The sequence below is a fragment of the Bacillus rossius genome (genome assembly GCF_032445375.1).
Source record: "Bacillus rossius redtenbacheri isolate Brsri chromosome 4 unlocalized genomic scaffold, Brsri_v3 Brsri_v3_scf4_2, whole genome shotgun sequence".
Lineage (NCBI taxonomy): Eukaryota > Metazoa > Arthropoda > Insecta > Phasmatodea > Bacillidae > Bacillus > Bacillus rossius.
In genome coordinates, this window is record NW_026962011.1 from 52,459,872 (window position 1) to 52,520,957 (window position 61,086).

Here is a 61,086-nt window from a genome sequence, read left to right on the forward strand (position 1 = left end):
ACACAATATTGCATAGTTGCTTTCATTCAAAACAAATGTCCGTTAAAAAAACACAAATACAATTCACATCTTCCAATTGACAATCCGAATCCATAGACTGGCAGAGAAAAGATGCGTGAAATTAAGGTTGCAGGCAACTGAATTAAATCGTAATAAAATTGAATGACACCTGCACGCAAGTATGCGTAGAGTAGGTTCGTAAATAACACATTGTTTTTATGTAAATTAGGTCTACAATATTTTGTAAATACAGAAAACACAATTTCAAGCACGATAGCCGGCCGTTTCATTGGTCAGGCAATCCCAATTGAGTTGCCTACATACGATGTTCATGATAAAATCACTATGCTCGAAAGATTCTTTAATATTAAGATTGGTAGTATCTGTAAACTTACTGCTCTTTGACTTGGCTTCAAAATAGCACAAGGTACTTTACCTAAAATTGTTGGGAAGGAGAAGTAAATGTTTTTGTAGTGAACTGCGCAGGTTATGGCTATATAAATTCATAAGTGTTACATTTTGGTCATAATTCATAAACATTAAATAGTGAGTGTGTCTTCTACTGGACGTTGGCAGCTAACGAGTGTGTAACCCATCATATGGTCAACCAAAGGTACAGTTGGTAAAATTAAGAAAAGAAATGTTTTGTTTTAAGAATAGCTTCTTTACTCCTATTATTTTATAATTTTTCAGAAAAGCAGCTTCTAGAAAATAAAGTGAATAATTACTTCAGTTAAAGCTAGGTTAGTAACATTAAATGCGTATTTAAAGTAATGCGTATTTATTAAAGTAACTGACCTAACCTAAGTTCATAACAAGTTATTATTACATCATATGAAACTGAATGATAGTTATCAAGGAGAATGGACGCAAATAAAAATTTAAGAATACAATTTTATTTTTTTACTTATTGACATTTTTTAATCATTCTGTAAATCTGCATTGCAATATCTCAATTTTTATAGTTACTGTGGGTTAGGTTAGAGCCTAGCTAAAATCAACATAGTATCAACGCATGGATAGTTAAAGTGATATGCACTCAACACAGTATTAACAGTGGCCTGATTACATCAGTTTAAACTGAAACCCATTCCTTTGTTTATTTTGTTTGTTTGGTCTTTTGAAAAATGAATGCTGCTGTGGTAGGTAGTTTATAATAATTATATTAATATATTTAATACGTTACCTGAGAGTCTGAAAGAGCTAAGCAAACAAAATAATAAAAAATTCCAGAAGAACCTTAAAATATTTCTTTTATCTCAGACATTCTATACAGTGGATGAATTTCTCACATACTAACTGTTTGACATTTTATTCTACTTCTTGTAATACAATAACTTTTATCTCACATTTGATATTTAGTATTGTATAATATAATAAGAAGATCCACTATTAAAAAATTAATAAATCTGTCAAATATAATAAAGTCTCAAGCTAAATGTATATGTGAAATGGTGTCTAAATATGTAATCGGAAGCGGTGGACGGGGGGAAGCAGATAGATGCAATCTTTATAGATTTTGAAAAGGCGTTTGATAAGGTCCCCCATAGGAGGTTAATGGAAAAGGTTGAGTTGCTGGTGAGGGATGGAAGGGTGGTAAACTGGGTGGGTGATTTCCTGAGGAATAGAAGACAAAGAGTGAGAGTGGGTGAGGAAAGCTCCGAGGAGGGGGAAGTGACGTCGGGGGTGCCACAGGGGAGTGTGCTGGGGCCTCTGTTGTTCACAATTATGATAAACGATCTGGGGGAGGGCATGAAAGCCAGATGGAGGCTATTTGCAGATGACTGTGTAGTGTATGAGGTTGTGGGGGAAGGGGGATGTTTAACAGAGGACTTGATAAGGTTGGAGCAATGGACGGAGAAAAATGGAATGTCCTTGAATGTTGGTAAGACAAAAGTTGTCAGATTTACAAAGAGGAGGAAAGTCACACGAAATGTATATTACTGGAAGGGGCAGGAGATAAGAGAGGCAGCAGGATATAAGTACCTGGGGGTGACACTGAAAAATGACCTAGGATGGGCGGAGCACATAGAGGGGGTGGTCAGGAGGGGAAGGCAGGCGCTGGGGTTGCTTGGTAGGACCCTGCAGGGAGCTGGGAGGAGGACAAAGGAGAAGGCATACTCCACATTGGTCAGGCCAATGTTGGAGTATGCGGCGGCGGTCTGGGACCCCTACCTGGTGACTGAGGTGAAGGAGCTGGAACGGGTGCAGCGCAGAGCGGCTAGGTGGGTGATGGGAATGTGGAGAAGGAGGGAGGGGCAGGATGGGAAACTGCATAGCCCAACGGAAATGATTAAGGAGTTGGGGTGGGAAACGTTACAGAGGAGAAGAAGAGTGGAAAGGTTGGTCAGGATGTTCAAGGTGCTGAAGGGGGAAGGGGGATGGGGGCAATTGGGAAGCAAAGTACATAGAGGGGAGTACAGAGGACGAAGAGACCACAGATGTAAGCTCCAGAGGGTGTGGAGGCGGACAGAGAGAGGGCGGAACACCTTCCTGGTGAGGACGGGGAGGGAGTGGAATGGGCTGGGGGAGGAAATGGTGGAGGTCAGGGATGGGAGGGAGCTGAGGAGAAAGCTGATGGAGGGGGGGGGGGAGAGGGGAGTGAGTGGGAGTTCTTGCCACCGGGTGAAAGCCCAATTGCAGGTTAAGTAATAATAATCAAGAATCAAATACTATACATACTTTTGTTATTCTTTTGTACATAGATTACTGTATTTATGTATTGCTGTGGGTTTATGTGTAAGCGCTGATCTTAGATATGTTATTTTTTAATGTATATAAAACTGACATGTTCCATATCCCAGAACTCCAGCAGTTTGTAAGGGGTCTACGGAATGAAATGAATAAATAAAAAATAAATAAATAAAATAAACATATAATTATATTATATAAAAATATAATTATTATAAGGGGGAAAAAATTAGTATGAACAGAATAAAATCCATAATGGCACAGGAATTGCCTAAATTAAATGCTAACATTTTTCCTCCTCCAGAAATTAGAGACGTTTAATAATAAGTAAAATCTAAATTGAGTCATTAAAAAACTTAACATTATACTTAATATTTACCTATAGGTATATATTCAAACACAGGTGAAAGTCTTGCAGGACTATTTGGGTGGAAAATTTAAATGTGGGCAGGCAAAGTCATGTTTTCAAAGAAATCGGTGATTAAGAGGATAGTTTACCACTAAAGAGGGGGATAGATAACTGACACCAACAGCTACAAATAACTAGAGATGGTGAGGAGTTAGGGGAGCAAGTGGAGAAGATAGGGAAGAAAAGCATGCAAGGTATTGAGCTGAGGAAACAGTGCAATGATGGGGAAGTCTCACACCATCGTGGTGTGCCTTATTCTGAAGTGTGCTAAGGCAGTGTTTGATCTGTGCACAGAGGTGTCGGAGAGTAAACTGGCAGGAGTGCAGAGGGGGGCAGATGGTGGGAGAAGTGGAAGTGGAGAAGAATAGAAAAGGAATGAAGCCTGTTAAGTAGGCCTACTAATGAAGGAAATGCGGTGGGAGCGCGTCTTATACATAGAAGGCGGACAGTGAGGTTGGTACGGATGTACCCAATATTGAGTGAGTGGGTTGGGAGGATGGGAAAATCAGGATTCAATAATTAGAATAATACTTTGATAGTACTGTAATTACTTCATGTTCATGATTATGTGCTTATCTTTAATATCTGTATGTTAGTTCTTTTTTGTTGATAAAATACTATATCACATTGGATAATTTATGTAACATACCTTTTTCAAAGTTATTGTTTACTTGGTGAAATTTCTGTGTCACGTATTCAAGTTTCCCTTTTGATACTGTGGTAATTGATGCTTGCTGTTTTAATTTTGGTACCTATGGCAAAAGATCCTGGACCTAACAAAAACTTGTGATGGTCAATGGATTATGATGGTAATATTGAATACGAAAGAAAAAAATTTTTTTTTGTATAGTGATATTCAAGTTTTTGTTTAGCCAGGATCTTTTGACTTTCTAAATTTAACAGCAAGCATCTTGTACCACAGGAAAAAATATATACGGGATTAAGGGATAAACTTGATTATGTGATACAAAACAATTACCGTTTCCTTCATTGACTCATTTTCAAAAGTGTGAACTAACAAAAAAAAAATACTGGTTATCTTTTTTGTGTATTTTTTGATTGTGTCTTGTCTGATGTGAGTGGACATGGTTTGCAGGAGATGGCGACCAGCAGGAGTTGGGTAGACGCGGAGCTCGGCAAGCCAATCAAGAAGAAGCACGTCTTGCAGAGGCTTGAGGACATGTTCGGCAATGTTTTTGATTGGAATTTCATTCACTCGGTGGCACAGAGTTGCAACTGGGACAGTTAGTGATATTGATTTATATGAGCTTTGCATGCAGCATTCATGGCTGGTCTCTTTGCAGCTTGTAATACTTTCCTTTCATTTCTGTCCTCTCGTGTCTTGTGGTGCAGGCTCCCGTAATTTTTATTTGATGTATTCAGCTAACTGTGGATTTGTGTTCCATTTCCAAGCTGTGGTTCTGCATTATAACAAAGCATATTTATTTTGCTGTGACATACATTAGCATTAAAAAGAGTTTCTCGAGCATGTTAAATTTTTTCTTGTGCAGTCATTGCTAGGTAAAATGTGAGTCAATGCTCCTCCAGACTTTTTTCCTTCAAAAAAATACTTTGAACTAATTTGAAGTCCAAAACCCTGAAACTTTCATATTTTTATTTAATAAACTGTCTCAAGAAATGTGATTATATGGAGGGCATCCAATAACAGGAATATTGAGGACTCTAAATAAATTGAAAAAAAAAAAAAAAAAAAAAATTAAAAGAGGAAGCATTCAAGAGGTTGATAGGTCTGAGATTGGGGAGTTGGTAGAACATTAAACTGGGTGCACGGGCTACCCTTGTACTCCTTAACAGCAAAATAATCCTGGGTCTTAACCGTTCACCTACCAGCTGCTTATTCTTAAACTAGGTACTTATGTATCGAAAATGTTAAAAGAATTTTTGTAAAACATTTTCTGGTAACTCCCCCTCTTTTTTTTTTAATCTTTCTCTATTAGGATGTTGTGATACTTCGAGTTTAAATGAGTAGTTAGGTTAGGTACATTGAAAAAACCTTATAACTGTGAGAATGATTATGCTAGGTGAGCTACATTTAGAAAACTGTAATGTAATATGGTCAGTCGGTTAGATTAGGTTAGCTACATTAAAATACTTTAAAATTGTGTAAACAGTTGGTTAGGTTAAGTTAACTATATTTTTAATTGGTAATTCGTAACATACAGTTAAAATGATTTTACCATTCACAACATAATTTAACGGACTGTTCTCAAGTTATCACAGTGTTTGTAATGTAGCAAACCCAATTGAAGATCCATACTATTACAAGGTATTTTTAAGGTAGCTGATTTTACCCAACCAATAATTCTCACTATTTTACAATAGGCTATTTATAATGGGTAAAAATGTCATATGATCTATCCAAGTTTATCCCTTCATCCAGATGGCATCATCGGGTAATACATAATGCTGGTTGTTAACTTAGTACATCAAAAAATCTTGGCCCTTACAAAAACTGATGATATAAGAACGAATATTGATGGTAAATTGAATACGATCTTGGTAGTTTTAACAGGAATAGCAAACATGAAATGTAACTCAGGAAACACTGTACTCAACTGCCAAAAAAATTCTTTTTAACAATAAAAATTCTCTTTTTTTTTTTTTTTTTCCAAATAATTTAGTGTAGGTGAACTGGCTCAGTCTCATTGGCAGTTCTGAGTAGTGGAAGCATGTGTATTAACAAAGCTACCTTATGAACTACCTAAATTAGTGGTTGACATCACAAAACCATTTGTAACAGATTTTTGCATGTATGCAAATAGGTGTATGAATACATGTACCTATATTTCTTCAAACGTAATTTTAGAATGAATATATTTTTATAAGAAATACAGTCTCACCCTTGGTTAAACATTTGTTGTCATTTTCAGTTCACCTGTCGACAGAAAGATTGATGGCACTGTCAGAAGATCCAAGCAGGGGCAGGTCAAGGAAAGTTTCAGCTCAAATGTCAAATCCATCAGGGAAAAAAAGTGAACCACATAAACCACCTCAGAAAAAATTTGTTAACGTTAACAAGAAGTTTAAAGACAAAAAAATAGCCAACGTTGGTGGACTGAAAGAACTCCATGCTGCCAAAGGAATGCCAAGACAAGCTCATCCTCCCTTACCATTCTCCCACCCGAACATGTCAGGTCTTGGTCCTTTTAAAGTTGCTTACCAAGGAATGCATAACGCTCAAGATCTTGATGATGCAGATGTTGTCGTGGAGGAAGTGACAGAGTTTGAAATAGTCGGGGGCAGTAACTTCAGACGTGATGGTGTTGCTCCTAGTTTGATTCAGTACCATGCCCCAGGGGATCTTCTCTGTGCAGAGCCCATAACCAATAAAAATGTAGGTATGCTCAAGTCTATGATGCCAGGAGAAGGGAAAAAGTCAAGACCCCATTCGCAGCAGAGGGAAACTCAAAGTCGTGTTCAGGAAAAGAAGTTTGTGCAATCTGAAACTCAGAATGTTAATGCAGTGAACCATGGAAATCCGATCATTAGAATAAAATCTCACGTACAGAATGGGACAAGAATATTGATTCTTTTGAGAGGAGTACCAGGCAGTGGAAAGAGTCATTTGGCCAGACACTTGGTGAAAATGTCTGTTGTTGGACACTTTACTGATTATGTGTTCTCTGCAGATGATTACTTTACAACCAGGAATGGTCAGTATGTTTATGATCCTTCTCGTCTCTCAGAAGCTCACGAATGGGTACGTAGGAGCATTGAAGATAAAATGAAAAGGTGTGAAAGTCCTCTTTTCGTAGATAATACAAACATTCAGTCCTGGGAAATGCAGCCATATGCTGTACTTGCGATTAAGTATGGGTATGTTCTAGAACTTCTTGAGCCTCATAATACATGGAGATATGAGGAAAAACAGCTTACAAAAAGAAATGTCCATGGTGTCCCCCAACAAAAGATTAGAGAAATGTTGCGACGCTTTGAACCTCATCACACTGGAAAAAGTTTGCTGAAACTTTTCAATCTTTGCTATCATCCAGCAGTGAAACCCCCCCAACCTGCAGCTCACAAGTCCCTTGCTGCCCGCATTGAGAAAAAAGTTAATCTACAAAAATTACCAAAGAAAAACAAGAAAAAACAAGATGTTAGTAAGTCTCAGGTGAAACAGTTAGATACTGGAAGTGAGACAGAGCTCCAGATAAGAAATGAACTTAAAGACATAATAACACTATACTTTGCCAAAAAACTTCAGGATCAAGGCCAGCAGATGGATCCAGATACTATCAAATCAAAGCTATCATGTGGACTTAGTGTTGAAGAAATTCTGAAAACACCTTCAGAAATCAACCAGTCAGCACCTGATCAGTGTGTATTGAACAGTGCAGTGAGTACAGAACACACAGCTACGACTTCTTCAGTGTGTTCCACAAGTAATTTACATGATGCATCCAACACATTTGGGCTTTTTGGCTGTAACAGTAATAGTTCATCAGAGAGTGGGTCAGCTCAAGACAGCAGTGATAGTGATTCTGAAGTAAATTGTGTAGACCAGGACGACAATGACGGGGGAGATACAGAAAACTGTCATGTGACACTCAATGATGATGATTGGGAAGATACAGAAAACAATCGGGAGGCACTCGTAGCATCAGTTGAGTCACTTAGCACTAAAGAGTCTGTGGAAATTCTGCCTGAAGATCTATGGAAGTATGTCATGTTGAGTAAAACTGATTCTGCAACAGAAATTGATAACTTTGGTAATAATTTTCTAAGTGCTCTATTGGCTGATTCTACTGGTAATAGGGTGCAATATGTCAACACCACTCACAGTGATAATTTAGAGAATAATGCTAATGCAAACCATTTTGCTGAAGTACCATTTTCTTCTAATGTAGTGCAAGAAGTCATTTCTCACAGCGAAGTGACTGAAACAAATAATACTGTTTCTGAAAATGCTACTGAGAGGAAGGCCACGCCCAGAGACGTAACAGAAAGCAGTGCTGCCCTCACTGCTCTCAGTGAAGTGTCAGATATCAGTATTGGTCACAGTGTCATTCCAGGTATCATTGCTGCACTAATTGATAGTGTAACAGATCTCACACACAATGATGATAATCATAGTGGTATTTCAGAGACTGGTGCCATTCACCTTGGCACATCAGATATCAGAGTTGCACTTGGTGACAAGATAGAGAGCAGTGTTGTTCAGAGTGACGTGCTAGAGTCCACTGCTAGAGTCCATGTGCCAGAGTTGAACGTGACTGATAGCGGCATACCAGAGATAAATTCCATCCACAGTAACAAGCCAATAATCAATGACACACACACTGCCAAACAAGATACAGTAGCTTACACTGATGTCGAGACCAGCGCTTCTCCAGTTGATATTCAAAATATCAGCACTTCTCCCAACAATGTTACAGAGATCAGTGCTCCTTCAAGTGGTATGTCAGATATAAATGCTACACACATTGATGTAACTAAGATCATTAATACCTCTCACAGTGGTATCCCAGCTATCAGATCTGAACACTTTGATACAGTAGAGACCAGTGCCACACCTGACATCAGCACTGTAGTAAAGGATAAACCTGTTATTAATGTTAGTAGCAATATGTTGGAAGGTAATATTAGAAATGAAATTATTTCTACTGTAGTAATTAGTGGTGGAAGTAACTTACACTTTCAAAGATACACAGAATTGATTCCTTGCGATTCAGTTTTGCCCCTTGAAATAACTTCTTCCGTTTGTGAACAATTCACTAGTGTTACATCTGACATGACCAGTGTTCTTACATACACACCAGAGCATTGTGAAGTATCACGAGAGGAGATAGGAAACTGTACTAACCAAATAAACGAAAATATTGGACTCCATAGTAATGTTGAGGAATTGGCAATAACTGCTGGCAGTCCATGCAGTGAAAGTGGTGGGTGTGATAGTAGACATGTTGTCTCTGGTGATGTGCTGAGTCATAACACAGATGAAGCAAAGAAACAGTGGCTCAGACAGCTAGAGCAAGATTTATTGAATGGGTTGATTTCGAATCAAGACCTAGAAACAACAGATAATGAGGGTGACCAGATAAGTAATGGAAGTGAACCTCACAAAGAGTTAGTAGATGTTTCTGTTGAGTGTGATGCTGCAATTGATAAACTAGGAATAGTAATAAAATTGGATGGTAATGAGAAAGAAAATAGTAACACATTATTGACGTGTATTGGTTTAAAGAGTGCTCTGGAGGTAAGTGGAGAGGGAACTGATGTTTCTAAATGTCTTCATAAGTCTGTTTGCAAAGCGGAGGAATTTAAAGAAGACCATAATGAAGATGTAGCTTCAGACCAGGTAGTCAAGACAGTAGTTACTATAGATAATGCTACAGGCAGTAATTGTATAGCGAGATTCAACAACACTGTGCCGGCGAATGTAGATTGCATGGATCTAGTTGATACCATTGTTCCTGTTAACACCTCTGGAGCAGAAATTCATCTTCTGGAACAACATTCCTGTCTGGACAGTGGCAGTTGTGTTAAGGAAGACGGTGCTCATGAAGTGGAAGAACCTAGTTTGCTGGATGCAGCAAAGCTGGAGCAGGAGGATATCTGGCAAGTTTGGGAACGAGGTACTTCGTGGGAAGGGAATGGTGCAGAGCCAGTGACGATAGAGGGCAGTGTAGATGCAGGGAAGCCTAAACCTGAGCGCCACATGAAGAGAGAGCGTGTGCTATCGGGTGCTGTGGTTAGAGAGAGAATTGTGGATGATGACCCTCCTCTATTGGATGAAATTAAGGAATGGCAAACGGTTGTGGATGCTGATGTGTCGTGGAAGTCTGAAAACAGCATGGACTTATTGAATCTCGATACATTGTTAACTTCAGAAGAACCTCTCCCACAAAGGGAGATATTTGCAGATGATAAAAATTTAGATAAAATTGCTCCTGAATTGTGTGATAAGGTGGATTTGTTATCAGGGAAAGATAATCTTGAAGATAATGACTGTCACCATTTACAAGAAGAGAGAATATTTACAGAATCTTCAACAAATACACATCATACAGATTTTTGGATTTCCAGACTGGTTGAAAGTAGTGACAAGGGTGAAGAAATGCTTGAGCTCTGTGGTGTGAAAGTGCTTGCAAGTAGTGGCCAGTATGTTTCGGTCATTTTGGTCACAGATTTGGAGCGTACAAGGAATGTCCCCAGTGTATTAATGTTGGACAAGAGCTCTATGACCGGTGAGGATGGCGACTGTGGCATTCCCGTGGCTTCCGCCGATGGTGTAGCAAAGAAACGAAGCTTTGAACAGTTGGCCAGGGTTTTCTGCCACATTCCTCGTGATGAGCTGAAGGAATTGTTTGATAAATGCCAAGAAGATGTAAACTGGACTGCGGAGATGCTACTAGATTCTGGTTACGAACCACAGGACACACTGCAGGATTTGGATGATTCTTTTGTTAATAACGTAGACGATGGTAGTGAAAACCAGGCGAGCTCTGCACCAGAAGCTGCATCTGAAGAATTGTTTTTTAACAAAATTAGCACGGAGTCACCCATCTCTTCTACCCAAACAAATATTGAAACTAGGGCATGTACAAGCAAAAAGGGTGGTAAAAATGCTTTCAAAACACAGTCATCTGCTGAATCTTTGGAACTAAAGAAACATTTTGAAATGAATGTACATTTTGACAGCTCTCATTACTCTGAGCACGTGCAACGCATCAAGAGGATCCGGCACGGGGAGTTTGTGGGGACGGAAGAAGTACGCTACTCTCCCCAGGAACCGAGTGCTCCATTCGCAGAGGAGAATGACGACCAGGAGGGCGTCGACGGTGTGGTCCAGCGGCCTGCGGAGGATGACCCGGAGGCTGCGACGCAGAGCAGCGACGACGAGCAGACAGAGTGGCTGCCCCTGACCCTGGACCGCCAGTTCGTGGCCAAGCTGCACATGCTGTTTGGCAACCCAGCCATACTCTCCCCACCAGGTGAGTGCTAACACAGTCGAGCCCACTTTCTCCCCTTCCACACCCCCTCCCCCTTACACTTCCCCTTCCCCCTTACACTTCCCCTTTCCCTCCCCCTTCCACACCCCCTTCTTGTGCGTGGCAGTGTACGCCCAAAACATTGTGCAAGTATTTCAGGTCAGATTTGTTGGGAATGATCCAAGGAGAGCTGTAGCTGTAGAGTTATTTCAATATCTTCTTGTATGTCACTTAATATAATTTTTTGTTTTTGTTTTGATACTTTGTTTATAATATTGGTATTGATTCATACCATTTTGGTATTAATTATGGTTTCAATGGTTTTTCGGTACTTTGTTACCCCAGATCTTTTATTAAATTATATTTGTATTTCAGTATCATTATTTGTCAAAATTAGGTGGTCGCACTTCCGGTTATCTACCTGGTTCCACAAGTGCACCATACAGAACTTCTTTTTAATATGTGTGTCCCCTTGACATTAATGAACACAAGTCAAGGTATAGATCATATGATGCCCGTGTTGTCAATTATTCATCATCCTCCTCCTCATTATCATCCTCATGCTCAACCTCATCATCATCATAGTCAAGAGTTGCCTAGGTTCTAACAGCTCAAATGCTCTTTAACACATCCTAAGGTCAAACTGTGCCTGCTTCCATGACTTATTGAAATATACTATTTCAAGGTGGGTGGGATGTTTGGTGATCCCTTTGGTATTCCTGGGTGTGAATATGTTGTACTGTAAATGTTTGAATCTGCCAACTTTGGCGGTGCCACTGCTGTTACGGTCGTTTGTTGTGTTTGGTTGAGCAGTGTTCAAGCATCCCAAGTTGGAAGTCGGGTGCACATTGTTCGTTCGTGCAGTAATTGCAACAGTTGTGCTGGGAAGCACTAATTTCCGCCTCTGAACAGTGTAAAAATCAGTGTTTGGCCGGCAACAGAAGGTAGATTGCTGTGTTGAGAAGCAAGTGGTGTGCTGTCTCCAGCCAGCCAGTGATAGAGCTTTAGAGGAAATAACGAGCTTGAACATGGGCCTCATGCCTGTGGTCGGATCACTTGCTGCCCCCACGTGGCTTGGGTCATGTCTTAGATTCCAAATACCCAATGATAACTGAAGTGGTGGCCTACCATGATCTTCTAGCTATACATATATATATATATGCACGATTTAAAACTGGATCCAAACATTTCAAACCAAACCAGTCTGATTCAGAATGTTTTGGCGGGTGGGGAACGTGGCAGCCATTGTAGTGAGCTATAGAACCTCTTTCCCCCCCCCCCCCCCTCACAATGCATCCCATTGTTGCTCTAATTCACTGTTTCTCCCCACATTCCTATGTACTGACACTGATGTGGTTGAGACTTCAAACTCTGTACTACATTCACATTTGCAATGACGTGCGGGCATGAAATGTATACGTCACACACACGTGACGTCATCCACCTCCCACCACCAATTCCCCTCTTTCATACATACGTGGACAAGTCCATTCAACAGAGGTAAATGGCCGCACTGAAAACCAAAGTCTTTGATTAATTTTAACTGAGACTTTTGAAGACGTAAATAAAAATAAATATGAAAACATTAACTAAAAAAAAATATGTTAACATTATAATAAACATTAAACATAACAACATGAGAGAGCAGAAGTGTCTCAGCTTGGAAGGAACGGCTGTTGCAGACTCAGAGGCGGTGGTGAGTGTCCCTCTGGGGCTGGCGCGGCAGCTGTACTGCTGCCTGACGGACGCCCGGGAGAGCCTCGCGGAGCAGCGGTCCAGAGAAGGTGACGCCCCGCGCCGGTGCGTGTGTGCGTGTGTGTGCGTGCGGGGCCGCAGTGCGCACCGGGGTGTGTGTTGCAGACGAGGCGCTGGCCAGGCGACTGCAGCAGCAGGAGAGCGAGGCGGGCGGCCAGGCCTGCGACCTGCAGCAGATCATGGACATGGAGCTGGCCTTGTCGCTCTACCGCGCCGACGTGGTCAGTCCTCGTCTCTCGTCCCTCGTCCCGGCCCGGTTGATTCGTTTCATTTTGACCGTCACTTACAGTAAACTAAATAAACCTCCTGCAGTTAAAGAAAATTAAACAAGTAATGTCATCTAAGTATTTTTTTATACAGAGATAAATTTCTATTTTCCCACATTCCAACATAAATGTGTCACTGGTGTTACATCTGCTCAAGTAAGGATAGCTTGGCATGTAACGTTGATTTTTTTACATATATCCCTCAAAATTTCCAAATATTGCTCATATTAGATAACAGGTCCCCTGAAATTGACTTTTACATGTCATGGTAGGGTAGTGCAAATTTTGTTATTCTTTAATCAATTGAAAACAAAAAGGAATAGTGAATATTCTTCTCTAAGGTTCATCTCTGGAAGAACATTATTTCCATAAGTATGGACAGTCCCTTGTTATTTTGGTTCAGCCACAATGAAACTGTAACTAATTTGATCTTATTTTTAAATTGTAGCTGTTTTATATTTCCTTTTATTTAACGTAGGGGCGTGTGAAGATTATGTTTTCAATTTGAATCAAAGTTGAATAAATATAAGAAGATCTAAGACTTCGCCAAAGATGAAGTCGATCACTTAAATATTTTCTCTCTTTCTCACTTGCTTTTCTTTTCCCCCATAATTTCTAACCGGCGACACTCACTGCAGATCAAGTGGTGCATAACATGGTTTGTTCGTAATCTTTGTGCGAAAAATCTGATGGATGCAATTAACTAAATTTTAAAAATTGTGTATCTTACACTTGAAATAATCTTATATTGTATGTCTTATATTATGAGTTACTATTACATTCAAGTTTTGAGCCTTACATAAGTTAGATATTTTATAATATAATAATCCTAATTTTAGAGCATTAAATTTTTTTAGGGTATCTTAAACTCATAGGTACCTATGTTGTACTCTTGTACAGCTGGATTTTAAAATATGTACTTAACATTTAAGAATTGAAATTTATTTTGAATATTTATTTTTTTTGTCTTAGAGGAAATAAATATATATCTGTTTGTGTGTGTGTGTGCGTGCCAGCAAAATTTTAAGTTGATGATGTTTTTGGGGGTCTAGGAACCATAAAACGAAAAACTATGTAAACATTTTCCGAAATTCGTCCCATGATGACTGCACTAGGTATGTAAAGCTGGTGTCTGCTGGAGGCTGCGAGGGAGGGAGTGTGCTGGAGGTTGCGAGGGAGGGAGTGTGCAGGACCAGAGCTGCGGGGAGACGAGGGACGACATGGCCACGCGGCTGTCGAGGGCGAAGCTGGCCGAGGCGTTCCCCGAGGTGGAGCAGGGCGCGCTGGCGGAGGTGCTGAGGGCCCACGACTACTCCTTCAGCGAGACCTGCGAGGTGCTGCAGGCGTCCGTGGCGGGCGGCCGGGAGGACCGCGTGCTCCACGTGTTCTCCCCGGAGGCCCTGGAGCGCCACGAGCGGCGGCTGCTGCGCCAGGTGCAGCTGGAGGGGGCCAAGGTGGGCCCCGCTCCACATTACACACGCTCTCAGTGTTCCCGTCAACTAAAGATATGTTTCATTTTATACGTTCTCGACAAACTGTGCGAAACTGTCGAAAAAACTGCATTAAATGTTTCATTTGAGTTTTTCATATTTTTATTTTTATATTTGACTTGATTATTATAACATAATTCTCATTAAATATGTATACAATGCATCTACAGTTCCTTGTAGGATTTAGGATTGAGAGGGGAGTGGGCTCTTGAAGGTCGCTGCTGGAAGGAGGGGAGAAGGATAGAAGCGGGCCTGAAGGTCGCTACCTGCGAAAGAGGTTGGGGAGGCCGCTTCCAAGGGGAGAAGCTTATATGAATGACCACTTTAAACTATGTCTGTACTGGCCACTGTCTCTCATATTACTCTCTGTGAGGAGTTTTCTTTTTGCCATACTCATAAACGTGCAACTTGGTACAACTCTCATTGGTGTACACATACAAGGGGGGATATGAACACGGTACTGCAGGGGGTAGTATTAACACGTTTAGTAATCACCCATCAAGTTGCAGAGTGAATGCACGCGTTCATTTTGGGTGCGCGGAAGGTGACAAGTGCAATCCTCCCTGCTCCGGCGTTCTTGATCGCACTTAACCTTGATGCGGTGTATCGGTGAACTAAACTTCCCCGAGTCCACAGACGTGCTGTGGTGTGGCATGGTGCGGGTATCTGCTGGTACTGGCTGAGGCCAGAATGGGGGATGTACCACGCTGCGTTGTGCCGCGTGCGTGCGGGAGATGCCCCCCCACGGTTGAACGGTGTGCTGGTGCCAGGCCCTGGAACTGGAGGAAGCGCCCAAGGCGCTGGATGACGACTGCGACAAGGACCAGGCGCTCAGGGACGCCAACCACTACCGCGCGGAGGCGGCTCGTCACGCCCAGCTGCGGCTCGAGTGCGACCTCAAGGCCCGTGAGGCGTACCGCAGCAAGATGTACTCCGTCGCCTCCTACTACTCCCAAGTCGTGAGTGGCTGACTCAATGATCTTGTCAAGTAAAGATAACTTTTTTTGGAGCCTGTGTATTTGTCAGCTTTTTTGTTATAGTAAAGCTTTTAAAATAGTAGTAGCCTCATTTTGCTGTGAATTATGATAAAATTAATACAAAAATTTAGGTTAAGCACAATAACATTACAGTGAAACCTCTATTTAACAAATCTCAAGGGACCAAAATTTGTTGTGTTTGTTGTAAAGGGGTTTGTTAAATGGAGGTTTCGCACAATATATTTCTAGTCATCATAAAGCTTCACATAAATGGCTAGAACTGTCTTTCTGACTGTTTAATACGATATGAGGAATTAAACATGAAAAAGTACATAGAATACACTTGTTTAATGGCCAACCATATGATGCTAGGAAATTATCAATTCCCATCCCCAGTGCTTCCTGACGTGCCTTTTCTTGTAAAATCAGCCCAGAGACGTTGATGTTAGATGCCGTAGCCTCCATTAGCCAGTAAAAAAGTATCTTGTCCAAATCATCATTTTTACATACTTTCACACGTTTTCGATATGTTCCTACCAGAGAAGCGTTGTTTTCAATCTGTTCCCGGTTGGATAATATGGTCGAAAGTGTAGATGCCGGGATGTCGAAACGTTTAGCTATATCACTTTTTTTTTCCACCTTCAACTGCATTTAAAATTTCTAATTTTATTTTAACGTCAATCTGTCGCCGATTTTTAGAATTAGAATTAATTTTACAGTAGTACCTCGTTGATTTCCGTAACTACGTGTGGAAATAAATAAACAACAATGAAAACTGAAAAAACGGAAATTGTACTCCACCATAGATAAAAATATTTGCGTGTGCACATCTTTAACCATAGAAACGCAAAATATACTAGTTGTTCGTCTTGCCAGAGCAATGGTACGAGAGGTTTCCGCCACTAGCGCTAAATGTACCCGCCATTTTGAACAGTGTGGCATGTATACACAACGTGTGTTATCCATGATGCATTGTTTATTTATTGTCTTCCGCGATGGTGCATATTATTTTACGGTTATACGCACGTATTTTTTATGCAGTGAATGCAAAAAAATTAGTGGATGTCTTGTAGGAGATGTTTATTTTTGCATGTTTTTCAAAAGCGGCAGTTCGTTGTAAAGGGAATTTCACTATTTCGTAACAAATAAAATTAAAACAGCATTGATCTTATGGCGGTTCGGCGGGACCAAAATTTTATTTCGTTGCATGGGGTTTTTCGTTAAATAGAATATTCGTTAATGGAGGTTTTACTGTATTATCATGATAAAAAAATTTTTTTAAATATTAATATCAGTAATTTTGTTTGAAACTCCTGCCAAGATGGTGTGGTCACTTGCGGAGTGGATCCTTTGTGCCAGTGGAAAAACAATGCGGCGGTATGACTGGGCTGAGAAGTGTGTCGGTGCCTCTTTTAGAAGTGTTGCCCCTTACGGCAATAGGCCGTGGTAAAAATAGTAGCTCTTAGCTCGTACGCAATAATTTGCTGCTGTGGAACTTTCAACCAAAACAGTAAGTTTTAAATGAAACAGGTACATTAAATTGTACCCCCTGACTCTACTTTTATTCTTTTTTTTTTATTTTTAACTGCAGGTGCTGCTAATTTATACTTTTAAAAAAACTCATCTGCCAATTTTTTAGTACATACATATTATGGTTTTTTAATATGTATGCTCCTGCCATGCATATAGTTAATATATACCTCGGAGCAATTGAGGAGGGGGTGGGGCTAAATTCCTGGGGCTCGTTTGAGTTCCAATGTATATTTTTATGCTTGTGTTTGCCCTGATTGACAAAAATTACAATTGGGATTCATTGGAAACCTCACAAGTTTGACCATTTTTTCCAGATTACGATCCCACGGTAACCTTACTCTTTAGATTTTTTTTTTTATTGTGGGGGTTGTTAAATTGTGCCTCACAAAAAAATTGATAACGTTCGCAGGCCTTCACGGCCGTTGTCTGAAGTGCAGGGTGTCTACTGACCCTGGAAAACCTGGAAAACCTGGAAATATCAGGGAATTTTGTAATCAGGGAAAAATCAGGGAATTTTTGTTTGGTAGGTTGTAGTTGGCAATACGTTTTTTGTTTATTGATCAGCTTGCATTGACGTGGCATCATGTGTATCCCCTCCCATTTTTATTTTGGAATGGCAAATAACGAACAGTTCCCACGTCCATTTTCTTTTATTTACCATCAGATTCGGAAGTGGCATCAAATCACATGATACAAACTGGTTCAAGCTGGTCTGTTATCCTGCTGACGTGACGTGCTGCAGCATGTGCTTCCCACGTTCAGATTATACCGACAGGTGCATTTCATTTTAAGTATCTATGGATGCCCTCAACGTAAACTGGACATTTTTGTTAGCTTTGAAAATACATATCACAGACACTTTTGGTGAAGATTTGCCATTGTTGCTAGAAATTGGTAGCTGTGGGCTTCATACGGTCAATGGTGCTTTCAAAACCTGGAATTTATGCTACACAATGGGACGTTGTTAGTTTTTTGAGGCACAGTTACTATTTGTTTAAGCACGTACCTGCAAGGAGGGCAGATTACATTAGAATAACTGGATCAGAGCTTTTTCCCAAGAAATTTTGTGCAATCAGATGGAATACTGCAGTTGCTGAGCGTGCCATGAAAACGTTACCCCACCTAAAGAAATTTTTTAGTGAAGTTTCTATTTCATCTCTCTCTTTCAGTGTAGTGAAAAGTGCTCTTGAAGATAATCTTTTAAAAGTAAAATTGACATTCTTTCACTTTTCGGCATCAGAGCTGGAATTGTTTCTCACAATGTTCCAAAGTGAAGCACCCATGGCACCTTTTCTCTATGATTCACTGGTAGCAGTGGCGAGGCGTGAGGTTTACATGAGGGGAAGCAATAACTCCGTTCACACCAAAACATGATGAGGTTGGGGGGGGGGGGGGGTCTGGGGGCCCTCCGTCGGGAAAATATGGATTTCAAGGTACAAAATGGTGCTATTTAAGTAGTTTTCTTAACTGAACATTGACTATTCCACAGGTAGAAAAATTGACATTTTTTTTAAATACATTATTTTTGAAAAATAATGATTGACTTACATTATTCTGATAGTAAAATACCTACTCTACATTACTTATATACTAAGTGGGAGTGGAGTATCATCGTACGCCCACAAATCCCCCACGCACTGCCAGCCAACAGCCCGCGGGAGAGATGCGCGCGCCCCGAGAGACGACCGCCGACTGAAACGCGACATCGCCACCTGCCCTGCCGAACTGTGGCGGACATAGCCGAAGCAGTCGGCGGAAAAATTCCACAGTCTGCTTCGGCCATGTTCGCTCCAGTTCGGCAAGAAAGCGTTACCTTCGTAGCTTCTACCGCGTATTTTTCCAGCCAATCCCCTCCCTGAACCTTTGTACCATGCCACCCCCCCTCCCGAAAGGAAACTACTGCGGCAGCCTTCCTGCTGAAAGCGGTCCTGCCAGCGCTTCTAAACCTAGCAACGCTTCTAAAACAGCATGTTTTTGTGTCAACGAGTTCTTTTTTTATAGCGCACAGCGCACAGTATTGGGTCCCAAGAAGATAGTGTAAAAAATACATACACCTAACTGCACGAGCCAAAGTAAAATACTATTCTGAATAAAATATTTATTTAAAAAATACAATGTCTGGAAACTGCCTGGGCAAGCACTGCTTGCCTTGCTTGCCCTGACGAGACGCCACTGACTGGTAGACATTTTATTAGCTTTGGCAGGAAAGTTTTTGAAACCGGAAGTACTGAAGAGCTTTAGGGAGAAACGCAATGTATCTCAATTGGATGTAGATAACCAGGAAAATCTATTGACTGCTAACAATATCAATTTGGGTTATGCAGTATGCCATGCTATCAGAAAGCGAAAGTACCAGAAAAGTCTGTCCTGTTACAGAAAAATGATAGGACTTATCTAAAGGTTATGGTAAAAAAACTTCAAGACAAAAGTCCCCTGAAGTACAATCTTACCAAGGGGATTTCCTGCTTATGTCCGTCTGTGGCTTTAAATTCAGGTGTGAGGAAACAGCGTGTGAAGTACAGTTTAGAATGTTGTCTTCAAAACAAGTGGCTATCAGGACAAGAAGCTGATAACATTGAGTGATCATATAATTTGGTATGTTCCTCGCAAGATTCTGCAGCACTGTTCTCGTCTTTTTCTCGAGAAGACGGGCGCCTTGATCACTTGTGGATGCTCATTCTTAAGGCACATACAGTAGCTTCCAAAACAGGCCTTCAAACGTTTGTGAGGATGGTGTTGGTACTTTCCCATGGAAATGCATCATTGGAAAGAGGATTTTCAGTGAATTCTAATCTGCTGACTGAAAACTTGCAGGAAGAAATACTGATCGCACAAAGTCATACGAAGCCCTGCAAACAAAACAAAAAGAAAAGGAAGCTACAGACAAGAAGAAGGCAGAAAAAAGAAGAGTTGAAGAGGAGATCAAGGCATTGCAGTTGAAGAAGGCTCGAATGTTGGATTTGGCTCGTTCTGAAGTAAGTGCAATATACGCAAAAGTTGAGTCACTGCGAAATTGATGGGAGCTTCCTTTTACTAATGTTTTTTGCAAAAGGAAGTGTGTGAAATATTTGTAGCAGCATATTTTATTTGCCATCAATTGAATCACTTTGGCCACATTTGGAAGAAGGTAATTTTTTTACTAATTTAAGTAAGTTGAAATACTTTGAAACCCGTCAATGTAATATAATGCAGTTTTTTTTTTCTTTCTTCAGTTTCTTGGAATGTCGTAATTGTGTTAAAGAAAACCTGGAAAAATTCCGTTTTAGACCTGGAAAACCTGGAAAAATCAGGGAATTTAATTTACTAGATCTGGTAGACACCCTGGAAGTGGCTCGGCTCCCTGGCGATGGTGACGGCAGGAGGGGGCGGGTGTGTCGCAGGCGGGGCTGCACCGGCGCCATGCGGACGACGCCAACGCGCGCGCCGCCTCGCTGCTGCTGGCGCGCCACTCGCGGTCGCCGGCCACCACGCTGGACCTGCACTTCCTGCAGGTGCCCGAGGCCCTGCAGGTGCTGCAGTTGTTCCTGGACGCCCACGTGGCCCGCCTGCGCGAGGAGGGGCGGCCGCGGCGAGCGCTGTACGTCGTCACGGGCCGGGGGGCCCACAGCGCGGGGGGCCGCGCCCGCCTGCGCCCGGCCGTGCTCCGCCGCCTCCGCGACCAGGGCCTGCGGTAACGACACACTCCTGCTTTCATATGTATTTGTATTCAATAATGATCATACTTTTGTAGTAAGCATATTACTAGGGACCCCAGAAAATGGTGTAACGCGAAATACACGAAATACCGCGAAATTGGGCACTATTTCACCGTTTTCACGAAATCTGCTATTTTTTTTCACAAAACACGAAACTTTGTGCGAAATCCACGTAATTTCCGTTACCAAGAATGTTTACATTGATTGGATGCTGTAAATAATCTTACTATCGATTGTATTGATATCACGTAACGAAATCGATTGCAGTTCCAACATGGCGGCAAACGTGTATATTTACGTTGCCGCTATGTAGCAGCGTTACGAACACAATTTTCTTGTAGTTGGTATTAGTTCTCAAAAATTCTAGCGCACACCAGCGAACACAATATTTACGCTTACATAATAGTTTCATTCTGGCCGAACACAATATTTTTTCGTGTGCGTGCCACTACGGCATAAATGTTTTTACAGTGCAGCTTGCAGTAGTGTTTTTTTTTTTATGATGTCTCGGTTACTCGGTATTCATTTCCAAGCATATAGTTAGTAGTGCTTATTTTTGTGTTAAGATGCCAAAAATAGTTACGGTTTTCGATCGAGAACGAGAGATGAAGCAGGAAGGATTTTATATATTTGATGTTAAGGATAAGATAATAATGTGTAAGTTTTGCAACGTTTGTGTGGACTGGATGCGTTGAGACACATGCCTAAAACATATTTCTAACGCAACTCATAAAAAAAATTATGTGCGGCATCAACGTCGACTACCGGTACTGCAAAACAGACGTCTATAGGAGCTGCTTTGCAAACTTCTAAAAACATAGTTGTAAACAAACAACAATTTATAATTGACTTTGTTGAAATGATGGTGGGGGCAAACATACCTTTGGAAAAAGCAGATGACCCAAACATGAGGACCTGGTTAAATATGTTCAAGGTACTGTGGTTCAGTATTTTTATTGCATTTTTTAATTTTTTTTATTATTTTGTGTGTGCGCAGTAGTTAAGCACCATTTGGCCAATGAAATAATTCTACAGTGCATCATGCCCGCATAAAACGTTAGTTAGGATGAGTAATGTGAATGTAGGCCTCCTATAGCTTTGTTACAAAAATCAGTTTTTGGGACTAGAGAATGTAACTTAGTAACCAGAAAAATTTTATAAATGGGAACTTACAATCAGGGTTTCATTGTATAAACATATACTTAATATACTTTTTGTAAAATTCCAGGTTCTGGAAATGTTCCTGTGGCAAATACACTGCGTGAAAATTATTTGCCAAAACTAGGCGAAATGAAACAAGAATACATAAAGAAATGTGTTGAAAATCAGAAGGTCATTCTCATGTGCGACGAAACCACTGACTGGTAAATGCATGTTTGTAGTGTTGATAAAAGTGCTGTTGTTCAGTTCAGAGCAGACAATATTTGCGGGAGAAGTTAAAGAGCTTCAGGCTGCTACAGGTTCAGAGTGCACACGAACTATTTTGTCGACTCTTAGTCAATGTGGCATACAGTATGATGATGATGTGGGAATTGTAAGTGACTCTGCTAGGTATATGACCTCTTGCATTTCCACACTGAAAGAAATACTTTCCCCTGGTGTGGTTCACATTCAGTGCTGGGCACATAAATTAAACCTGGTTGCAAGTTTATGGAGCTCTGAACTGGTAGAACTGAACCAGTGCATTGCCAACACCAAACATGGATTCTCGAATGCGAGAAAACGAAAACACCGGTACATTTCCTTCTTGAAAGAGAAATACCCACAAGAAGAAAAGAAACCCCTACTGTTCCCTAGTCCAGTTATGACGAGATGGAACTCTTGGTTTATTTCTGCCAAGTACGTTGCCGACTACTTGGACGACTTGGTGGAGTTGGTAAGGAGGAGGAAGGAAGTAGTGCTGTGACACACTTCAAAGACCTGTCCAAAGAGAGCATTGGTGTAATCAGATGTTCAGCTGTATTTTTGGTTGAACATTTCTCTGCCACAACCAAGGCCATAACTGAATTTGAAGGGTCAGGACATGCACTGGTGCACAAACTCCATGGTACACTCACCAATCTTCAAAATCAATATCTACTTGCAAGCAGAGGGTGACTAGGAGAAGAAACAAGCTCCCTTATTGCCAAGTTGCCCACTGCTGTTAAAAGGCAAAGTGTTCGTGAGATCTTGGTTGCCCTAGGATTGAAGTGCCACAGTAAACTTTCTTCTCTAATGAGCCAGGATCCTGCTAGAGAAATAATTTTTGGTTTAAGTAAATTATTCAACCCAAGACATATTGCAACCAACACAGTCGATGTTGATTTATGTGTCAGTGCCAAGAAGATTCCCATTCTTGCTGAAGTCTCAGACCAAGAGTTTCTGGAAGGCTACCTAGCCTTTCAAGGCCAAGTAGTTGACCTTCAGAAAGAAATGAAGGATGTTGATGTCACCACTGTATTGCTGGGATTGCAAGATCAGCACAACAAGTTTGTTCAAAAGTCTCTGTTCTTGCAATACCACCCTCCAATGCTGATAGCGAAAGGGCTTTTTCGGCCTACGGACACATTTTGTCAGACCGTAACCAAACACGTTGAAAATACTTTTAACTCAATTTTTTGGGAGGAAACATAACTAGGAGAATTTTATTTCAGTGTAGCAGTACTTGTAGTGCAATATGTAAAAAGGTTTTATAATGCACACATTAATTATTTTTAAATCAAGTGTTGAATTTGTACATAAATCATAATTTTTGTTTTATCTGTATTTTCTCTTGTTTATGGTACCTATATTGACTCTTAAAATAAGATCAATGTTAATATTTTGTTGTGATAAAGTGCTTGACTGTTCCAAGTTTTTCAGCTCAAAATATGTTACATATTTAATGGATTGTACAGTCTCTCCACTTCATTTTCTTCTTAAATTAATGAATTTTAATACTATTGTTTCTGTAATTAATAATTATAATTACTTTTCTTCTTATTCAGACCATACATTATTTTAATTTCCAAACATAGTAATCTTACAGCACAATTTTTAAAAAAAAACAACATTTGGTTAGAAACAGATGGAATAGAACAGGCTAGGGGAACACAGGGTTGCTGTAAAGGAGACAAGACCAAGAAGAATACTAGAAACACTAAGAACTTTTTAGTGTTTGCCAACTGAGTGCATTTTATGTTTAATATTAAAATTTAAAAAAATTTGAAGCAAGACAATCCTCGTTTGCCAATTTCAATTTTAATTTAATGTATCTCACCAAATTTTTACACCGATTTTTAGCACCGCTTTTGTCATTTTTTTACACCGAAATGAGCCAGTTTTATTTACCATTTTCTGGGGTCCCTACATATTACTTAGAACTGTGATTCCTACGTAATTTCTCTAGGGACTGTGAAAACACTTTGTATTAATGAGAGTTTTTACTACCGTATTTACTCGCATATAGGTTGCCATCGCATATAGGTCGCACCCATAATTTGAGGTCTTGAATTTGGTATTTAAGATTCCCCCCATATAGGTCGCAGTGGTAATTTAATGGCGCGAACGGCCGGCGCGCCGTGCACGAAAGAGTTAACGGGTACTGTAAATCTCCGCTGCTACGAGAGCTGATAATGGCGTGATAAATTGTTGTAACAACAAGTACTCCTAATAACCGAATATAGAAAATTGAAGTCAAGTTAAATTCCTAACTTCTTAAAATGTCTTAATTATTGTAGACTAAACTCGAAAACAGTGCTTTGTATTGAAAAAATGCACAGAATAAAAGTTGTAGTAAATTTAATTACGAATAAAAAAGGCCTGTTATGATTTTTTATATCTACAGCGGTTTTCGTTTTAAACGTGCGATTGGTCTGACGCGTGAGGAAGTTCCCGACACAGATAAGATAGTGGCTGGGGAAACCATTCCTTCTCCCCTTCCCTTTTTCTACTTGTTTGCCATCCAGGTGCAACATCGCCCTTCGTTTACCTTTTTTTTTGTGTTTACTGCGTGAACATTTTCAACAGTTTTTTTTTCCCTTCTTCGAAGATGCCATTGAAATCTTTCGTTGCCTTTGTTGCCTTTAATTTTTTTTTGTGTGTTTGATTTCTTGTTATGAAAATTCACTTGGTTAATTAAGATATAAGAACAATGCTATCCTGAAATGCTGTGACATGTTTTTGGAGTAGATAATCAAAGGGACAGACCGACAGGATGCGCTCCCGCCCTTGCCGTCAGCGATGTTTATTTTGACAGCTCAAGCAATTATCCACGAACCTTCACAGCGTAAAAAAAAAGAAAAAACACCTTTGAATGCAGATGGAAAAGTAACTATGCAGTAAAATAAATATATTTACGGCCCTGCTAAATTTTTCTATTCAATAAAATACGAGTTATTAGTGATTTTTCAGCAGAAACTGCTGTGTGACTAATAAACAAATTGTATCATAATAACTTATAAAGTATTTATTAACGGCGAAGGACAGTCGTATAAGCCCATAAAAATATTTATTTTACCGAGAATGGACTATACAACCTGGCTTTTTCCGCACGCGGTGTGGGAGGGGAGTTTCTCACGCAGAAGGTACGCTACCACAGTGGCTTTTCCTGCGGGCGGGTAAGATAACATGGTGGTATCTATTTTTAGCCGTCTTTTGTATGCCTGCCTGCTTACAGTACAGCTCTCGCCAAGATAAATGTGAACACACAGCGCCCAACAAAGTGTAACAGACTTGTTTTTCAGCTGATTTTACTCAAATTTTCGACTTTCTCTGCTCAAATTTTTCACAGTTTCTCAAAAAACGGTCTTATAAACGGAATGGACGCATCAGAGGGGGGTCGCATCGGCGGGATTCTACTGTATTGCCAAAAAAAAATCCTCAAAAATTTTAAAAAAATTTTCTTCACATATAGGTCGCACTTCATTTTTCCCCCATCAAATCTGGTAAAATTGCCGCGACCTATATGCGAGTAAATACGGTAGCAGGGTTTTTTATTAATAGGTTTCGCAGTAGTTGTTTCTGCAGACTGCTGGTGTGCTGCTGTGTGGGACAGCGACTCGAGGGGTGTTGCTTGGCTTGCAGGTTCGAGCAGAACGACAACCCGGGCCTGCTGACAGTCCACGTGATGCAGACCACTCCGCTCAGCAGCGAAACTTGAAACTGCCGGAGCTTGCATTTTAGTACTTTTATATTGCACGTGCAGTTGCACACGTGTTTTTTGTGGTATTTAGGGAATCCATCATCTTTGCCAGTACGTTTTGTATCAAGCAAATTATTGATTTTAAATTGTTGATGTTTAATATTATTTTAGAAAATTTTATGTGATAAGTTGAATTTTTAAAAAGTGTTGTTTAAGTATAATAGTTACAACTGTACAGTGTTTTAACTGAAATAGGGTGGAAAGTTAAAAAATTGGTACTCACATTTTTTCCATGACTGCTCTTGTGTTTATTTTTAATGGCAAAGTTTTCACGTAGGCAGCATGAGTTGTCGCACTTGCAATACCAGCTAAGAACGGTACTTGCACATAAATCACAGAACAGAAGGAATTCACTACAGGAGCAAGTTCAAGTGAAAATTTATATTTTAACATGCAAATAGTATTTTGGCTAGAGCCTTGAGTGCTTCACCCTACCATTTGTTCATATTCTGCAACACAGCACTGCCTTGTCATATGGGACAGCAATATGAGTAAAAATGAAACGCTTACAGTTTAAAAGTTTTAATTAATCTTGATAAATTAATGAATTTCCTCCGAGACACTGTAACATCAATATTTTCAGTTTATGGACACTGAAGTATTTTTTTTTTTGTGTAATAGGTTACAGTGTAATAGTTTTAGTGGTGGGATACAGTAGTGTTCTAGTGTTATTGTCGTGGATCAATAAAAATGAATAGTTTATCTGTCATATGAATGAGTGACAACAAGAGTTGTGTACTATGGACTGTAATTGCAGGCAATCATAATTTAGAGCAAGTTTCTGTGTCTGCAATCAACTGTTGAGTTGGTATCTTACGTATGATGGTGTGATAATGTGATAATATGATTGTTGTTTTATTGTTAGAAGTTCCTATGTTAAAAAGTGTTATAGCATATGTAATACCTATTCATTTTCGGTCTCTAGCTGACTTCCATCGATGGCATTCATTGAACCTGGTGTGTTGTGTATTTTACAGCAAACCAGTGATCTGCTAAATTGTCCTGGAAGTTAGAGTAGGTTGTAGGTTATTTTGTATCATTAGTCATTGTCATATTAGGTAATTAGTTATTACAGTATTTATAGCCAGTCTTTGTTAATAAGTTGCTTGGTGGATTTGCTCCAGTTTTAGGGAGTGCAAGATGATTTTTGCTGTCATGGATTTAGTAAACAAAGTGACACCCAACATGTGTGAAGATGTTAAGATGTCTACAACTTCTAATGACATGTTTCCTGCTCTGTGTATGTATCAGTATTTTTTATTCCCAGTTGCATAAAATTTTTTGAAACGTGTTTAAATAGGAGCTGGTTTGTGCAGTTCTTTCATGTGCTGTTGGTCCATCGTATGTCTAGCTGTCTCCAGATCAGATCCGATGTCATTTGATAATCTGTTAAAGAATATGTTATGGTAAAATTTTAGTTTAAAGGTTAACCTTAACAACCTCCTGAGGGTCATTAAACCTTTTTTTAAATTTTTATTTATTTACTTGAAATTCGTGAACACTAGAAATCATATTTTTCAAAAGTGAAGTGTTGGGGTGGTTTTGCACTTTTAATTTCTTAAGATGTTTAGTGTGAAAGTCATGGTAAGTTCACAAGCTTTATGTACTTAAATTAGAATGAGAAAAAAAGATTAATGTGTGTTTATTTTTGTCTGCACTTACAATGTGTGAAGCTGGTAGTTGAAATGGAGCAGCAGTATCTGATGACCACGTGAACATGTCTTTCTTGTTAGACATGACAAGTGTGTTTTGACTGTTTGTTGTAGAAAATTGTACATCCATGACAAAACTTGGTTTTTTTCCCCATGAATGTAAGTTACCAGTAACAGTGAGTTGCATGGTATGTGAAAGAGAGGAGTAAAATCTGTAACACTAGTTCAGTTAAACTGAGTGGTGGGTAGTTTCCAAGTTCCACTGTATCTATCTGCATCTCCTGATGAGGTTCCGTCCTGAATCTTGGGTTTTGTCTACTCTCACATTCTTTATTTGTGCAGCTGCCTGGATATAAATAGGAAATGGAACCGATAGATTCTGGTTTTCTACTGTTAATAGAACATGGCTCAAGGATAAAGGGTAATAATGCTTATTCACTCTCTCATCGTAGGCATTTGACATAAACCCAGTTTGCAGGGTACGTTTACATTACCTACCATGACCGTTTCATTGCATTAGTAAAGACAAGATTTTAAGGTTTTAGTTTTGGTCCAGTTTCATTTTTAAAACAGGATTTTTGTGTTATTGTTTTTATTTTTATAAAAATCTGTTTCATAATGCTTACTCCGTCAAATTAGGGGTAAAATTTATGTGCTGTATTTTTACTGTATAATAATTTTTATAAATTGCTTTAAAACGGATACATTCGAAACAATAAAAATAAATTAGCCAGCAGTTGTGATTTGAAAATGATTCAGTTAGACATACATGAAAAAAAGGAATTACTTATATGAATTTTTCTGAATCATACAATTTGGTACTTTTTTTGTACGGAATTAACATTTCTTCAATTTCAAACATTAAATATTCCTTTTTTTATAATTTGAATTAAGTTTTGGTTAAATGATACTTAATTCCATGATATAACTTGCATTACTGTATTATTTTGGTTTTATTGCAATTCACCACGTAATCTAGTCCTTGTGCATGAGCCACAGGCCTCGCAGTGTCACTGTGGTGTTACAGTGCGTCCACTACAGTCGTAAGGCAGGACAGTTCAGTTCTCGACAGAACTCCATTTTTTGAATAAAGTGCCAGTGTTGGCTACAAGGAGCAGTGGGTAACCTCTTCACCTTTGTTAGGGTGGTTTGGCTGGGTTAAAGGAAGCAAACCTTTTTCCCAAGTCTAGAATGAAAAGGCTTAAATACTGCCAATCAAAGTGCTAGGGGAATCATCTTTAAACCAGTTATGATTTCTCCTTATGGGTCAAACTCATCTGTTAAACTTGCCACGCATCCTTGCCAATATAGTGCACCCAAAATAATTGATGGTGGGAGTGATAACTGCTTAGTTCAAGCCAGGCAATTGTGAGAGGTTGAAAGCGTAATGTCCGAAGGCTGGCTTGCTCACACTGGCAGATTGCCGAATGTTGAAGTTTTAAGAGCAGCCATTCACACCACTCTATCCTTGCTCTTAACCACGCCCAGTGCCACTTCACCGTTCAGGATGTCACAAGACAACGCCATCGGTTAACCATTCAGTGTGCTCACCGTCACCATGAACTAGTGGGGCCACTGGTCGGGTCATTCACCTCCCAGGGGGGGTGGGGTGGGGGGGGGACCCAGATTTGTCGCGAGTTCGAAACGTGATGGACGTTGCAGTTTTCTTCGTGCACTCCTGTTTTTTTTCCACCTATTTATTCAATCATTGCTCAATTATCATCTCTAATGACCCCGATGTCAACGAGTTGTTAAACATATTTCTACATTCATTCCATTCATTCAGTTTTGAACTACAGCGTCTCACCTTAGTTTGTATTGTGTATTTTAATGGGCATTAACTCTCTCTTTCCAGTACATATCTGCCATGAGCGCTAGTTACCCTTGTTTCGGTATGCTATGTTGCCAGATATACCCAAAGAACACTCAAGTTTTGGACACAATTTTATAATGTAATGAAAAAAAATGTTTAAATGTACTCAAAAAAATTTGACATTGTAAAGGGAAATTTTGTATATACATTTTCTTGTTGTCATTCATCAAGAGCATCCTTTGATAATATTAAATTGTTACTTCTAAGGAAGTGTACCATATTTACCTGAATATAATGCTATGGTTTTTACCATAACTGTGTAAACTAAAAGTGGGGGTCGCATCATCATGGCAAACTTGTTTCTTGCCTTCGTGAACAGCTTGGTTGAAGAACTATAGGCTGTGCCTCTTAAGTGTCACTTATGCCACTTTAGACCACTGTTAATTACTTCCTCCTGAACTCCACTTGGTTGAAAAACTGCACACTCTGCCTTTAAACGTGCATCACTTATGCCACTTTAGTCCGGAGCTTCTTGGACGTCTGCACTGTGTGACAGATGAGAGGATGAGACCCCCATACATCACCAGATTCTCTGTTTTCTGATATGAACTAGTCTTAAAACACTATTTTCTTTCTAACTGCAGCTCGGTGTTTCAAAAGAGACCATGTAAGTCACTCTACTGGTGAAAGTGGCACCGAAAAGGGTCTAGTAAACATTGAATAGATGTAATAATAATTTTAGTTATTTTCAAGTGCTATTTACCTGAATTGTGATTTCCAATCCATTAAGTCTTATTCATAAATTCATAATCAAAAACAAAAAAGTTTGGGGTTGCATTATGTTCAGTCTCTCATTATTTTCTGGTAAATACATAAATTAAAAACTCCCATCTTGGTTTTGACCACTCTTGTCATCAAATCTTTTTCATATTAGTTAATGTTAAAACTTTTGACCATAGCCCATAATGCCATAATAAATGGAATGCCTTGTTATAAATGGGCACCAACAGCTGCAAGTAACTCAGTTTGTGGTTCCAAGTATGTGATGTGTAACTAGCGGATCCAAGTGTAAATACTAAATAGTACATAAAGTTTATTTTTTTATGAACACAGATTTTAGCTTGCAGTGATCACCATTGTTGTAGTTTTACATATAAATGTTTAAACATTTTTTAATAATTTTAATTTTTACCGTAGTTATATGTGAATAAATGCATGATTTTATAGGTGTGGGCATGTTACCATTCCTTTGAGTGTGCGATTGTACTGTGATTGTCCGGTACAGGTTTACAATACTTCATCCAAATCTTTGGATCTGTGGTCCATTGAATTAAAAAAATTTCAGAATTGCATCTATAATGGAAGGTTGGTTGATTTTTAAGTTATTAAGGTTTTGAAAGTAAATCATAAACATTACAGCTATCACTGTATTTCCTGTATTTTTTGGTTGGCACTGTTATCTCGAAGGGGTTCTTTTTCATTTGGGCAGGAATTAAGCTAAATCACCAATTAATACCAACAAATTCTTTACTTACAGTGTTAATGAAACATGAAAAGTTATTTTTTTTTTATTATTAGTTCATAAGTTGGAATAAGTAATTGTAAACCAATGTGATAGGAGAATTTGTGTTTGAGTGATATTTTGCCAGATGTTACTTGTATCACAAAATTTATTATAAGAAATCTGTGTGTGATCCCATGTGCCTTAATATGTACATTGTCATTTACAGCTTATGGTGTTATCTATATGTGCATGACCTGTGAGGGTTGTAGACACACAGGTGTAGGGATGGGCCCGTTACTCTGTTATTCTGTCATAATTTCAATTTCTCCCCCCCCCCCCCCCCCTTTTTTATTCTAAAGTTGTGAGAAAGTATTCTGTTCAGTATGTGAAGGAAGGCATAAAGGAGATACAGTTTTCATTCACAGATGCACTAAAAAAATAAAACACCGGTAATTTGAAGTTTTGCCGATGTGGAGGTAAACTATATCAAAGGACTGCCCTTACCATCAAATAATAATATTACAATACAAAATTACTCTTGTTTCCTCATTTGTAACTGTGAAATATTTCACCAAAGGTGCTGTAAGCCATCCCATAGGGTACAAGTTTGTGTTGTGATCAGTTAAAAAATTGTGGTATCTAGTAATGACATATTATTCAAACTGTAGAAACATGTATGTTGCTTTTTCGAATAGCATTTGTTCATGTAGGTAAAGCTATTTCACACTTTTTATGTCTAAATGCTTTTTTGTTCATTAAATAATAATAAAAAAATTGGTTTTGTACGATTCTTCTGAGTGGTATTGGCTGCTGGGCGGTTGTACATTAGATTTCAAGCATGAACTAATTTAATATGATTCAAACACATTTTCTGTTGCACTTTTGTTTGCGCTGAACAAAGAATCACTGTAAACTACAGAATTAATTGATTGAACTGATGGTTCATAATGATGATCTTGTTTGGACATAGCGCAAGCAAACGTGTCTAGAATCTGTATAAACTTTGTGTTGGTTATAGCTATAATCAGACACAAATATTACAGAATGATTTTAAAAATTAACACATGTAAGAAAAATGTTGCTTTTTCTCATAGTTACACCACATCTCACATTGAATACCCGTATTTTTTGTGATTAAATTTTTTTTTTAATTTAAGCTGTATTCTTTACTAAAGATTTTTATTTCATTACTATTATTTTCCATACTATAAAGAAACTTCGTCTTTACATAATGTAATCATATTTTTTTAATTTGTAATAGCTTCTAAATAATGTACCAGTATATATTTTTCAGTCATTAAAAATCAACAGATATGAGGCAACGACATAATGGGATTCTATTTAGTGGCAATCACATAAACCACTTGCATATAGAGATGGGCTTCAAACATTGCAAATTCCTATCTAAAACAAAAATGATTTTACTGAAAATGTGGCATCATCATTCCAGTCAATAGTAATGAGCCTAACTTTTCGTCAACAGTGTTGCCTCTTCATACAGTTAAGTGCGTTTTGGTCAAAGAACTGGTACCCAGTTCGGACGGCGAATCTGACAATCATTTTCGAACCAAGATTGGCGAAACTCTGTTTGAGGGTCACAATGTCACAACTGCCCATTAGAGAGTTTACTGTATCAAACCTTGTGATTGTAGTTCTTGTGCAACTATAGCAGGTATGTCATGACAGGAGACTCCTTGTCAGAGGGATGCTTGTATGGAATGTTCTATGGAAGTTTTAGTAGTCCGCTAACCATTTTAATAAAAAACGTTTTTGGCATGAATTTATAAAGAAAGTTTAGTACAGAATTTAAAGTGTTGCAAACCAAATATAACTTGATGGTACTTCTACTGATAAAAAGGGGCCGTTTGAATTATCAGTGTGTAATGCTTTAAAATGTGTTTGAATAATTTCAATTTGTAATACTGTATGTGGTGAAATTTCATTAAATATGTTTTTTTTTGTAGGTCTGGATATAAAAGTGAATTGCCTATACAAATCAGCTCAACATTTATAACTGAATATTGCAGAAGCTTGGAATAAAGTATTTAATAGATAATCTCACTGAAACCTCCACTATTGCTCGAATAGAGGCTCAAGCAACAGAGCTTGTGGGTGATTTCATAGCAGCCTTTACGAAACATTCCATCATGGTACACAGTCATAAGACCAAACTGGCCCATTCCTATGTTTGTAAATTTAGTTAGTTGTTTATGAAGAATTCAACAAAAGTTCAGTGTTTTATAAGTGTATTTTTGTATTTGTTATCGTAGAGGAAATTAGTCTATTGTGTAATAGAAAAAAAATTGAAGTGTGTATTTCTAAGCCATTTTTGTTTTGTCGCAGCAGCAGCAGCTCACGTGAAACAAGTTTTTGCAAGAACTGCTTTTTCACTTTATATTGAACACTTTATTCATTGATGTGTATGAATGGTTTTTATAATTTTTTAATGTGTGTATGGTTACTGTGTAAGGTGAACTCTTTTATGAATTAAAGCCTCTATTATCCAAAATACAAATACAGTGTAGTTTCCTTCACTGGTCTGCGCTAAGCAGCAAGTAGCACACCCCACATACCCTTAATGTAGTCCAAGCCCAAATATAAATTTCTTTGCATTTTTTTATTAATTAATGTTAAATTTTGCTTCTGATGTTAATTTAGAATCTAGTCTACCATTTTACTCTTTTAGTATTCCTAATTCTTTTTCTTTTTTCCTTTCCCCCTCATCTTTTTCTCTTAATTTTCATTCTCTCACATTTTATATTCATGTAATGTTAGTACGTGGCTGCATCTCATAGTTGTGAACTACATAAGTTACGGTTTTGGTTTGTTGTACTTATGTATAGTTAAAGAAGATATTTTGATTATTTTTATGAGCATAGATAAAGAAGTGTGTGGTCTTTGGCATAAAGATGTTAACTATTATTTTGAAAAAACTTTTTTTGCTAAATGAGTGTGTAATGCCTGTTTATTCCATCCTATTAACTTTTTATAAATATTGCCACATGCATACAGAAAAATTTTTATAGTGTGAGTTTACTATCTGTTAACTTTCGTATTTTCTCGCAGCTACCAATCTCGTTGAATGTAATCATGCTGACTAGTTTACTCCCCAATTGCTATTTATCACTGACCAAAGTTGAATGATTAGGCAGAGATGTAGAACAATTGAAGATTAAAAAAACAGTAGTCATGCAACTGCTGATGAGAGAGGGTAAAATTTACTAGCTCTCTTTGAACGACACACTAAGCTAAATTGAAATGTACCCATGAACAGGGAGTTGGTGAGGAAAAGCAGATTGATGTCTGTTACATTGTATTCAAGAAAGCATTTGACAAAAGTGCTGCATGGAAGTGTGGGGGAAGTTGGTGAAAGGGGTGGTAAGGTATAGGAACTTCGGTGAGGTGGATTGGAGACTACCTTACCAACAGAAAACAAAGGGTACGTGTAGAGAACAAGCTATCGGAGGAGGTAGGGTCACTTAGGGGGTGCTGCAGGGCAGTCTACTAGGTGCACTGCTCTTTACCATTATGGTTAAAGACATGAGCCTGTTTGGGGATGACTGGTACATGGGGAAGCTGAGTATGGAGCGTTGGAATAGGTTGCAATCGTGAGTTGGAAGGAATAATGTGACGATAAACATAGGCAAGACGATAATCAGGATATCTAAGAAGAAGAAAAAACAGGAAATAAAAGAGCCTCTACCAGTAGAGCGGAGAGGAAATAGAAGGTTTTATCTAGGTAGTTCTCCAGGGAAACCTGGGGTAGGGGAGCAAGTGGAGAAAGTGATGGAACAGCAGGTCGTCTTGGTTACGCTGGGCAGGGTACTGAAGGAGAAGGTGTACTACATCTTCTGTCAGATTAGTATTTAATACATACTACGTCATCAAATTCTTGGAATGGTATATTTAATATTTTGGTTCGGAAACTCATTAAATAGCACAATTTTGCATCTAAAATTCCAAATTTTTCCGGGGGAGGCCCCCCCGACCCCCCACTTTATGTCTGAGGTAAGTGTGATACATCTGTTCGGGCCCCCCCCCCCCCCCCCCCCCCAACCCACTAATGAAAACGTTCCGACATCCCTGGAACGTTATAAATAATTAATATGTATTACAAATTTTTCAATGTAATCAACGTGATTCAGTGTGTTTGATGTTTTCGAAGTAATAAAATTGATTATTACTTTACATTATTTTAATAATATTTACATTCAGAATAAATTATTATACTTATGTATTTTAAACACTCATATAATAATGCAATTTCTGATTACCATTTAAGATTTTTTTGTTTTATTTTTTTAGTAATATACACATCAAAATTAATTATTTGTATTTTGATGGGATTAACAATGTAAAAGTGCACAGAGATAATACATGCAAATGCTCTCTCTTTTTTTTGCGTAACTAGGAAATCGTTATGTATGTTCAAATGAAGGATGCAATTTTACGATACCATATATATTTATGATATAGGCCTACGTAGTAGTGGTATGCAAAAAAAAAGGAAGGGGGCCTACTACCCCAGCTGCCCAGGGGCCCACAAATTCTCTCAGCGGCCCTGGGTGTATGTCATAATCACTATGGTGCGCCCCATGCTAGAGTATGCTGTAGTAGTGTGGGATTCGTACATGGTTGTGCTCGAGAGGGAACTAGAGTGCAGCTAGGTGTGAATAGGTTAAGTGGAAGAGTATATTAAAGTACCTATGATGAAAATGACAAAATAGGAGTAATTATTCCAGTAAAGTTTTTTAGTGAGAGAAGAACAGAGATGGGTAAAATCTACAAATAATATGGTGGTTAAAAAAAATCGATTGTAACAAACGTGTGTAGGCATGTTTTCTACTGTATTTTAAATGTGTGTAACCTAACCTGCCATACATCAGTAAATTACCGGTAAATTACTGGTAAATGCAATGTAGGCTTACATAATGGTAAAATATGTAAAGAATTAAAAAATAATGCATGTTATTCTAAAATTAAAGTACATAGATATAAGGTTTGGTGATTTTATTTTCATATAAACAAAAAAAAGTTATTTTTATAATAAAAAAAACTAATTGTAGTATGCGAAAAGATTGTGCCTAAAACAATTTTTTTTCGTGTACCTCAAAGGTGATTTCACACAAGTTTTAATTTTATTTTTATTTTGTTCATTTTAGGGATCTATAAGTTACATAATTCTCTTTTTTGTTATGGAGGAGTCTTTCATATTCTAATGTTATCACGCTTTCTACTTCACTGATTTTAGCACATGTACCTACTAATAATAATACTAGGATTATTTCAAAAACCAATTTAAAACCACTGAGATAAAGATTTTTTAATTTAAAAATATAAATTATTGGAAGAGTTAATTGTACTGCAACTATGTATATTTCCAGCCCAGATTAAGCTAATAATTTATTTTAATTTATATTTCTTCGTTCCATGTATATATTTTATTATTTGAAAACTCTTTGGATTTAATATGTATATCTATGTAATTGAAGCTCTATGACTAAAACGAACGTTTGAGGACTAGCAATTACAAGTATCCCTCTAGAGCAATTAAAATTTAAACGGTAAATTGCTCATTTGACACCGTGTTTATTAATGTAAAATGTTATTACTACATTTTTTATTTTGAATTTAATATGAGATTTTTTGTTCCGCGCTATTGTTGCGCGCGGAATTGATGTGTTTTATTCAAAATAATGTAACAATCATTAGTTCTCGGCCAATCAGGAGCCGTATTTTAAATGTGGCACGCATTGTTAAACTACTTAAATTAAGAAGGTTTTGAGAAGAATGTAATGGCCTATCATGAATGGATACGTATATGACATCGTCGGAAATTTATTCTGAAGAATAGCTAATCAGAAATAGGCATCCGCACCAAAGGATGAAATAAACGGATTGTTTAAGCGGCAGTGAATATTAATAGGGCTTTATCCAAAAGGATAAAGATTCTAGGAGTGTATAAATACGTGAGTAAGAAATAACTGTGTCTGTTACTCCATTTCGTTAGATACGAAACACGTATCACACCCATCCTTAGTTTTCTTACGGCCTAACTTCATGAAAGATAAAGCCTTTTTAATTTAAAAATATAAATTATTGGAAGAGTTAATATATTTTTAATATTGCAATTTAAAATTAGCAAACGGCCGCCTTGGTTGCATTAAAACACATTAATGTGTTCCGTTGATTGAACATCATTGCTATATTATATAGTGGATAAACCATTTAGTTTGTTAAACTTACAACACTGATCTTCCTAACATGTAGTAGAACTTCGATCATATAAATGGTAGAATTATCCTTATGCATGCTTTAAATCACCCGGATAAGGTTTATGGCCGTGAGTTTTCAACCGTAGGCCACCCCCTCCCTCCCTCAAACAGTTCAATGTTTTGTTTGGAAAGTGTTTACATCGTGAGGTGTTTTGGTTGTGTGATTGTGTGTGTTTACTTTTACATTTGAATATATGAATAGTGGAATTAAATTGTGCCATGTGGCTCATAGTTGTAGGTGTTTTTGTTCACGTCGTATTTTTGATGTCAATATTTGATATATATTTTAAATCTCCAATTGTACATGGAATGGTACCTCAAGTAAATGATTTCATACCGCCAGCCAAGCGGATAGTTCTTTTTGTGGCGGATGGTTTACGAGCCGAATCTTTTTTTTACACAAGGGCCGATGGAATTAGCCACGCTCCATATCTTAGGTATGATTTGAATTAAATTTGAATTCCCTTTCTATGGTTACACACAACCGATTTATATTTGGTATTTATAAAGAAGAGTTTATTTTTTATATTTTTTTATTTTTATCTTGTTAACCTATTTTACAATTATTCCATTAGAGGGCTTTTTGAACCTTAAAGTAGTTTACCAGTAGTTTACAATTTTAATGATTTGTTAGGTTAGGTTACCCTATTGCTAAAGGATATTATAATATATTGGGAAAATGGTTGGTTAGGTTAGATTAGCTACATTTAAATTTACTTTATAACAGTGTGGATGGTTCATTAGGTTAGGTTAAACAACATTAAAAATACTGTCAAATTGTTTGTATGCTTGATTAGGTATTACTAATATAAAATGTAGTTAACTTAACCTAACTTAAAAAGCGCTATTGTTGTGTATCTGTATCCAATATTTACAAACATTGATTAAACTAAAGGATACAAACAACAGTGTATAAATTTGAAGCTGAATCAAATATCTATAGTCTGTAAATTGATCACAATGTATAATGGGTAAATATGTACAGTAGCGGTACTTATATGCAAAAAAAAAATGCTAAAAATCCGAAAATACTTTAGGAGATATCGAATTTTTTAATTTTGCAATACAACACCTGTACAACCATTTTTGTTATTTTGCCGTGTGGTCGTGAATGCTTAATAAATAAAATGGTCAATTAGGTCAGGTCAGTTACATTATTAATACTTTCAAACTAAGCGGACATAAAAAATAATGTGAATTAATTTTAATGGCTGTTTAGTTTTAAAATATTTATAATGTAAATGACCTGACCAAACAAACCGGGACAAAGGATGAACAGTAGGAACTAAAATGGTCGATTATGTGAGGTCAGTTACATTATGAATACTTTCAAACTAAGCGTACATTAAAAATAATATGATTTAATTTCAATGGTTCTTTAGTTTAAAGTATTTATAATGTAACTGACCTTACCTAACAAACCCGGACAAATGATGAACATTAACAACTCACGTAAAAATTTTTTGTTACTTATTACTTGTGCAAGAATATCCAAATAAAAAATAAGACTTTAAAATTAGAAACGTTAAAAACACACCTAAGTTGGAGGCGGGTACATTTCCTTTGCCATTAGAAGGAAATGATGTAGTCGTTCACCTACGTCGCGATACCTCCGACGGAACATAAATAAATAAATAATCACGTATTGGTTCATTTGAATACTGGCCAATCACGGAACTGTCACGTGACAAAATTGTCCAATAAGAAACATAATAGATACTCGTAAACCAGAAACAATTGTGATTGCTGCATGAATACACAGGTATTGTGATGAAAATTAAAAAATTCGATATCTCCTAAAGGATTTGGAATTTCTTTTCTCCGCCAGTTGATTTGAAAAGAGGAAGTGAAAGAGCATAGAATAAAAGTATTTTCAGATTTTTAGCAATTTTTTTTCGCATATACCCCGACTCTATATATATATATATATACCGTATAATGCAGTGCTTCAAAATTAAATGAAATAAAATTGTCATATTTTTTACAGAATGGTTAAGTAGTGTTGAACGAAATGATAACAGTGCAAACTGTACGGTGCAGGAAAACACTATCTAGTCAATTTTTGAATGATATGTATGTTTGTTGAATTGTGTTGAATAGTTATTTGTATCATAGTACCTATACCGGATTGTTATTTTCCAGATAGAGAAATCAGCCAAAGTAAGAGAGTGTTGCACTTGCCCCTCCTACACTCCTCTCCTCACTCGAAGGTGCTCCTTCACTCCTCTCCTCACTCGAAGGTGCTCCTTCACTCCTCTCCTCACACGAAGGTGCTCATTCACTTATCTCCTCACACGAAGGTGCTCATTCACTCCTCTCCTCACTCGAAGGTGCTCCTTCACTCCTCTCCTCACACGAAGGTGCTCCTAAACTCCTCTCCTCACACGAAGGTGCTCCTTCTCTCCTCTCCTCACTCGAAGGTGCTCCTTCACTCCTCTCCCTCACTCGAAGGTGCTCCTTCACTCCTCTCCTCATACGAAGGTGCTCCTTCACACCTCTCCCTCACTCGAAGGTGCTCCTTCACTCCTCTCCCTCACACGAAGGTGCTCCTTCACTCCTCTCCTCACACGAAGGTGCTCCACTCCTCTCCTCACACGAAGGTGCTCATTCACTCCTCTCCTCACACAAAGGTGCTCCTTCACTCCTCTCCCTCACTCGAAGGTGCTCCTTCACTCCTCTCCTCACACGAAGGTGCTCATTCACTCCTCTCCTCACACAAAGGTGCTCCTTCACTCCTCTCCTCACTCGAAGGTGCTCCTTCACTCCTCTCCTCACACGAAGGTGCTCCTTCACTCCTCTCCTCACTCGAAGGTGCTCCTTCACTCCTCTCCCTCACACGAAGGTGCTCCTTCACTCCTCTCCCTCACTCGAAGGTGCTCCTTCACTCCTCTCCCTCACACGAAGGTGCTCCTTCACTCCTCTCCCTCACTCGAAGGTGCTCCTTCACTCCTCTCCCTCACACGAAAGTGCTCCTTCACTCCTCTCCCTCACTCGAAGGTGCTCCTTCACTCCTCTCCCTCACACGAAGGTGCTCCTTCACTCCTCTCCTCACACGAAGGTGCTCCTTCACTCCTCTCCCTCACACGAAAGTGCTCCTTCACTCCTCTCCCTCACACGAAGGTGCTCCTTCACTCCTCTCCCTCACTCGAAGGTGCTCCTTCACTCCTCTCCCTCACTCGAAGGTGCTCCTTCACTCCTCTCCCTCACACGAAGGTGCTCCTTCACTCCTCTCCCTCACACGAAGGTGCTCCTTCACTCCTCTCCTCACACAAAGATGCGGCTATCATCCCGCGGGGGGCAACGAGGCTGGGATGTGAGCAGTGCTTCAGTTTTTGTGGTGGCGAGGGGTTTCGTTTTGTGTTGAAGCCCTCCTCTTCTTAGTCTCCCTACGGTTATAAATGCATGGATGGCCATAAGCAGGGTTCTGGAAAACCTGGGATTGCCAAATGTCAGTCACGAATCTGGATTTGCAATTTTTAGTACTAGTGTGTTCCGCTTAATGTCTTAATCCCAGCCTGTATTTTAATCACAAATTAATGTGTAGTCGAAAACCATATGTTTTCATGATTAATTAAACTTAAAACAATCAGTAAATCAACTGTTTATTGATTTAAACATTTTAAGCACAATAAAATGTTTATTATCATTCATTTTCTCTTGTTTATAAGTGTGATCAAACCTTAATAGTTTAATATTACACATGCACTAGCAGTGTTGGTTGCCGAACATTAATAGAAATGATAACAGTGCAAACTCTGTATTGTGCTGGAAAAGATTTTATGGTCGATTTGACATGCTGTGTGTGGTTGAAATGTGTTTTGGATACATATTTTAAGTTTAATAGATTTATATTATCTTGAAAGATTGAATGATGATACAGGGGAATAAAATATGCTTGGACAGAGGAATCAGGGAGAACTCAGGGAAAATGTCTAGAGGAAGAGATTGGTAAACCTGGCACACTCTGTGTATGTACCCCCGAGTGTTTGTGTTAGAAAAGGAATGACTGTAGTGAAGTTGGCTTTATCCCAGATTTATTCTGCTTCCCCTCCATTCCCCCACTCCAACTACCAAGCGCCAGTGGGCGGAGCTAAAATACAGGATGCCGCAGCAGTGGGCGGAGCAAGCCCGCTGAAGAGCACAACAGAGGGCGGAGCTTAAGTACAGGTGCCGCAGCAGTGGGTGTAGCTTAAACACAGGTTGTACAAAAATAATTTAGGAACTTCCGGAATTAAATTTTCATAAATATTTAACATCATATCTAATCACAAAAAATTTAGATTATGGTGAACACACCCCGTACAGCAATAGCCAAAAGCCCCTAAAACAATTAACATCACTAAAGCACGAAATTTGAGATATTACAATTTTTTCAAGGTACAAAGATAGTATGTAGGGATAAAGCTGATATGCCAATATGTTGAGTGAAGTGTCAGCATGACACTCAGATTTTAATTTTTGAGCAACACCCCATACAACACTATACAATACTCCTAAAAGAATTTAACATAACATAATCACAACATTTGGGTTATTACTATTTTTTTGAAATAAAAAGAAAGAATGAAGGGATGAAGCTGATATTCTAATATGTTGAATCAAGTGTCAGCTTCACACCCGGATTTTAATTTTCGAGCAACACCCCGTACAGCACTGCCCAAATGCCCCTAAACCATTTAACATTACATAATCACCCAATTTGGGTTATTACAATTTTTTTGAAATAAAAAGAAAGAATGAAGGGATGAAGCTGATATGCTAATATGTTCAATGAAGTGTCAGCTTCACACCCAGATTTTAATTTTCGAGCAACACCCCGTACAGCACTGCCCAAATGCCCCTAAAAAATTACATCACATAATCACGAAATTTGGGTTATTACAATTTTTTTTTAAATAAAAAGAAAGAATGACGGGATGAAGCAGATATGCTAATATGTTGAATAAAGTGACAGCTTCACACCCAGATGTTAATTTTCGAGCAACATCCCGTACAGCACTGCCCAAATTCCCCTAAAACATTTAATATCACATCCTATCACAAAATTGAGGTTATTACAATTATTTTAAGGTAGGTCAAAAATTAAAATCTGGGTGTGAAACTGACACTTCCCACAACATATTAGCATATCAGCTTTATCCCTACATACTATCTTTCTACCTTAAAATAATTGTAATAACCCAAATTTGGTGATAGGATGTGATATTAAATGTTTTAGGGGAAATTGGGCAGTGCTGTATGGGATGTTGCTCGAAAATTAAAATCTGGGTGTGAAGCTGACACTTTATTCAACATATTAGCATATCAGCTTCATCCCTTTATTCTTTCTTTTTATTTCAAAAAAATTTTAATAACCCAAATTTCGTGAATATGTGATGTTAAATGGTTTAGGGGCATTTGGGCAGTGCTGTACGGGGTGTTGCTCGAAAATTAAAATCTGGGTGTGAAGCTGACACTTCATTCAACATATTAGCATATCAGCTTCATCCCTTCATTCTTTCTTTACATTTCAAAAAAATAGTAATAACTCAAATTATTTGCTTATGTGATGTTAAATGGTTTAGGGGCATTTGGGCAGTGCTGTGCAAGGTGTTGCTCGAAATTTAAAATCTGGGTGTGAAGCTGACACTTTATTCAACATATTAGCATATCAGCTTCATCCCTTCATTCTTTCTTTACATTTCAAAAAAATAGTAATAACTCAAATTATTTGCTTATGTGATGTTAAATGGTTTAGGGGCATTTGGGTAGTGCTGTACAAGGTGTTGCTCGAAATTTAAAATCTGGGTGTGAAGCTGACACTTTATTCAACATATTAGCATATCAGCTTCATCCCTTCATTCTTTCTTTACATTTCAAAAAAATAGTAATAACTCAAATTTCGTGCTTATGTGATGTTAAATTTTTTGTGATTAGATATGGTGTTAAATATTTATGAAAATTTAATTCCGGAAATTCTGAAATTATTTTTGTACAACCTGTGTTTAAGCTACACCCACTGCTGCGGCACCTGTACTTAAGCTCCGCCCTCTGTTGTGCTCTTCAGCGGGCTTGCTCCGCCCACTGCTGCGGCATCCTGTATTTTAGCTCCGCCCACTGGCGCTTGGTAGTTGGAGTGGGGGAATGGAGGGGAAGCAGAATAAATCTGGGATAAAGCCAACTTCACCTGTGTAAGGAATGAGCTTCTCTGGAGCTGTGCAGGGTAAGAGTGCTACGAGTGGTACGAGTGGTACAGTGACTTGCTGCCTGTCGCAGGCGAGTGATGAACACTTCGGGGGCGTGGGGCGTGTCTCACACGAGGGTGCCCACGGAGTCGCGTCCCGGCCACGTGGCTCTCATAGCAGGCCTCTACGAGGACCCCTCAGCGGTGGCCAAGGTACGGCCAGGTCCCCTGTAGCCGCACTTCACCTGCTGCAAACAATACCTACAGCTATGCAAGAAGTAATATACAAACATTTCTAAACAGAATTATACAGGAAATATTTGTGGGCTCTATCGCATGTGTATAATAATATTTTTTTAGTATATTATTGTATAAAAGTACCTATATGTATATAAGAGGCAGCAAGAGAACATTTTAAGTGAGGGGCTGGATATCAGAATAAAGTATTTCTCCCTCCCCCTGAAAAAAAACATGCTGAATGGAGGTATTTTTTTTACTTTTGTAATCCCACATAAATTATTTTTTTAAATGTCAAATATCACTTTTTAGGCTGCCAGTAAAAGCCCTGGTTGTAATCATTCTGAAGAACTATTTTCAATCCGTAGTATGTTGAAACAAGTGTTACACACCTGTGTTTCCTACCTTAAAGAATACGTTCATAAAGTAATACTTACACAAGTATTGCTAATTATGAATTATCGCGTAATAAGTAATGCTTACTCCCCAAGAATTTGAATTGCAAAATACAAGTTTAATAAAGCATCGTTATTCATTGATCTAAGTAATTTTCCTTTAAGTAAGTAGGTATTGGATGTTGTTGACTCAAGCATTGATCTAAAGTTGTTACAATTTCAGTGTAGGCTCTAAAAAGAATTTTTCGATTTCAAATAATGGAATTTCAGCAGACCAAATCACTATCTCTCTGTCACACTTTTCAGGAGCCAACTACGCTTTGATCAGAGTTTTATGTACATAGCCCTCTGGTAGCCTATTTGAAATGTTTTCCAATTGATATAAATTCATACACCTGATCTGACCCACCTGTAAACAGTACATTGTAACATTTTTATTGGTTTTTGATGTTAAGTTATAGTAATTACTTTTTCTAGTAGGAAGTAGAAGTAAAAATTGATAGTTCATATGAATGTGAATTCTAGGTAGACCAAATTACACAAATACTGGACAACAGGTGGCAAATTTTATTTAGTTTAATCGTAATTGTTATGAAGGTTTATGAATTTTGTAGCTATATATAAAATGTAAAGTGCACGCACATTAGTTTAAGTGTAGTAGTACATGTCTGTTCCAGGGTTGGAAGGAAAATCCTGTGGAGTTTGACTCTGTGTTCAACCGCAGTCGGTTCACGTGGTCATGGGGTAGCCCGGACATTCTGCCCATGTTTGCAAAAGGTTTGTTGCAGTGCTAAAACAACAGATACCTAACAGCTGTCTCAGTTTTATCTACGCCTGCTTTCTCATTAAATCTTTGGACACAGTGATCCTTATCATCATAACTTACAATGGAAGATTATTGGTTGTCTAGAAAAAATTCAGTTTTATTTACATATGATTAAAATAATTATTTGGGTCATAACACCATTGCTAGTTTGTACTGTATGTCATAGAGAAAACCCGAATAACAGACAAAGAAAGATGAATACAGAAACATACAGAAAAAAAAGTAAAATCAGCTGCTGTCAAATGTTAAAAGAAAAGGCAGTTCAGATAATATTGTGTAAGAAATAAGTCAGAACAGTATCATAGCACAGACAAACTTGGTGGGCCGACAACCAAGAGATGGTTGCAACAGAAACAGTGAATAAAGATGAACAACAGCTTGAGACAACACAACAAGAGACAGAGGAACTAGTGTGTGTCTCTGTATTGTCTGTGTGTTTGTCCAATTTATCGGTTTAGTATCAATTTTGGGTTCCTCTGCCTGTTGGGCGTTGTCAAAAGTTGTTGTTTGTGTGTATTTACTGTTTCTGTTGCAACCATCTTGTCATTTTCAGCCCATTGTGTTCATATGTGCCGTCTTCACATTTAACATTTGACGTTGGATGATTTTTGCTTGTTTCCTGTGTGTTTCTGTACTCATATTGCTTTGTCTGTTCTTCTGGCTTTCTCTATGACATACAGTTCAAACAGCAATGGTGTATGTCCAGGATTATAATAATCAGTCTTCCCCATTGCAATAATCATTCAAAGAACATTTGACCTGCATGTGTTATGTTGCTCTAGAAAGTATTATCTCTGATGTTAGCTGTTGATTATTGAGACGGCTGTGGTGTGGAGGTGAGGGTGACTGCCGTGTGTGTCAGGAGCGACGGGCCGCCGAGTGCGAGCGGAGATGTACGACGCAGCGCTGGAGGACTTCTCGGGCAGGAAGGACACCAGGTCCCTGGACACATGGGTGTTCGACCGAGTGGAGGCCTTCCTCCGCGACGCCGGCTCGAGCGAGCTGCAGCAGGACGGGACCGTGTTCTTCCTGCACCTGCTGGGGCTGGACACGGCCGGTCACACGTACAAGCCCCACTCCCGGTAAGTTCTCCCACCAGCACGTTCCGAATTCACTTAGGTCTGGATAACATGTTCCATCCTGCTTAAATTAATTTAATGAATTGTTTAGATTTTATTATGCTTAATAGGCCTCCCACAAAAGAGGTACACGGTTGTTTAGAAATAAATATTTTATTGAAGAAAAAAAAACTTAAGTTATTTTAGGTAAAATATTGTATTGTATAAAATAGTGTAGTGTATTGTTTAGCAAATTTTGGCATTTGTCAGATGTGATAAAGTCATAGGGTCACTGTTTATGGTCCCATAGCCTTCATGCCAACTGCTGTAATTCATGATTAATTTTTTTACATTCCTTTTGTATGTAGTAATTTACTTATTTAAAAAAAATATATTGAATTTTTAAAAAATTCTCATATATATATATATATATATTTCTTTTTTTAGAGAATACTTGAAGAATATAAAGTGTGTTGATGAAGGCGTTGAGAGAATAAATAAATTGATGGACAAATATTTTGGCTATGACAACAAGACAGCATATATATTCACATCTGATCATGGGATGACTGATTGGGGTAAGTATGGAATTAAGGGCATGTTTTTCCAACTTAACTGTTTAAGCAACTCATACTTGTTAACAAGATATCCTCCTCACATTGTATGTATTACTACCAACTACATACCAGCAGGTTACAAATTAGTGCTGTGATACATGGTTACAATATTTGTAAGTTGTTAAAAGAACTTATGTGCAAAATGTAGTATAAATTAAATATTTCTTGATCATAGACATTTTATGGCCAGTTTCAGTTACACTAACTTGTTTTTTAGTTTCTGTTGCTAATCACCCTTGAAGCTGGCTGCACAAAGTCATGCCGAAACATTGTGAACATCATAATTTCTGCCAAGTTACAATAATAGCCAAGAAGTAGTTATATTTTTAGATTTTTTTTAGTTGTGTTGCAAATAGATGCAGGATTGTTCTATCACACGTGTTATTATTTTTCTTTAAGTCATTTTGTTTTTGCTTGCATGAAAATTAAATAAAATCTTTAAAAAATCTTTTAAAATTTTCAACCTGTTAAGTGTTTATGAAAAAATTTACCAAAAAATAAGTGTTGGTTCCCCGTCCACCATCAGATAGTGAAAATTGAATTACTGAATTAGTGAGTCGAATTCGCAGGCAATTTTTAATTCACTATTCCATTTACAATTTTTAATTATGTTTTTGAGGTAGGACTTGAACTAGTAATATTTTTTTTACAAACTCATGAAATTTCAAATAATTATTTATATATTTGAAATACATTACAGTAAAGAGCTCTACAGAGTGAATCTGAATTCGACAGCTTAACTTATGTTGCAGGTTAATCACAGAACGAGGTGAAAACATCTAAACTACATAAGGTCTAAAGTGCTTCCCAGAGTGGTTTACAATTATGAAGCTGGGACTGAACAACATTTTTATTGTAAATAATAAAGAAGTATTTCATTTTGAGCACTGATCTTCTGGGATTATTTTTAATTGAATGAAGTTCTACAACCACAGCGAATTTTGTCACTGTAGCAAAATGATTTCATTAAAATAATCAGGTGTAGAATACGCCACAAAAATATGTTGAAACTAAAGGTGTTGATCCCCAATTATTTCAATGAAACAATTTTGCTACAGCAACAAAATTCGTGGTAGCTGTAGAACTTCTACCGATTAAAAATTCAGATGCTCAGCTCTTAAATACTTTCCCTGTTATTGGCAGTAATTGTCAGAAACACATCTATACCAGCCTTGGTAAGCACTTGAGACCACGAGTTGTGCAGATGTTTTCAACTTATTTTGTCTTGATGAACATGCAGCAAAGTTGGTCTGTCCAATTCAGACTCAGCTTGTATATTGCAGAGTTGTGAAGGTACAGATTATGGCATGAAATTAAACCCTTACTTCAAAAGTGCAAAATGTGCATTTTAGAGCTGAACTGTTAACACCACATACAGAATTATCCTGTTTTGTGTTTCATATAAACACTAGTATGTTGTTTCTGTGGCTTTGTCCACATGCATTTATGGATAGTATCCATATTTTACATTGTGAAAGAATTGTATCATTTATAATATATTCAATTAACTCAGTAGCATTATAATTTTATAAAAATAATATTGCAACACAGAATAAACTAATTTTGCAAAGCAAGCATTTGGTTTGTGATTGTTTTCTGCGGTGGGAAGCTGAATGATGGTTTAGGAGACTGCTGGCTAGTGTTTTACTTTGTGTTATAATCATCATCATCGTCGTCGTCAATCGTCATCAAACTGTTTCCAGTTGGTGGCCTGGTATAGAAGTAATATTACATTTTGCATATATTTCAGTGGCACTACCCTTTACAGTCCCTTGTGTCTCACTTAAACTGGAATATATATATATATGTAGTTTCATATAAGTAGGTGCCTTAATCCTATATTTTTTCGTGTTTACTTGTGACATTCTGAATAGGCTTAGAAGCAGTCATTCTTAATTATTTTTTTAATAGCACACTGCCATTTTGTGTTGTGTCTTTCTTTTGCATGCACAGTTTGACTTTATAAATTAGTTGTTTTTAGGCTTTAATCATTTAATCTTATATATTAAATTAAATTATATTAAATTTATATTGTAGGCTTTCATGGTAGGAGTTAGTAAATGTTTCTTGGTCATATTTGTTAGACTCATTATTATTTAATAGATTTGGCTTCAATACACAAGCAAAGAAGCAGTCATTACAGTATTATTATATATATGATTTTTTTTATGTTATGGCTTGAATTGGGATATTTGACTGATGTACTTATGGTTTTAATTTTTATTAACCTGTTTAGTGGAATATTATTTTTTTCCGGATAGGATTAAAATTGGTTTATTCATTTACACCTGTGTTATCACAAATCTTCGAGTTATCCCACCTAGCAACACTCGGCAGGTTGAGTGGTCTGTTCACTCGCCTCCGAGGAAGGCAATCCAGGTTTGATTCCCAACGAGGTTGAACTAGGATTTTTCGCAAGTGAGCTAGTGGTTCTCTGGTCTTTCCCACCCATCCATCCTGTCAACGCTCTGTTCTCATCTCAACCCCCCTGATCGTCTCTAGTGACCTCATCCGGACTGAAGTGTCTCGCCCTGGCAGGATCTCACGGAGCCGGGGAAGCCAGCGAGACGGAGACGCCCCTGGTGGCGTGGGGCGCAGGGATCCGGGGGCCGCGAGCGCCGTCCCTGTCGGACGCCCCCAGCCCGGAGGACTGGCGCGTGGGGCACCTCTCGCGGAGGGACGTGAGGCAGGCGGACATTGCCCCCCTCATGGCCACGCTGATAGGGGTTCCCATCCCCGTCAACTCTGTGGTGAGTCACGCACCCGAGCTTGAACTCCCAGAAGTCGTCAAAGGGGAAGCAAAGACGTACCGAATGGAGAAAAGCATGCCTTTGTTGGTAGGCAAGTTTTTACTGAAGTGAGTTCATACCTTGCCCTCTTGGATCTGAATATTTTTTGTTTAATTTATTGTATGTACATAATATCTGTCCTAAATATTTGCACTGGAAGTTATAAATAATATCTGCCCCACCTACCTGGGCACACATCTGTGTTCAGAGCTTCAGAAAATATCAAATTTAATATAATAAATAAATCACAAATCATTTTAGAAGCTTTTTTTGGCTGAATTTTTGCTTGTCAAATTAATTTATCTTTTACTCAATGAATTTCACAAATCATTGATTTAGAGACAAGAAAGGAAGGAAATAGTAATAACTTTGTCTTGTTTTTCGAATAAAAGTGGCCAGCATCAGATACTGTACCTAAGTGACTAAAATATTATGTTGTTTCATTGTAATCATCGCATTGCATAGCTGACTACTGTTTTATTATCTATAGTTATTATATATAGTTGGGATAACCATGCTGTAGGGTTCTCTCCCGAAGAGCTACTTGGATCTCCCAGACCTTCACTTAGCGGAAGCCATGTTCACTAATGCCAGGCAGATGGCAGCACAGTTTGACAAGAAACGAGAAACTGTGGAAAGGAAGAGTGTATCGTGGTTGTACCGACCATTCCCTCACCTGACCGAGGATGGCAAAAGGCAGTTGGAGTCTGCGATACGAGGACACATCAATGCGGGGCGATACGAGGAAGCTGTGAGTAGTGATATCGAAGGGGCCTAGTTTTAGGTTAACATGTTGCCACTACCAGGGATGATCTTAACACGTGTAATACAGGAGAGAGCAGTTCCATTTCTCTCAAGAACATTATGTCTTAAGTGGGTTTGCATGTAGGGCTTACGTGTAATAAACGGAAAACAGTATGATACTGCCAGAGTTATATGTATTTTTTGGTCTGATTATCAAGTATTTTAATGAATAAATGAATGAATTAGGGCTCTGCATTTTGTCAACATCAGTATCAATTAAAATGATGAAAGGTGGAGGAATAACAATGGAGCATAGATAGAAAGCACGGTTGGGGGAAATTGTGAAGTACTATGAGGAAACCCACTGGCTTTCTGTAAAGTCAAAAAAAATTTTCCATTAAAAAAAAATCTGTGTTTGACCCAACCGGGAATGGAGCCTTGGGTGAGAAACTAGCAATCTGGCCACTCAACCACCATTGCTAAGTATAGCCTGGACGTACCAGGAGGCTGGCTGGGATTCCCAGGCATTATCCTACCTAGTAAGATAGCTGCAATGTGTGCAGGATGCACTTTTCTGAACAATACTGCGCTTGGCCATTTACTGTCTATTTAAGTTCAGTAAAACATTTTCCCTGTGTCTTTGAAATAAAAACTTTAAATATAATTTATTCTGCATAGAGAATTTTGCTGGTGAACTGGCAAATAAATTGGAGAAATGTGAGTTGAACTCTTGACCCATGTCTCTTCTCTTTAATACATAACTTGTAACTATTAAACTTGATAGTATTCTTAGTATTTTTTTCATTTAAATATAGAATAAGTCCTATGATAAATGAATATGAATTTTAAGTGCCTTAATTATTGCTGGTGTGTAGAATCATAACAAAAATTACCTTAAGTGATTAAATTACCTGCATAGACTACATTTAAAATACGTAATCACAATTCAACTAAAAATAATTAACAGTTATTGTCCTTTTCCTTTCATTAATCTCTATAATACTACCCTGCATGTACAATTTAAACCCTCAAACATCTAAACATGATTCTAGTGATAGTTCAGGGCACTACATATTCTATGCAAATTGCAATTTTCCATGTTTACATGTTGAACTGTAAAAAGGGTGTGACATCCAAACAGAAGAAGGACAAGGTTGTGATAACTATAGGGTTCAGAACCTTTCATGTAAATAAATTCTTCTCTGTGTTGTTTATCGAACAGTGCCATTGCAACTTCAAATAAAGCTATCCCAAGCTCTCAACAGTACAGGGTCTTTAAAAAGGATTAGGTACCTGGACTCTTTAAGTTGTATTGTAAGAGAAGTAGTAAATGGATGTACATGTGTGGTCTCTTAGTATGTTCAGAAAAGTTAAAGTTTTAGATTTAGCTTAGTACATTTCAATATGGACACCATTTTATCTGTGGTGATGTCTAGATGATATTAAATCTCCTGCCATGTGAGGCTTAAAATGTGGTGTTTTAAGGCTCATGGTCACACAAGGTCCCAGGAAAACTTTACTCTTTTCTGTGTGGGAATTTTAAGAACATTGTGTACACTGAGAACATGATGCACACCAGCACCTTAAAGAGAGAGAGTCATTGCAGCAATTGCAACTGTAATTGTGAACATGATTTAGAAGACATGGCAGGAGGTTTAATACCATCTAGACCAGAGCTAAAAATGGTGCCCATATGTAAGTGTAATAACCTAAATCTGAAAATTGAAAAATTTTCTGAACATTTTACATTAAACACTTCTCTTGCCAAAACAACAGTTTAGAATCCCAGCAATCATTCCCTATGACCCTGTGTGTGCCTAGGCTTGCGAATTGGAAAGATGAGCATAAAAGTCGCTTTGCACATCGAGGTGGGTGTTTGGTTATGATCTCGGCAAGGTGATCGGAGAGACAGACAGAAGTGAGGGATTGCGAGGAAGCACTCCAGCGTCGGCCCGGGAGGGTGGACGGGTTGGGAGTCTGGCAGCTTCACCGCCCCGCCGTGTTCCAGACGAGGGCCAGCGAGCTGCTGCTGTCGCTCAGCCTGCGGGGCCTGGACTACTACCAGACCTACTACCAGCGGCTCCTGCTCGCGAGTGTGTCCGCGCTGTTCCTGGGCTGCGTCGCCTGGCTGCTGTGGCTGCTCGCGGCGTGCCCTCAGCCGGCTCGCGCCGTGCTGGCGGGGGGCGCGCCCGTCAACGCTGCGTTCGCAGCGCTGCTCTGCCTCTCCGCGGCGCTCATACACGGTGAGGGGCGCCTACGCACACTGCACCAGCCGTGTCTCTTGTCATTACAGTTCCTGAAGGGCTGTTTCTGTAAATACCCCCTTCCCCATCCTCTGCATTTGTTGTTCTTTCGCAGTTATTCTCTCAGTTTAATATAATGGGTGTACAAATTCATGCAAGTGTTTGTAATTTTTTCCTGCGTGACTCTTTACAGCACTCATACCACGCTTATTGAATGTCTGTTGAAAATATTTGTGACAGAACAAAAAATATAAGAGAGAAATAGTGTTAAATTTAAAGAAATAGCCTTTAACTAACATTAATGAGAGTGAAAAAAACATGGTGTGTGAGATTCCACACAATAAATTTGTAGTCATTAAGAGTTTTTTTTTTTTAACCATTGCCAATTGACGGAGGCAATGCAGATAGCCTTTTGCTAGTGACAGGTCTCGAACTGCAATGACAACTTCGTACAATAAGCGCTCGGTGCTGGAGATATGCCTTTAGGCGCTCAAGACACATGCCAGGCCTTTAGAAGGGGGAGGTATAGAGCAAGGCGCTGATAGTCACTTTCACCAAGAATGTAACACACAACTTGATGAACCTGTTTTGCACTGTTGCAGTGATAAGTACGGTTTTCTAATTGTGTGTTTGTGACAAACACACATGTGTGGCATGCCCGCACCACATCAGTTGCCCCGCCGCGAGCCCCTACACTGGCACAGGACCTTGCCAGCGCCTGGAGGCCGGCAGCCCTTCAGACTGTGGGCCTGGGCGGTTTGTTTCTACCCTGCTCTGCCGTATGCCATATGGGGGGTGAAGTAGCGGGAAGCCCTTTTGGCCTGGCTGGTTGAAGAGGGAAACCTGCCAACACCCAGAGAGCAGGACTAGATGCACCCCAGCGTCTCCCTGGCCTGAAGTGACCCGCCACCAAGGAGACCACGCGGGTGGTCAACCCGGAGACCTGACGGCCTCTGACTCGATCCAAGAAGTATCCAGAGGCCTGCTGGAGGGGATTCACTTAAGTGCCGGCGCCGGTAATGCCGTTGCCACCGACTCTGCCGTAGCGACCCCTTCAGCCTCAGCTCGCCCACTGCTCCTCGACTCATTGTCTGAGCAGAAACCTTCTGTCCGGCCGCAAGCCGCACCCTCACGCTACCCAGCTGCCCTGAGGCGGGGCAGCCTTTGTGTCTCCCCTACCCCCATGAGAGGTCTAAGCACAACGACACACGTGTAATTATAAAACATATATACAGTGAAAGATATTTAATCTGGCATTCTATGGCTCAGCATATTGTGTAATCCACACCATTTGAGCGACTCATGTTTAGATATGTTTGGGTGGATTTCGGCTCATGACATTGGCCGCAAAGTTGCGATATTGCACTGCCTACGTTTTTAGTTGTTCGGAATTTATCATTACTGTCAGTAATCATTTCAGTGCTGTTTTTTTTTTCTGTTTAATAATGTAATTGGTTACTTTTCACAGTTTACATTTTCACTCTTGGTATTCCTTTTAAAATTTAATATATTAATATTCAGTAATCTTGTATGTTCGAGGTCCCCTTGCGTGCTGGATTGAAGCTTTTCACTATATTGTACAGTAGAACCCACTCAATTATATATTTCAATGGGCCAAACATTAAACGTCTCATGCACTATCATGCATGTCGTAAACACTTTCTATTTTTTTTTTCTATGTGCAGTGCAGGAGTTGCCGTACCAGTTCTACGTTTACTGCTTGTTGCCACAGCTGCTGTGGTGGAGCATAGCGCGGCGGCGTGCTGACTTTCACAGTGTCGCGGTCAGCATCGTCAGGTGTTACGGAGTGCGGCAGTTTCTGTGCTCCTTCTTCGTGTACGTGATTGGGATTGAGATTTTGGTGAGCATGTGATTGAAAATGGCTTTTCGGATTTATTGCTGCTCAGAACAAAGGCTCTGCATGGTCTAAAGATTGTGTGCCAACATTAGAACTGTGACTCATCCTTTTATTTTAGAAATATGTACTGTTTAGTTCATTTCATAGTTCATGATGTGTATAATATTTGCTTTTAGTAGGTAGCTGTTATGTCTACAGAGTTTCGTTATTTTTCGAAATTAACTCTCCTACAAAAATGTTAGGGATTTAAGTTCATCCCTTGTTGTAGCTTATAATTTGAGTGCATGTAATGTTCAGTTTGACTGCATGGTTGGTGACAGTGGGAAGTGTAACCGTGTGTGGGTTGATGCAGGTGCTGTCGTTCCACCAGCGCCGGGTGCTGGCGGCCGGGACGATGGGGCTGGCGGCGTGGCTGTGCGCGTCCTCCCGGGGGCCGTGGGGGCTGAAGGCGTGCTGGGTGGGGTCGTGTGCCGTGCTGGCTGCCTTCCCGCTGCTGCCCGTGGTCGGCCGGGGCAGCGACCCCATGCTTGTGTGAGTCCGCCAGCCAGTCTGGTTAAATATATTTCTAATAAAACGGTGAAATATTTCAAGGACAAGAAGATTAGCATTTTGGACTAGCCTGGAAATTCATCAGATCTCAATTCCAATGAAAATTTGTGGGCGATCTGCGAGGCCAGATCACAAAAGATGGACTGTACGGAGCAGTAGTTCATGTATGGTTTCTAGAGGAGGCAATCAAGAATGATTCTAAAAATTTAGTTGACTCCGTGCCGAACCGAGTTCAAGCCATTATTAAATCAAAAGTAGGACATATTCCTTATTTAATAATAGTAGTATTTAAGCCTTGTTTATAGTTATAAGAATTTTTTATTTTGAATAAACAATATGTACAAAAAAAATCATTGTGTTCACATTAATTCGCGCAATACCCTGAACAAGATGCAAAGCAGGCAGTTTTATCGGCGTACACACCTTCTGTGTCTCTGCCGCAACTCTCGTGACTCGGCTTCCTCGTGGTGAGGTAGCCACTGAGACCCGAACGAGCATCGTAACCCTTTGTTGCCTTGTTTCTGAGAAGGGGTGGGCCCGAGCAGAGGGGCATGCAGTGGGGAAGGCATTTCAAGGGTCCTCGGTGGTCATGGTAGCAAACACATGCTCGTATTGTGAGAGTCGTGGGTTTAATCCTAACACCCCGGCGTTACTCAAATTTATGATTATCAACATTGTGATGTGAAACCCTATCAAATCAAATGTTTTGAATATGTCGTGGGTATATCATTAATTTATTATGTAAAACGTTTTTTTGTGCTAGATACTTTTTGTTTACATAATTTTAACATAGCTTTTATTTCAACAGGACATGTTCGGGATTGTTGTGGGTTTTCGCCGCATTGGTTTACTTGTACTGGATACTGACAAAATCCAAATACAAGAACTTCCAGTCAGTTCCCACTTTGTGGCTTCAAGTTACTGTTATCGCTGCGACCGTTTGGAACATCGGCAGCATTGCAAACAGTTTTGAGGAAAAGCAGGGCTTGCCTTTAGTCAACCAATTACTTTCCTGGTTTCTGTCGGGTAAGTTTGCTTTGTACACATCCTTCCACATTTTTACACTAAATTTTAAATGATATTTTTATAATAATAGAATAATACATTAGTTTTCTTACTAATATTCTCTTTGCCATTACTGTAATAATATGCATAGATTTAACTGGTGTAGGATGTAGTATAACATATAATATAACATTATAATATAACATTTATAATTTTTGATACTGCTTTATTATTGTAGTATTAAGACTATGTTCTGAGATGACAGTGCAATATGAGAATACAGTCATCTTATTGATTTTTTTTCCCACCAATTTCTTGTTGCTGTAGCAGACAGTTTGAGTTATTGTTTTGGTCGTAAGCAAGCCCCTGGAGTAGACAGTTTGCTAACACGTTGTGAACTTTCTGTTTTCAGGCTTGTCGTTAGTGCTGCCTCTGTATGGCGCCCAGCATTTAGCCACTCGCCTCGTGAACATATGTCTCTCTCTCGTAGTGCCGTTCCTGCTGCTATCTACCTTGTACGAGGGGCTTTTCATCTTCGCCCTTACGTCAAACCTGTCACTGTGGTTGGCTCTAGAATGTAGCACTTCACATCTTTCTCCGTTAGACGTAAGTTTTCTGTTTCGTAGATCCCAAGTGTGGCTGTACTAAAATAAATTGTAATATTCACAAAAGTGTATTTATTTACAGTGTGTATGGCTCACCACTGACAAGTCTGTCAAGAAGACAGCTTGGGATAATCCACCAACATCGAGTGACTTCCGTAGAGCTTACTTTATTGTATCCTTCAGCGACATTCATTTAATATTAAATGCTATTTATGGAAATGTGTTGAAAACTGGTTAACATGTATTTAAAACCAGAGTTGAGTTTGGGAAATAACTTATACTCACTTCATGCTAGGAAGACTCTATAAATTGCATAAATACAAATTTAACATGTGTTGTAAATGGATTGGGAAGAGAAATTGTTACCAAATTCCTTATGGTGCCAGAGTTGACAAACGTACAGGTATTTTTAATTAAATGTGTATTTATGCAAATTTAATCACATGATGGCAAAACTTTTAGTCATAGCTTTGTTGCTGTTAGGCTGTCTCTCACACCACATTGATTTTTACTTTCTTCGTCATTACGTTATATGTACATATATTATTTATTTTTATATTTTATTTTATGGTTATTTCTAAAATTTCAGTTTGAATTTTCCCTTGTTTCTGTTCTGCCACAGATATTTTTGACGGATCTTGGTGTAATATCAGGGTGTAAAAAGTTACGCAAGTGATAATACAATATTACAAATACTCGCGCACATTTTTACACCAATGATATTTTATTAAGTGAATATCTGTTAGAAAATATTTGAGGCAGAACAACAAATGTAAGGAAGGTATCAAGTTAAACTTGTAGAAATAGCCTTTAAAAAAATTAAGGAAAATTGATAAAAATACATGGTGTGTGAGACCATGCCATATCTCTGAACCGGCCAGCCAGTGTTGAAAATGTGTAATTTGGACCTGTGAATCAGGAAATCTTTGTTTATCAGTCAACTGGTATATTTTTGTAGTTTAAATTTTTTTAAATCTTATCTGGGGTGTGTTTAAAGGGTTTTACTTTAAAGCTCAAAATTCCTAATCACTGGAGATGCACAATAAACTCTAATTTTGTGTGATATATGCATATTGTACTTTATTTTTATATGGAAATAATTTTTTTACTTTTTTACTTGTTTAACTATTTGAGAAGTTTTAAAATACTTATGAGAATGTAGTGTCTGGCATGAAAGGATTTGTAATTTCTTCACATTAAAATGTTGATAGCTCTCACGTACATATTAAAGCTGCAACAGTATAGAATATGGAGAAATTAGGTTCAGTAGCAAATTTTTATTTTTATTAATGCAATGTAAGATCATTGACAATTTTTCTTTAACCATTTTCTCAGCTATTTTACACCATTCTGTCTTTTTTTGGTACAGGCAACATAGCAAGCATCAACTCTTTTGATCCGACATGGGTCCGGAGTTTTGTCACAGTTTTCTCCCCTTTTGTAATGACAGCCTTGATCCTCGTGAAGGCTGTGATTCCATTCCTGGTTGTTGGGTGTTTCATGAAGGCTCTGGATGTGCTTACCGAGGTAAGGTATTCTTGGAGGACTTACAATGATAATCAAGGTAATTTAAAATAATGAGTGAAGCAAACAAGAAGCCATGGTGTCCAAGGTTAACACTAATGTGGTGAACATTTGTAGTTTTATTGCATTGCATTTAATTTATAACCACAATTTTGGTACTTTTATACTTTTTCATACTTCCTTTCTTCTTTCCTTGCGATCATATTAAGGCAGTGCTTCATTCAAGGTATGTAAAAAAAAACAGTGCAGCATTAATTATTCTGAAGCTGACCTTGCATGTAATATCAGGTTACATAATTTAGCAGCATATTAATGTCAACATTTTAATACGCAAACCAAGCAGCCATAATCATTAAATTAAATTTAAGCTTTGTTTAAACAAATACTAACTTAACAAACAATGTGAAAACCAGTTATAATATAGTATGTAGTTAAATGGCTTTTCTGGATGAAACAATTAAATATCTGAGGCTATTATAAAAATATCCATGACAACAAAATATATATATACACAACTAGGTCACCATGGCCATAATCCATATAACGAGACTACCAATCGAAGAGGAGAATGTGTCTTTGTTGTTTTGTTTAAAGTTCTCTCGGCTAGTGGTGACTGCAGATTGCTGGTTGCTGGAGTGAAATACGACAGAATGTTCACAAGCAGTAGTGGAGGCATTGATGACATATGTAAAGTACAGAAATGTGTGCGTGTTTGTATCAGATTCTGCAAAATGCGCAGAATAGTCGGAAGGTGAGCGTGTGGGAACATCACTAGAGTGCTCTGCACAGCTGAGGGCAGGGAGCGTTCAGGGGGCTCTTGTGGAGGGAGGTTGTGGGACTGTCGCAGGCGCCCGTGGGCCGGCTGTTCCTGGTGCTGCTGCTGTTCTGCGACGCCATGGGCCTGCACTTCCTGCACATGGTGACCAACACGGGCAGCTGGCTGGACATCGGCACCTCTGTCTCCCACTTCGTCATCATGCAGGCCACCACGCTGCTCCTCGTGCTGCTGCACAGGGTGGCACACCTGCTCGTCACCGCCCGCCTTCCCCGCCTGCCCCGCCCCGGGAAGAAGGCAGTCTGACTGACGGCGGCAGCGTGTTCCTTGCTCATGTTGTAAGTCGGAGGAATCCTGCTGGATTGTGTTGCTCCAACTAGGTACTGTAAAGTTACACTCATCCAGTCCCTGCTCATCCAGACATCCAGTTCATTTGGGCATTATAAAAAAAATTTGAATTTTAACCACAAAGATGTTTTGTTCTGCTAATCCTACATTAGTTCGTAGGTTAAAATCTTAATTCTATGTATACAGTAGTATTAAAACTATAAATAAGCTGTAAGAAAAGGAGGGAGAAAAAAATATATATATTTATAGTTTTTCCCATCTAAAACATTTGTTACATGCATTTTAAGGCAGAAAATTTCTTTTAAATTTGGACTTTCGGCGATCCAGACGAGGTCATGTCCCATCTAGTCAAGATTAGCGGGACTCTACTGTACGTGCAGAACTGTAAGTTTAGTTTGCAAGATATTTTTGTAGCATTTTTGTTTTGGTTGAATCACAAGTCTGGCCAATAGCGAGGTCGTGTAAACACCAGGTCAGAGAACAACGCAAGTTTGGAATATTGGGAGGGAGTCACCCATGGCCTAAAGTTATAATAATAGCTTTAGTTCATGGGTCAGCTTAAGTTATACACATCAAGAAAATCAGTATTATGTATTAGGCATATCCTAAATATGTGCTTGTATTTATTTGATACCATTTTAAATGGAGTTATTATGCTATAAAATATTTGTAATAAAATTTTACCTTCTGTTTAAAAACTTTTTTTGTGAATTTTTTTTGTACATATAGATTGATATAATTTTTATGTTTTATTTATGTTCCTGTTGTTTGATTGTGCAAAACATTTTTAAATTTTTCACTGTTGACAGTCTGCTTCTTATTGGATTGGGGAGAAATATGAATGGATATTAAATTTAATTTGGCTATTGATGGCTAGTTAATAAAGGGGATGAAGGGAAAAGAGTAAGGCCACCCATCAGTTGTAATAAAATGAGAAATTTCGTGATTATAAATAAGTAAAAGCAATATAAATGTTCATCAAATAAACTTACAGCGATGTTAAAAATTGTAACAGAAGTTACCGGGAATAAATATTTTATTTTTGAAAGTTATTTTTCCATTGAAATTCTTATATGAATATATTTATACACTTTATTACCTTTAAAACAAAACAACTTAATCACTTTATTGCACATGACACAAAATTATGTTGATAATCTCATTTACATATATGTACAGTGTTCCCTAGTATGCTTGAAATGTTGGGCCTGTATTATTGGCCAGCAGTTACATGATTCAAGTTGTTTTACACCTGTTCATTTCAATCTCAAAATACATTCAAAATATTTATAAAAATTAAGACGCCCATTGAGATATCGAGCCAGCATAATTTCACACGCTGCTGATTTTTAAATCAGTACACAGGTTAGAGAATATCTGACTATATGACAAAACTGCTTGTTCACTGTCCACATTTGAAACCAGTATTCACAGCACTGTAATAGTTTGTGACACAAAGTTGCTGTGTTCAGTTTGCAATTTTTGCAAAATCTGGCAGATTTCAGCACTGACGAACCATTGGAAACTTGCATCTGCGGTGCAAGATAACATTCTAGAAATTTCTTCTTGGTAACAGTTTTGATAAGAAGATGGTTAGCAGTTGTGAACAGTATCTCATCAACATTATTGCTTATATGTTCTGAGCAGCAAACAGTTTCGCAACAGTGCTAAACAACTCTTTAGCAGTATTTTATTTTTTCTGAGTTTTTTTTAGCTTGGCGAGACACTTCACTGCCAAGCTCTTCATTTTGTCTTTCATCTGACTTTGCTTGACAGCTGAAGGGAGTTTTGGAAGAGCAGCAGATGTTTTGTCTCCAAGAATCCCTCTGCTAACCAACAGGAAGTTATTCTTTAAGTTGTAAAACTCTGAATAGAGTTTATATATCATATGTGGGCATATCTGTGACTTCATTTTCTTATACTGAAAAATATGTTTGACATTACTAAGTACATACTAATGTATTCAGCTCTGATAGAGAAGCTCCACAAACTTGCTATGAGATTTTTTTGTGCACCCAGCACTGAACATGAAGCATTTTCTCACAAAATACAACCTTTCTGGTTTTACACTGCTTTCTTCACCATGTCAGAACTGGCCTCACCAATTCTGGATAGATATATACATCTCTTAATACTTGAGCATTTGAAATATATCCAGTACCTGTAATTGTAAATGA

The 61,086-nt window shown here is 38.5% G+C and overlaps 2 protein-coding genes across 5 annotated transcripts; both read left to right on the forward strand.

Moving 5' to 3' along the window:
* Positions 1-393: 393 nt before the first annotated feature.
* Positions 394-33,413, forward strand: LOC134542183 (NEDD4-binding protein 2-like). 4 transcript variants are annotated; one of them, XM_063386224.1, is made up of 9 exons: positions 394-613; positions 4,197-4,344; positions 5,992-11,055; positions 12,735-12,836; positions 12,913-13,028; positions 14,264-14,527; positions 15,334-15,522; positions 20,454-20,743; positions 25,812-33,413. In XM_063386224.1, exons 2-9 carry the CDS (start codon positions 4,200-4,202, stop codon positions 25,885-25,887), a joined length of 6,246 nt encoding a protein of 2,081 aa, XP_063242294.1. In that variant the 5' UTR covers positions 394-613; positions 4,197-4,199; the 3' UTR covers positions 25,888-33,413. The 4 variants fall into 4 exon arrangements, with proteins under 4 accessions (XP_063242294.1, XP_063242295.1, XP_063242296.1 ...); XM_063386225.1 differs by having other exon boundaries at positions 429-743; XM_063386226.1 differs by lacking the exon at positions 20,454-20,743 and having other exon boundaries at positions 429-743.
* Positions 33,414-37,303: 3,890 nt separating this feature from the next.
* On the forward strand, positions 37,304-59,959 carry LOC134541864 (GPI ethanolamine phosphate transferase 1). Its single transcript, XM_063385564.1, has 15 exons — positions 37,304-37,610; positions 43,429-43,549; positions 44,646-44,745; positions 45,657-45,876; positions 46,300-46,430; positions 49,008-49,219; positions 49,782-50,009; positions 52,011-52,245; positions 53,931-54,106; positions 54,456-54,634; positions 55,461-55,678; positions 56,070-56,263; positions 56,345-56,434; positions 57,598-57,789; positions 58,634-59,959. The coding sequence occupies exons 1-15, from the start codon at positions 37,393-37,395 to the stop codon at positions 58,865-58,867; spliced, it is 2,748 nt and encodes a 915-aa protein (XP_063241634.1). The 5' UTR covers positions 37,304-37,392; the 3' UTR covers positions 58,868-59,959.
* Positions 59,960-61,086: the final 1,127 nt, after the last annotated feature.

Bases quoted from the DNA above. Each gene is read 5' to 3' on its own strand.
- LOC134542183 (XM_063386224.1), top strand. From the start codon at position 4,200: ATGGCGACCAGCAGGAGTTGGGTAGACGCGGAGCTCGGCAAGCCAATC. The intron at 15,523-20,453 runs GTGAGTGGCTGA...GGTGTGTCGCAG, and splicing joins CCTCCTACTACTCCCAAGTC to GCGGGGCTGCACCGGCGCCA. The intron at 20,744-25,811 runs GTAACGACACAC...CTTGGCTTGCAG, and splicing joins CTCCGCGACCAGGGCCTGCG to GTTCGAGCAGAACGACAACC.
- LOC134541864 (XM_063385564.1), top strand. From the start codon at position 37,393: ATGTGGCTCATAGTTGTAGGTGTTTTTGTTCACGTCGTATTTTTGATG. The intron at 46,431-49,007 runs GTAAGTATGGAA...TCGCCCTGGCAG, and splicing joins TCATGGGATGACTGATTGGG to GATCTCACGGAGCCGGGGAA. The intron at 49,220-49,781 runs GTGAGTCACGCA...ACCATGCTGTAG, and splicing joins CCATCCCCGTCAACTCTGTG to GGTTCTCTCCCGAAGAGCTA.